The 71,866-nt window shown below is 43.8% G+C and overlaps 3 protein-coding genes across 6 annotated transcripts; 2 read left to right on the top strand and 1 right to left on the bottom strand.

Annotated features, from left to right (window-relative positions):
- The first annotated feature begins 16,609 nt into the window (after positions 1 to 16,609).
- LOC109785530 (uncharacterized) lies at positions 16,610 to 28,799 on the top strand. Of its 3 annotated transcripts, none has more exons than XM_045229284.2 (8): positions 16,610 to 17,196; positions 17,319 to 18,497; positions 18,622 to 19,794; positions 20,123 to 24,183; positions 24,818 to 25,114; positions 25,238 to 25,575; positions 25,810 to 26,095; positions 28,319 to 28,799. In XM_045229284.2, the coding sequence occupies exons 2-4, from the start codon at positions 18,177 to 18,179 to the stop codon at positions 23,966 to 23,968; spliced, it is 5,340 nt and encodes a 1,779-aa protein (XP_045085219.1). In that variant the 5' UTR covers positions 16,610 to 17,196; positions 17,319 to 18,176; the 3' UTR covers positions 23,969 to 24,183; positions 24,818 to 25,114; positions 25,238 to 25,575; positions 25,810 to 26,095; positions 28,319 to 28,799. The 3 variants fall into 3 exon arrangements, with proteins under 3 accessions (XP_045085219.1, XP_045085218.1, XP_020199709.2); XM_045229283.2 differs by having other exon boundaries at positions 16,610 to 17,419; positions 18,054 to 18,497; XM_020344120.4 differs by having other exon boundaries at positions 16,610 to 18,497; positions 28,745 to 28,799.
- On the bottom strand, positions 28,788 to 30,971 carry LOC109785531 (uncharacterized). The gene is made up of 6 exons (XM_020344121.4): positions 30,796 to 30,971; positions 30,470 to 30,564; positions 29,971 to 30,050; positions 29,817 to 29,866; positions 29,598 to 29,710; positions 28,788 to 29,338 (listed from the first exon to the last, which is right to left on the bottom strand). Exons 1-6 carry the CDS (start codon positions 30,968 to 30,970, stop codon positions 28,967 to 28,969), a joined length of 885 nt encoding a protein of 294 aa, XP_020199710.1. The 5' UTR covers position 30,971; the 3' UTR covers positions 28,788 to 28,966.
- A 269-nt stretch (positions 30,972 to 31,240) lies between these two features.
- LOC109785532 (RNA-binding protein Y14B) lies at positions 31,241 to 35,425 on the top strand. 2 transcript variants are annotated; one of them, XM_020344123.4, is made up of 4 exons: positions 31,241 to 31,557; positions 33,460 to 33,596; positions 34,170 to 34,312; positions 35,120 to 35,425. In XM_020344123.4, exons 1-4 carry the CDS (start codon positions 31,308 to 31,310, stop codon positions 35,175 to 35,177), a joined length of 588 nt encoding a protein of 195 aa, XP_020199712.1. In that variant the 5' UTR covers positions 31,241 to 31,307; the 3' UTR covers positions 35,178 to 35,425. The 2 variants fall into 2 exon arrangements, with proteins under 2 accessions (XP_020199712.1, XP_020199711.1); XM_020344122.4 differs by lacking the exon at positions 35,120 to 35,425 and having other exon boundaries at positions 34,170 to 35,088.
- Positions 35,426 to 71,866: the final 36,441 nt, after the last annotated feature.

Raw genomic sequence — 71,866 nt, 5'->3', positions numbered from 1 at the left:
TCCTCGTCGAACTCCCACTTGAGATCGACGCCATCGTCTGCACCGGCATCGTCGGCACCTGCAACTAGTGTTGGAAGTATCTGTGAGTCACGGGGACTCAGCAATCTCACACCCGCGAGATCAAGACTATTTAAGCTTATAGGACAAGGAGGTGCAAAGAGGTGGAGCTGCAGCGGCAAAAGCATATATGGTGGCTAACTTGCGCAAATGAGAGCGAGAAGAGAAGCAACGGAACGGACGTCATCTAGCAATGATCAAGAAATGATCCTGAACACCTACTTACGTCATACATAACACAGACCGTGTTCACTTCCCGGACTCCGCCGAGAAGAGACCATCACGGCTACACACGCACTTGGTGTATTTTAATTGGGTCAAGTGACAAGTTATCTACAACCGGAAATTAACAAATTCCCATCTACCTCATAACCGCGGGCACGGCTTTCGAAAGATAATACCCTGCAGGGGTGTCCCAACTTAGCCCATCATAAGCTCTCACGGTCAACGAAGGATAAACCTTCTCCCGGAAAAACCCGATCAGTCTCGGAATCCCGGTTTACAAGACATCTCGACAATGGTAAAACAAGACCAGCAAAGCCGCCCGAATGTGCCGACAAATCCCGATAGGAGCTGCACATATCTCGTTCTCAGGGCACACCGGATTGTCCAAGCTTCCGATAGGCCAGCCCAGAGTTGCCCCTGGTGGCCACCGGCGACTGACAGTTTGGACCAATACTCAGAGGAGCACTGGCCCGGGGGTTTAAAATAAAGATGACCCTCGGGCTCTAGAAAACCCGGGGGAAAAAGGTATAGGTCGCAAATGGTAAAACCAAGGTTGGGCCTTGCTGGAGGAGTTTTATTCAAGGCGAACTGTCAAGGGGGTCCCATAAATCACCCGACCGCGTAAGGAACGCAAACTCAAGGAACATAATCCCGGTAAAACAGTAACTAGGGCGGCAAGAGTGGAACAAAACACCAGGCATAAGGCCGAGCCTTCCACCCTTTACCAAATATATAGGTGCATTAATTAAATAAGAGATATTGTGATATCCCAACATATCCATGTTCCGACATGGAACAAACTTCAACTTCACCTGCAACTAGCAATGCTATAAGAGGGGCTGAGCAAAAGCGGTAACATAGCCAAACAACGGTTTGCTAGGAAAGGATGGTTAGGGGCTGACATGGCTGAAATAGGAGACATGATATAGCAAGAGATAGGTAGCGAGCATGGCAATAGAGCGAACAACTAGCATAGCAAAGATAGAAGTGATTTCGAGGGGTGGTCATCTTGCCTGCAAGATTCTCAGAGTTGTCGAAAGCTTGATCCTCGTAAGCGTACTCGACAGGTTCCTCGTTCACGAACTCGTCTCCCAGCTCTACCCAAGACAAGAACACAAACAAACGGAACCACAATCAACAACGAGAAATGCACAAGCAACATGATGCAAGACATGTATGATATGCAAGATATGATACGCGATGCGTATGCGTGCTCCGGAAGGAAAAAGATGAACATGGCAGTAACTTGGCAAACCAAGCATGCCACTGGAAAGATGAGATGATTTCGGTCGAAATCGATATAAAGATCACCGGAATCGGATGCACGGTTTGCAAATGGCAAGCAAAACAAGAATGACACTAATCTGCGATATACAGCAAGATAGCACTTAAAATACAACAAGTAACAATGCTACAGCACCCCAACATAGCAACAAAGCACATGGAAGTAATCTACAGGAGATGCTTGACAAAAGATGAACACTGAGCTATGGCTAGTGCACAACATATCAAGCTCAAACAAGCATGGCAAAAGTGCAAAAGATTACAGGTTCACAGACTTGGTGAAAAACTGGACATGGCAGAAATCAGCATCAGGTAGCAATGTTCAGAGCACGAAATAAACCGGCTACAGGAACTTAACATAGCAAAACAAGGCATGGTAGTGTTCTACTAAATGCACTTGACAAAAGTCCCTTACTGACCATAAGCCAAAAAGGACCAGAAGATATGGTGGCAAGCATGTAAACATAGCAAGTTTCGTTATCAGGTTTCAGACTTAGCAGAAAAACAGATCATGGCAGAAATATTAATATGTAGGCCTCTTTGTGAGCTTGATGCACTCACTAAAGAGCAATTCATGACAAAACAAGCATACCTACAGCAAGATGGCATGTTTATGAAGCTAACCATGGCAAGAACAATTGCATAGCATGTATGGATCAACTACAATAAACTTGGCAAAAATGCATATCATGTTAAGAATCTGCCAGAAATATTTTATAGCAAAAGTAGAGCAAGATTGAGTCATGCTATGGTACTCTGAAATTGCAAACAATTGCAGGAATGGATCAATTACAACTATAGCTACAAAACATCCTTATTGAACATCTCCAAAATATGCATGGATCTCTCTGTAGCATCAAGTTTACATGGCAACAAAATTACAGCAGACGAGGACTTAGAGAAATCACTAAGTCCCTGAAATCAGAATTATTACGGGGCCTACTTTGCATGCTTGTGCTAGTCACCGCAGAGATCACAAAAATACATGGACTATACCACTGGAAAGATGGCATGCCATACTTCAAAAACATGTAGAGCTCATGCTCAAAAGATGCACATAATAAATGATACAAAAATGACAAATCTCCAAGTTCTGATAAGAACCAGAGATTAACAGCAACTAGCCCTCTTCCAACGAAGATTTGGGCATCAAGATGACCTCTAATGAAAATGGTGCAATTGAACAAAATGAAGAGCATCACGAGACAAACAATCTGACATATTATACGCGCGAATCAGAGCTACATGCACAAAGTTATCGCATCGGGAACAGGAGCATATGCTGAGAAAAATTAGGACTTCGAAAAAAAACGAAGGCTAGGAAAGTCAACGGGGGTGAGCTGTACCAGATCGGATCGAGGGGACTTGCTCGAGCCCGAGCTCGTCGCCGGCGGGAGGAGGAAAGGAGGCGGCGGCGGCCGTGGGAAGGAGAGGAGGCGCCGGAGGAGGGGGGGCCGCCGGCGGGGGCGGCTCCGGCGGGGCTGCGGGCGGCGGCCGGAGCCCAAGGCGCGGTGGCGGCGGTGATGGCGGCGGCGGCGCCCGGCGGGGAGGCGAGGCGGCGGCGGAGGAGACGGGCCGGAGGGCCGGCGCGCGGGCCCGGCGGGCGGCGGGGTCCGGGCGGCGGCGGAGGCGGCCACGTGGCGCTCGCGGGTTGGCCGGGCGGCGCGGCGGACGTGTCCGGCGCGGGCGGACGCGTCCGGTGCGGCGCGGAGGGAGAGGGTTAGGGTTTCGTCTGAGATTTCGTTTTTCGGGATGCCCACTTATAAATAGGTAGAGGGAGCTAGGAGACTCCAAATGAGGTGCGGTTTTCGCCCACACGATCGTGATCGAACGACCTAGAGCATGGAATAGAGTTTGGTGGGTTTTGGGCTGGTTTTGGAGGGGGTTTTGCTGGACACTCAAATGGACTTTGCGGATGCCCGGTTAACCGATGGAGTACCAAACGACCTCCGAATGGAACGAAACTTGACCGGTAGTCTCTGGGTGGTATATTAAGACCACTTGACAAGCCTCGGTCCATTCCGAGAAAGTTTGACACACGCACACGAAAGAAAACTAGAGGGGTGCACCGGAGGAGATAGGAGCGCCGGATTGGAAAACGGACAACGGGGAAAATGCTCGGATGCATGAGACGAACACGTATGCGAATGCAATGCACATGATGACATGATATGAAAATGCATGACATGACAAAACACAAAACGAAAGACAAAACCCGACAACGGAGGGAAAAACATATCACATAGCCGGAAATGGCAAGAGTCGGAGTTACAAATATGGCAAGTTACATGCGGGGTGTTACATCAACACGCCGGTCTAAATCCTATGCGCGCAGGGGTCTGGGCCCATCGCCCATTGCACACCTGCACGTTGCGTACGCGGCCGGAAGCAGACCTAGCCTAGCAGGCGTTCCAGTCCAATCCGGCGCGCGCCGCTCCGTCGCTGACGTCAAGAAGAGCTTCGGCTGATACCACGACGCCGAGTGCCCATAACTGTGCCTGCGTAGTTGGTTAGTGCGTATAGACCAAATGGCCAGACTCAGATCAAATACCAAGATCTCGTTAAGCGTGTTAAGTATCCGCGAACGCCGACCAGGGCCAGGCCCACCTCTCTCCTAGGTGGTCTCAACCTGCCCTGTCGCTCCGCCATAAAGTAACAATCGGGGGCCGTCAGGAACCCAGGCCCACCTCTACCGGGATGGAGCCACCTGTCCTTTCAGCCCCCTCATCAGAATCACTTGCGAGTACTCAACGAGCCGACCCGACTTTAGTCACCACATGTGTCATGTATATAAAGTATATAGTATATACCCGTGATCACCTCCCGAAGTGGTCACGGCCCAGTAGTATAGCATGGCAGACGGACAAGAGTGTAGGGCCACTGATGGAACACTAGCATCCTATACTAAGCAGTAGGATAGCAGGTAAGGGTAACAACTGTAGCAACAATGATAGGCTATGCAGCAGAATAGGATTAACCGAAAGCAGTAACATGCTACACTCTTCTAATGCAAGCAGTATAGAGAAGAATAGGCGATATCTGGTGATCAAGGGGGGGGGGCTTGCCTGGAAGCTCTGTTGTACAGGAAGAAGGGTCGTCGGTGACGTAGTCGTACTCGGTGGCATCAGCACCGGTCTCGGGGTCTACCGGAGAAGAAGAGGGGGAAGAAACAGTAAATACGGAGCAAACAAAGCATCACAAAACATAACGAGGCAATACACGGTGCTAGGTATGCCCTAACGCGGTAGTAGGTGATACCGGCGAAGGGGGAAAACATCCGGGAAAGTATTCCCGGTGTTTGACGTTTTCGGACAAACGGACCGGAGGGGAAAAGTTCCATGTTCGCTATGCTAGGGACGTGTGGCCGACAAACGGACTACGTATTCGGATTCGTCTCGCCGTTCTGAGCAACTTTCATGTACAAAGTATTTTCATTCGACTTATAGATTATTTTATATGATTTTTCAAATAATTTATTAATTTCTGGAATTTAATTAATTATTTAATTTAATTCGAAATTGGATTTATGACATCAGCATGATGTCATGCTGACGTCAACAGTCAACAGGGGTTGACTGGTCAACCTGACTAGGGGGTCCCACTGGTCAGTGACACATATTAATTAAGCATATTAATTAACCTAATCAGGATTAATTAGGGGTGGGCCCCACTGTCATTGACTGATTAATTAATTAACTAACAGTTTAATTAGTTTAGTTATTTGATTAATTAGACATAATTAATTAATTTAATTAATTAATTAATTAATATATTTACTTATTATTATTATTTAAATTCTTTTTTTGTTATTAAACGTTCTGGAGTGTGGGCCCCCATGTCATAGGCATAGGGGCCATAGTGGGCGTGGGGCGTGCGGGCGCCAGCCCGAACTGGCGCGGGCGAAACGGGGTGTCAGGCGCTGGGGGGAGGGGGCTGACGCCCAGCCCGATTGGGCGCGGTTGGGGAGCGGCGGCCACGATGGGGCGGACGGGGCTCCGGCGAGTCACCGAAGAGGCGGCGGCTGGCGTTGGGATGAAGGGCAGCGGCCCCGTGAGCACCGACGGCCGTGGTTGCAGCCGGAGCAGGGCGGCGCGGGTAGTGGAGGGGGCCGCCGTGGCAGACGGCGCATGGCCACGGAGCAGCAGTAGCTGCAGGCAGTGGTGGCGAGGCGAGTGAGGTCAGGGGCGGGGCGTCCAGGCGGTGGTGGACGAGGGCGCGCGGGAGCGCGGCCACGCACGCGCTGGGCGCGGCGGGGGGAACGGCGCCGGCGACAGAAAGGGGAAGGGAGGAACCGGGGCTCACTGTGGGATGCAGGGATCGGGGCAGTGGGCTCGGGGAGGAGGACGACGAAGGGGCGGCGTCCGGGTCGCCGGCGACGAGTGCGGCGAGACGACGGGGTCGATGGCGCGGCGCAGGAACGGCGGCCTCGGCACGGGACGAGGAGGAGGCCGAGGCACGCGGGGCGATGGCGGCGTCGGCGGAGACCTCAGGCAGCGGTGGTCGGCGACGGGGTCTCCGGGCGGCGGCGGGATCGAGGCGGTGAGCGCTGGGGCGCTCCCGATCCAGATCGCGCGGGGGGGGGGGGGGAAGGGGGTCGCTCCCCCGATCCAGAAACGAGGCGGGGAGAGGGAGGAGTGGGGGAGAGTGGGGTGGTCAGGGTTTCTGGGAAGTGGGGGGGGGGTAGGTGTAGTGGGGGGAATAGGTGGGCTGGCCGGTTGGGCCAGGTGGGTCGGCCAGCTGGGCCGTCTGGTCCAGTTGGCCAGGGGGCTTTCTCTCTTTCTTTCTCCTTTTTTTTCTTTTTACACTTTTGTTTTGTTTTCTATTTTTATCTCTTTCTTATTTTCCTTTCTGTTTTATTTATTTTAGTTAGCAAAACAGTTTTACAAAAATACAACCCCTACTCCTAAATTAGCATAATAACATAGGTCACCTACTCCAAAAAGTTTGGTGATTATATAAACTAGATTAACATTTGTTTAGTATTTAAAAGCATTTAAATAATTGTTTTGGTGCTATTTTTACTTAATATAGTGCAGTTAAATACTTTACAAAAGTGTGGTTTCTTCACCAATATTTAATATGGACTATTTGGCTCACTCCGAACATTTTAGTTTTAATATTTGTAAACTTTTATTATTTGCTTTTATTTAAATTTTGAATTTGTTTCGGTTCTGAACTATCGAGAGTTTATCAACAGTAAACGGGGTGACGTGGCATCGTTAACGTGGGATTACTGTATCTTAACTATCCGGGCGTCACAATTCTCCTCCACTACAAGAAATCTCGTCCCGAGATTTAAGAGGGGAGTAAGGGGGAAGGTTCTGGTTACGATATTCTAACGGATCTTCTCGAAGAAGTTAATCCTTTGGTTGATGTCTTCAATTCTTTATTCCAATGCATCATGATGAAGTCGTCGTCCTTTCTTCGGGAACTCCATCGTACTTACGGAAGGATAAGGGGGCATTACGGAAAAACGGGCCGCTACAATGTTTGCTTATCTAGTAGATAACATCAGGGAAGGTGGCGGGAGGTAACCCTCGAATTGAAACTTAAGACATTATCGAGAGCAAGTAAGAAGGTGCAAAATAGAAGTTTCAAGCACATAGACAATCGTTCGTTGCCTGGTACGAAATGTGACAGGGGTTCAGAGCAAATGGGAAAGTATTGCGTCTGGTACCAGAATAGATCACTAGGCAGGTGGCCCGTGAATCACATACTAAGTCAAGCTCGAGGAATAACTTCGACAACAGGGTGTATAGGAGAGTCAGGTTTCGATCCTGTGGAACTGTGGGTTATGGGCCCACCATGTGGGTTAAAAGTAGGAAGGGCGGTGACATCTTGCACGATCATGATAGCAAGGCATGTCAGAGGGTAGCCTGTCAGTTATATGTCAGCAACATCGTCGGTACCAAGGGCGAGGGACGAAGAGAACCATTTTCCTGCTCGTTGAAACGAGGCGGACCAATGGGCAAAGTTCTCGTCCATCGGTGGTTACCAGAATGTCACCAACAATAGTAACAGGGTCTTACTGACAGAGTTGTACACCGAGGTGTTTGCACAAGCAGGGAATTAATACTGCTTAGATCATAATGATCACCAGAAACGTTAGACCAACCAATGGAAAGGAAAATATGATTATCAGATTAAACAGAACAATGGAAAGGAAAATGTGTTTAAACACATATTTCAGGGGTATATCCTTCCCAAGGACAATGGTTAGAAGAGAACCATTTAGGTTAGGGAAGAGGAAGTTCATGACATTACCCAAACAATGGTGTTTGAATAATTGATAACGAAAATTTAGCATTGTGCTTCAAATGTTTTTATTGAAGATCGGAGAACCACAGACATGCTTCGAGATAGCATTGACATGGTCATTAGGTAAGATCAGGCTATGGATACACAAAGGATCCATCAGGAACAACTTATAGAGTAAGTCTTACAATTTCCTCATGGAAGAATAGCTAACCTTGCTAAAAAGGAAAACTTATAACAATAGGTCCTCCGGCCAGGTGTGTTAGGCATGACATCACCTTACCGGGTCATAAATAGACCAATGTTATAACTCTTGGAAATATGTTCCAACCATCATATCTGACCGAGATTCAGATCTGATTGGTGTCAGGATAACTCAGACTCAGGATGCCTGAGAAGAAAGGTGCAACACAAATTGTCGAAACGACATCGAAGATTCTCGGGAGATGAACTTTGGAAGCGAGTTCCGAACAAGGGTTCATCATTAAATCAAGGAGAGGTGAGGAGGTGACTGATTGACTCAGCGACAATCCATTGAGATTTCCAAAAGATGGATTTCCACAACTATGTGACCAAGGAGATAACATTAGCTAGATCGAATGACTTAATGATGTATGCTCGAGGAAAACATACATAGTTAAACATTGGTTGAAATGTGCACCCGAAATATGGGCTAGGTAGCATGATCAATGTTCGAATGATGATTCATTAAGCCATAGACGTAGAATGAAACTATAGACCAATAACTTCAAAGCAATAGGGTTGCTAGAAGTTTAGAATTTACACATCACAGACCATTTGTCGGTATTTTGTTTAGAAACAACACGGGGACCAAGAAAGAATGGTGATGGTGAGAAGTATCACTGTACCAAGAATTCTTAAGAGGTGGAGTAATGCTCACGACATTCTTGACATAAAAGATGGTAATACTCCAAGGTAGAACATATCATAAGCTAGATAGCAAGGAAATCAAGATACAACACAAAATATGAACAAGCTTGTGTTGGGGGGAGGCAAGAATGTTGTCGATGATAACACAATTCATCGAGAGGCAAGGATGGTATTTCTCATCCTGAATTTCGACACACAACTTGGAAGAAGTCAAACTGTTGACAATGATCACGACAAATTTGTCCAGAGGTTTTCAAGAAGATGTAATTGATCGACGATGACATCAAGTCAAAGGAATGATGAAAGCGAAAGGTTATTGGAACCACGGGTAGGACACAAACTCGAAATCAAGTTTGCTGTTCAAGGAGAAGTGATATGACGAGGAAGATCGACATAAGGTTAGCTCATCGTCGAAAATTGTGCTCCGGAAAGAAGGACCAGGTAGTACAGTTAAAATTTAGCACAATAATGATATAGCCGAGCAGGCTAGGACTTACGTGATCGAGTTAAAATTCGTAAGTAATGAAGGTTACCAAGAGTTGTTTAATCATGGTGCGAACTCGATTCAGTTATCGGTGTCTTTGAGTGTTTAATAACTCAGAGCCCGTGAAATATTGGAATCAGTGAGAATGTAGCACTTGATGAAGAACTCATAAAAAGTTATGCAGTTCCATGATAATCTCGAGATACCAGGGGGGTAATACTCGACGACAGATCAAAGTAGAGGTTGGACTAGGGTATTGCTCTGCAGAAGACAAGTGCGCAAACTAGCACGAGAAATGGAATCAAGGAGAAACATGGTCGGAACCACGTCCACAGATACAAGATGAACTTATAACAAGGGGATAATTATTTTAGGAGAAGCTTCCATGATAAGGTATACATCGTGTCCATGGGCATGAACACAAAGTTCAAGGTCGACTCCCACTTCTCCAATGCATAACCTTTCATTCACTTCTCGCATTCGATAAAGGCATTAGTGTTGAAAGTTTTACCTGGTGAAATACCAGATGAGTATGGCCCGTGAAATCTTTCGGGCTCACATAGATTAGGTAAGGCATTGGTTCAACCCATCGAGGCATCTTAGGAACATATACCACAAATTTTTAGGAGTAATTAACACAAGCTCGAAAGTAGAGCAAGGTTGTCAAAGCATTATGTATCAGGGAAAGAACTCACAAGATTTGAATGTGAATGATACCATCGGATAACAACCCAGCAATGGGTTCGGCGGTCCACAACGGAGCTGACGTGAGTATCGGTACTCAATCAGAGGAAGAAAGAATGCAAAGGCATCAGATTATGGGAATAACTAACTAATTCAAATCTCAAATGCAAAGGAATTGCGATTTCCAAATCAAGAGATCAGAAGAAAACGCTCTGATTAAGGATGGATAAGTTGAGTAGACTTAGGGGTACAACCGACGGCAATTCGGTTGGTCGAGAACTAGTTCATGTTTAAAATGACGTCTGATCCGGAAGGATGAATTCTAGGATTTCGACTGAGGATTGCGAGCATTCACCCATATCAAATCAAAGGCTGAAAATGATGATGACAAGGGATACTAATGAATATTGCTAGACATATGGAACGCAACCATAATGCAAGCAGACAAGTATTTGCACAACAACAGCTGGCAGGGAATTACCGGAAGACCGGATAGTATATCAATGTACCTTGTGGATCATATGATCAACTAGTAATGAACAGTTCCTCGATAAGGGTGAAGAATTATTCGTAGGGGTATTCATGCGGCAAGGAACTGCGGGGTAGTAAGCATAAAGGATGCTTGGAACATTGGAAAGTATTTGAGGGCACCTTGTAATCACAAGGGCAACCGGGGATGAAGGTATGAACGACAAAAGTATGTAGTTATCCATAAGGATTTATCGGTGGTAGGGATCGCAATGGCGAAGGGCACAAGGGTCTCGGGAAAGCATCAGAGGGTGTCTTCAGAATCTTCTGGTGTAGCAGGCGATCATCTGGCCGGAAGGGGCTCTCTGGGAGGAAGTATTAACGAGATCCTAATGTTAGAATTAGCAAAATTCGTTTAACCCGAATAGAAGAGAGATCAGAGTCCCAGAGTATAGACAAGGAGTAAAAGATCCTAATACCACCCAATGGCGACGTGGGCCCGTAAGCCACACAGCTAGGTTAGTAAAAGTTTTTCAATGACTAGACTCGACTTCGGTCAAGGAGTTGGAAAGGGGGATTCCTACAGGCAGTTGGCTCTGATACCAACTTGTGACGCCCCCGATTCAATCGTACACTAATCATGCACGCAAATGTGTACGATCAAGATCAGGGACTCACGGGAAGATATCACAACACAACTCTAAAACATAACTAAGTCATACAAGCATCATAATACAAGCCAGGGGCCTCGAGGGCTCGAATACAAGTGCTCGATCATAGACGAGTCAGCGGAAGCAACAATATCTGAGTACAGACATAAGTTAAACAAGTTTGCCTTAAGAAGGCTAGCACAAAAACCTGGGACCTCCTAACTACTCCTCGAAGCCGAACTCCATGTAGAATCATCCTCGGGATCTCTAGCTCCTGGACTCCAGCATCTGGTTGCAACAACCAGGTATAGAAAGGGGAAAAGAGGGAGAAAAGCAACCGTGAGTACTCATCCAAAGTACTCGCAAGCAAGGAGCTACACTACATATGCATGGGTATATGTGTAAAGGGCCATATCAGTGGACTGAACTGCAGAATGCCAGAATAAGAGGGGGATAGCTAATCCTGTCGAAGACTACGCTTCTGGCCACCTCCATCTTGCAGCATGTAGAAGAGAGTAGATGGTAAGTTCACCAAGTAGCATCGCATAGCATAATCCTACCCGGCGATCCCCTCCTCATCGCCCTGTTAGAGAGCGATCACCGGGTTATATCTGGCACTTGGAAGGGTGTGTTTTATTAAGTATCCTGTTCTAGTTGTCATAAGGTCAAGGTACAACTCCGGGTCGTCCTTTTACCGAGGGACACGGCTATTCGAATAGATAAACTTCCCTGCAGGGGTGCACCACATAACCCAACACGCTCGATCCCATTTGGCCGGACACACTTTTCTGGGTCATGCCCGGCCGCGGAAGATCAACACGTCGCAGCCCCACCTAGGCTCAATAGAGAGGTCAGCACGCAGGGGTCTGGGCCCATCGCCCATTGCACACCTGCACGTTGCGTACGCGGCCGGAAGCAGACCTAGCCTAGCAGGCGTTCCAGTCCAATCCGGCGCGCGCCGCTCCGTCGCTGACGTCAAGAAGAGCTTCGGCTGATACCACGACGCCGAGTGCCCATAACTATGCCTGCGTAGTTGGTTAGTGCGTATAGACCAAATGGCCAGACTCAGATCAAATACCAAGATCTCGTTAAGCGTGTTAAGTATCCGCGAACGCCGACCAGGGCCAGGCCCACCTCTCTCCTAGGTGGTCTCAACCTGCCCTGTCGCTCCGCCATAAAGTAACAATCGGGGGCCGTCAGGAACCCAGGCCCACCTCTACCGGGATGGAGCCACCTGTCCTTTCAGCCCCCTCATCAGAATCACTTGCGGGTACTCAACGAGCCGACCCGACTTTAGTCACCACATGTGTCATGTATATAAAGTATATAGTATATACCCGTGATCACCTCCCGAAGTGATCACGGCCCAGTAGTATAGCATGGCAGACGGACAAGAGTGTAGGGCCACTGATGGGACACTAGCATCCTATACTAAGCAGTAGGATAGTAGGTAAGGGTAACAACTGTAGCAACAATGATAGGCTATGCAGCAGAATAGGATTAACCGAAAGCAGTAACATGCTACACTCTTCTAGTGCAAGCAGTATAGAGAAGAATAGGCGATATCTGGTGATCAAGGGGGGGGGGCTTGCCTGGAAGCTCTGTTGTACAGGAAGAAGGGTCATCGGTGACGTAGTCGTACTCGGCGGCATCAACACCGGTCTCGGGGTCTACCGGAGAAGAAGAGGGGGAAGAAACATTAAATACGGAGCAAACAAAGCATCACAAAACATAACGAGGCAATACACGGTGCTAGGTATGCCCTAACGCGGTAGTAGGTGATACCGGCGAAGGGGGGAAACATCCGGGAAAGTATTCCCGGTGTTTGACGTTTTCGGACAAACGGACCGGAGGGGAAAAGTTCCATGTTCGCTATGCTAGGGACGTGTGGCTGACAAACGGACTACGTATTCGGATTCGTCTCGCCGTTCTGAGCAACTTTCATGTACAAAGTATTTTCATCCGACTTATAGATTATTTTATATGATTTTTCAAAGAATTTATTAATTTCTAGAATTTAATTAATTATTTAATTTAATTCGAAATTGGATTTATGACATCAGCATGATGTCATGCTGACGTCAACAGTCAACAGGGGTTGACTGGTCAACCTGACCAGGGGTCCCACTGGTCAGTGACACATATTAATTAAGCATATTAATTAACCTAATCAGGATTAATTAGGGGTGGGCCCCACTGTCATTGACTGATTAATTAATTAACTAACAGTTTAATTAGTTTAGTTATTTGATTACTTAGACATAATTAATTAAGTTAATTAATTTACTTAATTACTTAATTAATTATTTAATATTTTTACTTATTATTATTATTTAAATTCTTTTTTTTGTTATTAAACGTTCTGGAGTGTGGGCCCCCATGTCATAGGCACAGGGGCCATTGCGGGCGTGGGGCGTGCGGGCGCCAGCCCGAACAGGCGCGGGCGAAACGGGGTTTCAGGCGCTGGGGGGGGGGGGCTGACGCCCAGCCCGATTGGGCGCGGTTGGGGAGCGGCGGCCACGATGGGGCGGACGGGGCTCCGGCGAGTCACCGAAGAGGCGGCGGCTGGCGTTGGGATGAAGGGCAGCGGCCCCGTGGGCACCGACGGCCGTGGTCGCAGCCGGAGCAGGGCGGCACGGGTAGTGGAGGGGGCCGCCGTGGCAGACGGCGCATGGCCACGGAGCAGCAGTAGCTGCAGGCAGTGGTGGCGAGGCGAGTGAGGTCAGGGGCGGGGCGTCCAGGCGGTGGTGGACGAGGGCGCGCGGGAGCGCGGCCACGCACGCGCTGGGCGCGGCGGGGGGGGGGGGGGGGGGGACGGCGCCGGCGACAGAAAGGGGAAGGAAGGAACCGGGGCTCACTGTGGGATGCAGGGATCGGGGCAGTGGGCTCGGGGAGGAGGACGACGAAGGGGCGGCGTCCGGGTCGCCGGCGACGAGTGCGGCGAGACGACGGGGTCGATGGCGCGGCGCAGGAACGACGGCCTCGGCACGGGACGAGGAGGAGGCCGAGGCACGCGGGGCGATGGCGGCGTCGGCGGAGACCTCAGGCAGCGGTGGTCGGCGACGGGGTCTCCGGGCGGCGGCGGGATCGAGGCGGTGAGCGCTGGGGCGCTCCCGATCCAGATCGCGCAGGGGGGGAGGGGAAAGGGGGTCGCTCCCCCGATCCAGAAACGGGGCGGGGAGAGGGAGGAGTGGGGGAGAGTGGGGTGGTTAGGGTTTCTGGGAAGTGGGGGGTAGGTGTAGTGGGGGGAATAGGTGGGCTGGCCGGTTGGGCCAGGTGGGTCGGCCAGCTGGGCCGTCTGGTCCAGTTGGCCAGGGGGCTTTCTCTCTTTCTTTCTCCTTTTTTTTCTTTTTACACTTTTGTTTTGTTTTCTATTTTTATCTCTTTCTTATTTTCTTTTCTGTTTTATTTATTTTAGTTAGCAAAACAGTTTTACAAAAATACAACCCCTACTCCTAAATTAGCATAATAACATAGGCCACCTACTTCAAAAAGTTTGGTGATTATATAAACTAGATTAACATTTGTTTAGTATTTAAAAGCATTTAAATAATTGTTTTGCTGCTGTTTTTACTTACTATAGTGCAGTTAAATACTTTACAAAAGTGTGGTTTCTTCACCAATATTTAATATGGACTATTTGGCTCACTCCGAACATTTTAGTTTTAATATTTGTAAACTTTTATTATTTGCTTTTATTTAAATTTTGAATTTGTTTCGGTTCTGAACTATCGAGAGTTTATCAACAGTAAACGGGGTGACGTGGCATCGTTAACGTGGGATTACTGTATCTTAACTATCCGGGCGTCACAAATTCCCAGCCCCCCTTGACTTTTAGGTCTGCATAATACGCTTCACCTAGCCAGTCGATATTTCTTGGATTCATTATCGCACTGCCAAAAAAATCTGGATCTAAAGTAGTCTAGTCGCTGGAGAACCCCTTTCGGTAGGTGAAAGAATGACAACATATATAGAACCATGTTGCTTAGGACAGATTGATCAAGATCAATCGTCCCCCGTAAGACAAGAGTTTGGCCTTCCAACTGGCTAGACGTTTCTCAAGTCTCTCTTCCACATGCTTCCACTCAGCGATAGTTAAACGCCGACGGTGTATGGGAATACCCAGATACCGAATCGTAAACTGCCAGAGCTGGCATCCAAAAATCTCAGCATACTCAGGTGCTGATTCTGCAGCATCGCCAAAGCAAAAGAGTTCGCTCTTATGAAAATTAATTTTGAGACCAGAAAGTTCCTCAAAAGCACATAAGAGCAACTTGAGATTTGTTGCCTTTTCTAGATCATGATCCAAGAAAAGGATAGTGTCATCCGCATATTGTAGAATAGATAGACCATCTTCTACCAAGTGTGGAATGACACCACTAATTTGACCATCCAACTTAGCCCGCTCAACAAGGGCAGCTAGCATGTCGGCCACAATGTTAAACAAAATAGGAGAGGCGAGGTCCCCTTGGCGAAGCCCCTTCCTTGTCTGAAAATAGTTGCCAATGTCATCATTAACTTTTATGGCCACACTGCCTCCAGAAACAAAGCTCTCTACCCAACGACACCATTTTGGTGAAAACCCCTTCATGCGCAAAGTTTGCACCAGAAAGGGCCACTTAACTTTATCGTAGGCTTTTTCAAAATCTATTTTAAGAATGACACCATTCAACTTTTTCCGGTGAAGCTCATGTACAGTTTCGTGCAGGACGACCACTCCATCTAATATGTTGCGGCCTTGCATAAATGCTGTTTGAGTGGGCTTTACGACATGGTCAGCCACCCCGTTCAACCGATTAGTTGCGACCTTCGTAAAGATTTTAAAACTTACATTCAGAAGGCAAATCGGTCGATATTGTTTAATACGATTAGCCTCCTTAATCTTAGGCAAGAGGATAATTTCCCCAAAGTTTAAACGAGAAATATTAAGGTCTTCAGTATGCAGTTGGTTAAAAGTTTGAAACTCAAATAAAAGTTTGATCCATAGGGTGCACCCGATCATACCAGCGAGCGGATCACATGCCCGATCAAATCAAAAAGAGGCAAGTATGTTTAAGTTTTTACATGCGTGATGACAAAAGAATATCCGTCCGACAGTCTGTGCAAAAAATTGATATTCTTTGCCCCGGCGGACCGGCAATCTGACCCTCCTCCACGCTCAAGGTGTTGTCGCTGCAGCGTATGCAGCCTCTCGAGGGTCTCCTCCTTTGTGGCTTTTCGCTTTGACGCGACGCTTTTGCCGCATCGCCGACTTGATCTTCCGGGCGAGCGCGATGGTCGAATCCTCCAACATCTCCACCACGTCCTCCATTTCTGGCGGGCTCTCCTCTGGTTCCATGCGCCGGCGGCGGCGGGAGGAAAGAAGAGAGTGGGAGAAAAGGGTGAGAGTTTGGTAGAGAGCGGCGAGATGGAAGAAGAGATTGGGATTTTTCCGCTGAAACAGGGCAGGAAGCTACAAAAGCACGGGTTCCGCCTGCCTTTTTGGTGGGTCGGGGTTGCTGGGGTCCTATGTGTCTGCTGTCCTGACTCCAGCAAAACCCCTCACGTTTGGTTCTAGTTTGCCGAAAAACGTGGTCCGGACCGCTCGGCAGACTGATACAGGATCGCGCTAGATGGCACAACTCGTCATTATATTAATCTGAAGATCCTAATTATATTAGGTGAATACAATAAAAAATTATATTAGTATAGGTGAATTAACATCTGCGCATAATATAAATTTTTCATAAATATTTTGTATTCCCCGCAAGAAAAAAAAAACTGCGGACAGACTTGTTGGGCGGCGGCGGATCTGGCCGACGCGGTGCTTGGAGGCGAGCTAGAGCGGTGGCTGGCGGCTAACTGGGCGGCCTCCGGTCTGGACTAGGTTGCGAGGTATGGATTAGCTAGAGCGAAGGGGCGGACGCCGGAGGAGGTCGCGGAGGTACGCCGGCCGACGCCCGCCACCTCAGCTTCCTCCTCCTCCCCCTCTTTCTCTACGCTCCGGACCCAGTGTGCCTTTAGCTCAATCAATCAAATCAGATCAAATCAAGCAGCAATGTGAGTGCTTTCAGCTTTGGTTGGGGCCTTCCTTCCTGCTTCCTCGAGCTTGCTTGCCCCTCCTGTTTCTTTCGGTTGGAACTGCATGCTACGTACAAAATTCACCAGCCAGCTGCTGCACAAGATTTAAAGGATCTGGGAACGAGCATAAATATTGAGGTTAAATAAAAATTCAGTCAGCATTTAAGCAGTGATGCCTTTCAATGTTTATGTTGGTTACTCATTAATACACACAAGACTGGGTTGGCTTTTGATTACTACTCTACTACTGTACCATTCAGTCTCATTTCAGGCTTTCGGCTCAGGAGGGAAAGAAATCCAACTATTTCGTCAGTCACATTCTGCTGTCATATATATCGTCAGTTTGCAGAGGGCTCTCCAGGTATTTCGACAAACTGCTTCATGCTCCGCGTCATTTCGAAAATGAAACAAGCATGAGTGTGAAGAGGGCAAATCACATTGATTTATCAGTACATTCGTCCCACATGGCACATATTCGGCCAGTGCAGATCTCATCTCATTTGATCTAGAATGTCTTTGGACTGAAGAAAAGAAAGATTCCCACTCCATTCATTATGCTTTCTGGAAAGTGAGGTTTGTTGCAACTTTGGTTTGTAATTTGAATGCCCTGGCAAAGCAAAAAAAGGCTTCCTTCTCCCTTTTCAACCCAATGCTCACGTTCCAGAATGTCTTTGGACTGAAGAAATGAAAGATGCCAATGTGAAAACTGAGGCTGCCAAGTCTTGCGCTTTGCACATCCCAATTATTGCACTCACAACCCATTATGCTTGTGAAAACTGAGGACTGCTGCTGAGTCTTGCAACTTTAGTCCCATCCAACTTTTTCCGTGAAGGCATCAACATGCACATGGCGGTGCTTAAAGCTGTCTTCGTATTTTAATTTGAATGGAACCAAAGTTGCAAGACCCACCGGCCTCACTTTTCATTTTTTCATTTGGACTGTAGAAAAAAAGACCACAAAAGCTTACTTCTCTCTTTAATCCAATGCTCACACAGACACAGCAGCAATCAAACCACCACCAAGAAGTCCGAGAGGTTGCCTACCTCGCTGTGCCTTCTTACAATCCACAAAGACATCAATATTGTCGGCGGGTTCAGTAGGCTGCTGGCTGGGGAGCCATGGCCATGAGTGGGCTCGGGGGTGTGATTGCGGGCGCGGTTGCGAAGCAGATCGTCAGCAAGCTATTGGTCGGCGGGGAATACGCTGCGGCGGAAGTCACTCTGCAGTGGAGGTACAGAGAGCAGGTGCTGGAGATGGGGGAGAAGATGAAAGATATCGAGGCCGTGCTGGGCGATGCCGATGAGAGGTCGCGCCGAGGAGGAGAAGCCGGAAGAGTGTTTCAGCGGTGGCTTACCAAGTTCAAGCGTGTCGCCTATGACGTCGAGGACGTGCTGGATGAGTTGGACGCCGATGACCTCATCAGCAAGACCCAATCCAAGGTAACTAACTCCTCTACTTTCCCCTCTCCTCTCTGCTAGCGGTGGCTTACCACGAGTATGAAACTAATCCGGAAAAAAAGATGTGCTTGGAGACTCAAGCTGACTTCAACTTCTATTTTTGCAGGCCAGCTTATGGTTTTCCAGAAACAATCAACTCCTGCAGCGAATGACCATGCCCCACAAGATGAAGAAGGTGATGAAGAAAATAGATGGAATCGAGAAGGAGGGCAAAACGAGGCTCAACCTTGTGCCTCAAGAAGCAAGGGGAGAAGGGAGCAGAAACAATGAAACACTTGCAGCCAACTGGAATGCTCATGGAATGGAAACAGGGATGGTGGGGAGGGGTGTCGAGAAGGAGAAGATAATCAGCCTGCTACTCACAAGTGAAGAAGCTAACCAGGATATCTCCATCATTCCAGTTGTTGGCCTTGGTGGCATAGGCAAGACGACGTTGGCTGAATCGGTTCTTGCAGACAAGAGGGTCAGTGTCTTTGACGTCTCAGTCTGGGTTAAGGTGTCCAAGCAGTTTGATTTGCACAAAATTGGGAGTGCAATCCTGAAAAGCATGATGAATGGCACTATCAACCTTGACAGCTGCGATTTGCAGTCCCAACTGAAAAAAGAACTTGCTACTAGAAGATACTTGATTGTTCTGGATGATCTCTGGGAAGAAGATGGAAATAATCTTGAAAGGTTGAAGGAGATGTTACAGCATGGCCGCAAGGGCAGCCGTATTATAGTAACTACCCGAAACCTACGCGTAGTGCAACAATTGCGCACTGGTTTTCTTGCAAACCAGAGGAAAATTTGCCCAGTTCATGAGTCTGAAACGGTAGAGTTGGGTGTTTTAGAACCTGGTGACTGTTGGGAATTAATGAAGCAAAGGGCATTTGGGCCTGATGATGACCACAGTGGCTTGGAAGAAGTTGGAAAGCAGATTGCCGCCAAGTGTGGGGGTTTACCGCTCGTGGCAAATGCTCTTGGGCAAGTAATGTCGGAGCTAAGGACCGTGGGGGCATGGGAAGATATAAGAGACACCAAGGTTGATTTGGGTTTGAGAGAAGGACATCAGAAAGAAACATTAGAGAGGCTAATGCTGAGCTATTGCTACATGAAGCTAGAATTCAAAATGTGTTTCACGTACTTGGCAGCCTTCTCCAAGGGCTTTGTCATGGACAGCAATCGTCTAATCCAGCAATGGAATGCACTTGGATACATTTGTCCAGGGTACGATGGTCAAAGGTGCATCAACTACCTTTTGGGCATGTCCTTTCTTCGGATTCCAGGATCCGCTTCGGTTAGTACCTATAGACACCATTTCTCTTGTATGGCTGGTTCATTTTTATCATAATGTTTTTACCCTTTATTCAGAGACAAGAACACACTTTCATAAATCATACTCTGTTATGGCTCTAGATTAAACAAAAAATTGAAAATCCATGGTTTCTAGTAAAAAAAATGTATATGAATATTGTTCTGTATAAGGGCTCCACATATTTTGAGGAAGTTGCAATTTTACTAGACCAGTTTAGTGTCTTCTCTTAAGTCCATTTTAACATTTCCTATTCTCAAGGTGTTTTACATTTCTCTATACAGTACTATATTGATAGTAGTTACCTCTGCAGGTTAATCCAAGTCCATTGCATTTCAAAGCTCCTCCAGAGCTCGTCATGCATGATTTGGTGCATGATCTCGCATCAATAATTGTTGCTGATGAATTCATTGATCTGGATGCTACCAAAAGCACCCAGAGGTCAGATCTGAAGAACAGAGCCCGTTACTGCCGACATGCACAGTTAACCAACTTCAAGAATGATCCTGAGGTTTTCAAATATATTCCACACAAGCTTAGATCCCTCCACTTTAGGGATTTGGAGGGACTGCAACTCCCGAAAAAGGCATTTTCTCGGTCCAAGTACATACGTGTCCTGGACCTAAGTGGACATTCAGCTAATCGCCAATCTGCTCCAAGTAGCGTGGTGCTGCCATCTTCTGTTAAGCAATTGAAGCTAATTAGGTACCTTGATGCCACAGGCTTGCCAATAACATCACTTCCTAAGTATTTTCATGAGCTTCAAAACATGGAAACAATTATTCTGTCCAATTCCTTGCTTGAAACCTTGCCTGATAGTATTTGTCGCCTCAGCAAACTTTGCTATTTGGACCTTTCTGGCAGTAGCAGCCTCAGTAAGCTACCTGCATCACTTGGGGAGCTCGCTCAACTCTTTTTCCTCAATCTATCCGGGTGTTGTATACTCCAAGAGTTGCCCGAATCAATCTGTGAGCTTACATGCTTGCACCACCTAGACATGTCAGATTGTCGTGCTCTTCAAAAGCTCCCTGATAATTTTGGTAGCCTTCTTAAACTCTCATTCTTAAACTTGTCAAGTTGTTCAAAGCTCACTAAACTACCTGACAATCTTAGCTTTCCGTGTTTAGAGCATCTGAACCTATCGAGTTGCCATGAGCTAGAAAACCTACCAATTGATTTCGGTTACCTTCAGAAACTCGAGTTTGTGAACCTCTCTGGTTGCTACAAGGTTTCAATGCTGCCAGGATCATTTTGCCAACTTAATCATTTGAAACACCTAGATCTATCAGATTGTTATCGCCTCGAAGAACTCCCTGAATGTTTTGATCACCTCTTCGAGCTTGAATATTTGAACCTGACAAGTTGTCCTAAACTCCGACAATTACCAGAGTCAATATGCAAGTTGTCTAAGCTGAGGTGTCTCTATTTGTCATACTGTCTGAGTCTCAATGAGCTTCCCTCCTCATTTGGTGACCTTAAGCTTCAGATACTGCACATGAATGGCCTTGTACTTATGAGTGACTGCCCTGATAGCATTGGTGACATGACTAGTCTCACCCAGTTGGTCCTTGATAATCCATCTTCTGCTATGCTTGAAAAGGCTCGAGCCATTGAAAAGCGTCTGAATCTTGTGGGCACAGTAGAGCACCATGTACATGAGATAGAGAGTAGAGGATGCAGCAGTATAGTGGATCTTGTGGGATTGACTTGTTCAGAGCTGATGCTTCTAGGCCTTCAGAATGTCAGGCAGCCAGAAGATGCAGACAGAGTCAAACTGCGTGATAAATCAAATATTCGAGTACTAAAACTTCTATGGGAAAATGAAGGAGGTAAATCTGTGCTGGACAGGCTTGTACCTCCTCGGACTCTTGAAAACTTTTGGCTAGCTGGGTATATGAGCAAGGATTTCCCTAACTGGATGTTTCAAATCTCGTCCTACCTCCCTTTTCTCAGTGAACTGGCTCTTAATAATTTGCAAGCATGTGATTGTCTTCCTCCATTCGGTACACTACCAAATTTAAGAAGGCTGTGTCTGCTAAAAATTCCCAACATTAGGAAAGTCGGCAAGGAGTTCTATGGAGAGGGTGGACCTTGTATGAAACTAACGGTACTGGTATTGACATTGATGGAGAATTTGGAGGAATGGTGGACAACAGAGTCAAGTAAAGAAGACGAAGAGTTTCTAATCCCTAATTTGCATCATTTGGAAATAATGGACTGCCCAAGGTTGAAGTTCCTACCATATCCCCCAAGAAGTATGAATTGGGTTTTGGGCAACAGTGAGAAGGTTTTGCCAGAACAAGGATTTGGAAATCTCTCCTCTTCCATTCGTCCTTCTTTGATGGTTCTAAAGCGCTGTAGTTTCTCTCAACATAAGTGGGATGGACTTCAACACTTTCCCACCCTTGAGAAATTTCAGGTAATATCGGTCAGTGGATTTAGGACTTTGCCAGAGGTCATGCGATGCTTCACCTCTCTCACTGAACTACATTTGAAGTCGTTGAAGGACTTGGAGGCACTCCCGGTATGGTTGGGCGACCTCGGTTCTCTAGAAGAAATTGGAATCAATGATTGCCCCAACCTTACATCTTTGCCTGAGAGCATGAAGAACCTCACCGCTCTTAGAAAACTGAAGTTGAATGAGTGCAAAGGCCTGGAAACATTACTGGAATCGTTGGGACAGTTGACTTCTCTAGCAGAAATTTTAATCCACAACTGCCCCAACCTGACATCTTTGCCTGAAAACATGAAGAACCTCACCTCTGTTAGAAAACTGGAGTTGGCAGAGTGCAAAGACATGGACCCATTACCGGGATCATTGGGACAGATGACTTCTCTAGAAGAAATTTTAATCTTTGATTGCCCCAACCTGACATCTTTGCCTGAAAGCATGAAGAGCCTCAGCGCTCTTAGAAAATTGACTTTGATAAAGTGCAAAGGCCTGGAAACATTACCGGGATCGTTGGGACAGTTGACTTCTCTAGAAGAACTTCTAATCGGTGATTGCCAGAAACTAACATCTTTGCCTGAAAGCATCAAGAACCTCATTGCTCTTAAAATACTGAAGTTGACAGAGTGCCAAGGCCTGGAGATATTACCGGAATGGTTGGGTGAGTTGACTTCCCTAGAAGAAATTTTAATCAGCCATTACCCCAACATGACATCTTTGCCTGAAAGCATGAAGAACCTCACCGCTCTTAAAAGTCTGACGTTGCTAGTGTGCAACGGCCTGGAGATATTACCAGAATGGTTGGGACAGTTGACTTCTCTAGAAGAAATTTTACTCGGCGATTGCAACAACCTGACTTCTTTGCCTGAAAGCATGAAGAACCTCACTACTCTTAAAAAGCTAAGCTTGGTAAAGTGCGAAGGCCTGGAAACATTGCCGGCATCATTGGGACAGTTGACTTCTCTAGAAGAAATTTCAATTGGCAGTTGCGCCAATCTGACATCTTTGCCTGAAAGCATGAACCTCACCGCTCTTAGAAAATTGATGTTGACAGAGTGCAAAGGTCTGGTAACATTACCGGGATTGTTGGGACAGTTGACTTCTCTAGAAGAAATTTTAATCGGCAACTGCCCCAACCTGATATCCTTGCCTGAAAGCATGAAGAACCTCACCGCTCTTAGAAAATTGATGTTGACAGAATGCAAAGGCCTGGAAACATTACCGGGGTCGTTGGGTCAGTTGACTTCTTTAGAAGAAATTGTAATCACCAAGTGCCCCAACCTGACATCTTTTCCTGAAAGCATGAAGAACCTCACCGCTCTTACAAAATTGAGGTTTGAAGAGTGCAAAGCCCTCGAAACATTACCGGGATGGTTGGGACAGTTGACTTCTCTAGAAGAAATTATACTCAGCGGTTACCCCAACCTGACATCTTTGCCTGAAAGCATGAAGAACCTTACTGCTCTTAGAAGACTCTGGTTGAGAAATTGCAAAGGCATGGAAACATTACCGGGATGGTTGGGACAGTTGACTTCTCTAGAGCAACTTATCACCTGTGATTGCCCCAACCTGATATCTTTGCCTGAAAGCATACGGAGTCTCTCTGCTTTGAAGCTACTCAAAATTGTTCGATGTCCAAGGCTGATTGTGAGGTGCCATAGGGAGGATGCCTATAAGATTCGTCACATCCCCACAGTCGAATTCTGGTGATCAAGGAGTTAAAAACTGTGAAGCAAGCAATGCACTGATCCATTGTACAAAATTGTTGGTCTCTTATGCAGAGCTCGTTTTCTGAGGTCATCGTTGATTCGTCGCCCAGCCACCTGTCCCATCTTTGCTCCCGGTGGATACATACGTGGTGCTCTACTACTGCATACCAACAAGTGTTGGAGGTTGCCCTGTTGGTCCCAGGCGCTGCAGAGGAGGTAAGCGGCCTGGAGGCCTCTTTTTCAAGTGTTGTAAGCGTACCATGCCCAAATGGATTATACCATGCATGAGCACTTTCTCCCCTTTTGTTTTCTTATACATGCAGTCTTACTTGTAGCTAATCTTGTCAACTTTTAGAAATCAAACTTGCATCGAACAACTAACTATGAATTACTGAGTACAACTTCCTATTCATTCTCTTCTTTGTTCCTACTACTTAACTTGGAAAAATATTTGCTACTGTGCCCAAATGGATTATACCATGCATTAGCTCATTTTCTTTCTTTCTGTACAGTTTTTCAAGGGCAGAAACATATAAAGTTGTAGGTAATCTTGCCAACTTTTAGAAACAGAACCTGCACCCAAGAAATAATTAAAGGGACTTGCCTTTCATCGTTGGCTGCACAACATACTCGGAATGTAGTTTCTTATTGGTTCTCTTCTCTCTCGTTTTTTTCTGATAACTTACTGGTTCTCTTCTCTGTTTTTACTACTTACTCCCTCTGTACCACAATACTTCTTGTTGGGGAAACTTGTACTAGTATTCCCCAACTACAAGTATTTCGGTACAGAGGGAGTACATAACTAGAAGTTGACATCCACGTGACTATTATTGGTCAATCATGCGTGCAGGGTTTACATCTGTTCCAGACTTGCCGAATCTCACACAAGATCAATTTCACAATGCAAAAGATGAGGCAAAGCTCAATTCCAGGGAGCAGTTACTTTCGGACCAAGCTCGCTGGGATTCTCAAGGAGCATGTTTTGATGGAGGAAGAGCTCTCAAGTAGCTGACTGACTAATGTTGTTCTACTCTGGAGTACTTGTCCATGATTACTATTGTGATTCAGAAAGGGATTAAAAGGTCATGGTTCTTGTGCCCGAGGAGAGAGCAACCCCTGCTATATATTCCCCGTCAGCTCAAACCTCGTAAGATTGTTAATTTCAACTCAACCACTTTTTGGCAATGCTCCATTCATCCATGTATATAATTTATCTATTGTGTTACTGTTTTTAATTTCTATAACTTTTAATGTGTCTATTGTCTTCCAGATAGTGCACATCTTGGGGCTGCTTGTGGACAATACTAGGTATCGGGCGTGCTGCTTCAGGTGACCGGGACGGGCATGATGAATAATATACCACGCTGAATTGGGCGCCCAGGGAATGGAAAACAACAACAGTGCGCCGTCTCATTTTGCCATGCTGGTGGACTGGGAGCAGCCATGCGCCCAGGGAATGGAAGACAACAATGCGCCGTCCCTGGCCTCCTCGGCTCCTTCTCTGAGGCCATTTAGCCACCCACCTCGCCATCTCTGCTCCTAGTGGTTACATACGAGGGTATGGTGTTCTGTGCTGGAGTTGGTCCCAGCTGCTGCAGGGGAGAGGAGGTAAGCGGCCTGGAGCCTTCTTTGTCTGAAAGAAGTAATTAAAGGGACATGCCTTTCATGCTTGGCTGCACAGCACACTTGGAAAGACTGATCAGTACAACATTTTATCGATTCTCTTCTCCGTTTCTACTGCTTACTTAGCTTGGAAAAAGAAATGTCATTTCAAGCATACAAATTTCATCGTGCCATAACATCCAGCTGACATGTACATGGCTTGGTCAATCGTACGTGCAGGCTTAAGTCACAGTTTTGCAGAAGATGGATTTCACAATGCAAAAGACGAGGTCGAGCTCAAGGAAGAGGGCCAATTCCAGGGAGCAGTTTCTTTCAGACCAAAGCTCGCTGGGACTCTCAAGGAACATATTTTGATGGCGGAAGGAAGAGCTCTGGAGTAACTGACTAATGTTGTCCTACTCTAGTGCTTGTCAATAATCACTGGTGTGGTGTGATTCTTCTGCCCAAGGAGAGCTCCGAGCCTGCTATATATTCCCCGTCAGCTCTGAGGCTACAACCCCGTAAGGTTATTCCTCACCTGCACCATTCTTCCATGTATGTAATTTTTCGGTTCTGTCACAGTGTTACTGCTCTTACTTTCTACTAGTAGAATGCCCGTGCGTTGCTACGGGCTATGAACATATTTTTGCCGGTTGCATATATAAACAAAATGCATGTCAAATTTTGCATGCATAGAAATGATAGCCTGTAAAAGTAATTGAAATCCACTTCACTTGTAATATAAGTTGATAAAAAAATAATAGCATGATGTGTACACACAGAGCAGTGATCCAACTAATTATCTTTTACAAACTAAGATCTACTTGATGTGTTTAAGATATTTACGTACAATGTGAGGAATGTTGTTTTTACCTTCATTTGCGTGGTACAATGTATGTCACACCCTGATTTTAGTGAGCTTTAAATTGTAGGCTACCTATAGATCATTTGGTTGGTGTTTTCCTAAAAATGACTTGCTAGACTATTTGGTATTGATGTCACCGCACAAAAGCTGCTCGTTTCTTCTTTTCTTGACGAAAAAAAAGCAGCCGCTCCTCTCCTCACTCAATGCATAGCCGCCTCCTACTCTTCCCACATAGCCAGCCAATCACCGGTTGTCACCGCATCTCATCTCCCCGCCATAGCGTCGTCGACGCCATCTCCCCCAGGAACCTCCCCTCCACATCATGGTGAAGCCCACCCGCTCCTCTCTCCACCGCCCCTCCCCTCACATCCACGGCTTCGCCAGCCCCCTTCTCTCCCTGCCACGAAGGGGCCCACCTCCTTCAACCCCTGAAAACTTCTCGTGTCGCCGTCTCGGCATCGAGCCAATGCCCCCCCCCCCCCCCCTTTCTAGCATCCTAGGTAGGTAGATCCGCTCGGGAGGTGCAGAAGGGACAGCAACTCTCTGTCCGTGCCAGCCATATTGTTGTTCTTCTTCTTTTGTTAGATAGGAACTGGCTAGTTTGATAAAGAAAAGAGAAAAAATACAACATGTGACATTTTACTGATCCAAATAAACGCTCATCCTTTAGGGCTCCAAATAAACGTTCATCCTTTAGGGCTCCAAATAAACGCTCATACTTCAGGGCAGCCTTTGTTCCAGTATCACCATATAAATGTGGCCCATTATAAAGGCTAACAAGCTAATTTTGTACATAAGGGTTCTTCCACAACAGAAATATGCTCTATCCAATATTAATATTAACAAATAACAACAAATGCCCACTATTACTACGCTGTCGCATTTAATATCTAGCATGAAAAGCTAACAAGCATGATAAATAAAACCATCCAACAAAATCAATGTAGAAAAATAACAAGACGTACTTGTTAGATAGCAAAATCAATGTAGTTCTTGGGCTCTTCGATTACGGCTCCAGATTATATCAAATTCCAGAGTAGCTTCATGGAAGATAATACCCAACGTCTTGTAATTTAAGTCAGCTGAAAGGAAATAGAGTGATTTAGTCATCAGAAATTCAGTGATATAAATATTCATCTACATGAGCAGCAAACATCAAACCTTAAACCATGTAGGACGCCGCTGCTTGCCAGCTTTCTCGCAGCAAACTCCCAAAGCTACATGGTTTGTCCCGCTACCTTCCGCCCGCTGCAACTCGTTGGTTCCCTGCCTCTCCAGCCGCTCACTCCTGTCGTTCAGTCCACAGCCTCCAGGCCATTCTCCATAGGGACCCGCCCGCACGGCATGCGCCTCCCGCGCTTCCCGCTCTCATACACAGCAGATCAGCCTCCAGCCCCCGCACGCGCGCGCTCCTTCCCGCTCAGCTTTTGTAGAGAGGCGGCACGGCGGTGACCGGGACGAGGGAAGGTAGATGGCGTCGGACACAGAGGCGGCGCCACGGCGACTGAAATGAGGGCGGCGACACGGAGATGGGTGTTTTCCGCGGCCACGCGACCATGAGGAGGAACAGTAGGGTAGCCGTTGGTGTGTGGGGTGGGTGGCGAGCACAGGCGGCGGTGAGTTTTCTCGTGGGAGAGATGGGATCGGGAGCGAGGGGGATGGGGATGGGGTAGCGAGGGACGCGTCGTGTGTTCGTGGGCTGCGGTTATTTCTTTTTTTTTTCGCTGCTTTTTTAGCGGGGTCGGGTTATTTGTGGCTGCTTTTTTCTAGCGGGGAGCGGATCGTACGTGGGGATATGAGGGCTGGTCGAACCATCACGACGACTGCAGATCCTCCTTTAATAGTAGAGATACCTGCTAATGTGGCTACTGTCTTCCGTTCCAGAGAGGAGCGTCCATCTTGGGCCTGGCTGTGCAAATTGCAAAATGCTATCGGGTGCGAACACTTGCTCGGCATCACCGCTCTTTCCTGTCGGTTGCTGTGTGAGGGTTGCGCATGGTGCTTCCATGGTTTTCTGAAAAAAAGAGACAAAATCGGTGCTATAAAAACGCCGTGCTTGAAGCAATTTGGAGGTCCATTTTTGTGTTTTTTTTTTCCAAGAATACTCTGGATGTCAGTTCTTTGCGGAACTTCACATGTGAGTAGAATAGTTGACCAGGTTTGTAAACCTAAAACTTTAGAATTGTTTGATTTTCTTTTGGCTATTTTCAGCCTTTTCTGTCCATACCATTGCATTTTCGCTTATAATAGTCATAAAGAACAACCTTCTGTGTTTCACATGTAAAGATGGCCCATTTTCTTGTTGGGCAGATGCTTCTCTGTTTGTATTAGTGATGTGAAGTTCACAATGCTATTCCACAACCAACATATATTACAGTTCACAGGGAGTATCATAAAATGGAGCAGCTCTGGAAACCTGTGATCATATTGAACAAGCAGGCAAACACAGCGAAGCCTGATGTCCCTGACCTACAGCTACACTACAACATGGAAACACAACACCAGCAGAGTCGACAGAACAAAAGATGCCAGCTATATCACACCGCCAACGCAATCTGTCTCTTCATTTAAAAGGTACAAGTAGTGGTCCTCGAGGGGGCGGTCCTGCGGCAGCGCGTCCTGCTGTCTTGCTACGTGCGAAGCGGACTCCTTGAACCTCTGCAGGCGCACCCTGCTGTACGCGTCGATGTTCCGTTGCGAGATCAGGAAGAGCTCCACCTCTGTGACGAACCGCGCTGTCCGCCCGAGGAGGAACGGCCTAGCAGCATCTGAGAGCAAGCTCCTGAACTCTTCCCTTGTCTGTTCCGGCGAAGTTTGCTTTGAGGTGTGCAGTTTTTCTTGCGTTTTCATGAAGGACTCAATCATGCCGTGGATGTGGTAAACTATGGCCTCGACGTTTTCGTCCTGTGGAAGATAATTTCTCAATGTACGTCACCCTGAATAACATGATCTACCAGCATCGCAATACTCTATACCCTGGAACGTGCAGGATCAGTCTGATTCTTTTTGCTTTCAATCATGATGAATGAGTAAGGGTAAAACATGCATTACAGATAAGCACCAGCAGGATGTCTTATATGGATTATGTTTTTAAACAAGCTAGGTTGGCCTAGTGCGTAATTAAAACATGGAATAACGATGTTACTAACGCGTAGCACTATACCTGTGTAAGGGCCTGAATTTCCCGTCTCAACCAAGTTTCAAGCCACACATTCCTCCGAAGATGCTTTCGTTGCTTCCAGTATTGAAGCACACTGGCTGTATCGTCTGAAATCTCTGCAGAAAATATCAGAGTCAGATAAAACAAGGCTTGTCAATATCTGGAATTAATTCTAAAGCTGTGAACAGAGAAGTAAATAATACTCCAAAAATAACACAATACCTCTTGTGTTATAGAACTGTGATATTAGCTCGTGTGCATCTGCAAGATATCTGCGCCATAATATAAGTGAGATCAATACACGCACTCGTTCATACTTGAACAAGTTTTACTCTGTAATGAGAATAGTGACACATGCCCAACTGCTGATACCGACCTCTTCCCGTGGTCCTGCTCTATGTAATGCCGCGTAAATGATTTGCCATCGAAAGCATGAAGGATCGATACACTCTTTGTCTGCAAGCGTCGCACGTATACAATATGATCAGGGCCAAGTTTGTCTCAGGCAAAGCAATATCTGGTCAAGTCCATAGACATAGTTCATTGTGCTAACCAACAGAAAACGGTACAGATATGAACAATTTGGGTGCGGGCTTAACCAATTTTTGCTTCTCAGCAGCACACTGAACCAACCAAACTTACAGATGCCTTCTCCCTGAACGATATGGTTTCTTTAACAGAAATCGAAGGGGGAGAGGCCCCTCTTTCATTTACAAAGAAATGACTTCTCCCTGTATGATTTAATGGGCATGTTCTCTCGCACCATGCGTCGCAAGATGATAAGAAGTTGAAGCGAGCAAAAGTTTATAAAATTGTGCTAGACAAACCACCAGCTATGCCAGAAGCAACAAAATGGCGGTGGGGTGGGGGCTCACCTTGCAAAGGGGGCATTTCACAGAGGACAAAGGCTCTTCATGCTTGCTCGCCACAATGCTCACCCACTGGGTTATGCACTCGTAACAGAAGGAATCTGAAGAATTCAGTACATTCTGTCAGAAACGGGTCTCGAACTACAGAAATCCTCTGCCCCAAACCCCCAATTTCGTGCAGAGTGCCTACGAACACAATAGAAACCTACAGAATGTCTCCTCCTCTAATATCTCTGCTAGAAGTAATTCGGGAATAACAATAATCTGGAGCTGAAGCTCAGTTCACGGCCAATTCGTGCGCGGGGGGTGGGGGGAAGGAGGAGGCGACTCACGCAGGCAGGTGTCGAGGTAGGCCTCGTCCTCGAAGCCCTCGAGGCAGATGGGGCAGGCGCACGCGACCGCCGCCGCCGGGCCTCTGCGGCCACCGCCGGAGGGCGAGCCGGGCGCGGCGGCGGAGGAAGTGGAGGCGGCCGCCGCCATGTCTGCAACTCTGAGACGGATCGGCATCGCCCAAGCAAAAGCAGGGGAAGAGGGGAACAAGCCACCGGGTGCGGGTCTGCTCTCATCCGAGCCGTCCGTCCACCATCGGACGGCCATCCCACGCAGCAGGGGACCCAACCAGATCGGGCCCCGGTTAATTAAATCTTGCAGGGTCATTACGCTAATCCCACGCCTAATCACCCATCTCGCAGCTACAGTAATCTCGCACTAATCATACTTAGCTCGCGGTTACTTGCCGCCATTATAAGAGCGAGCCCCTCACGTCGCCTCCGCCACTCTCTCTCCCTCTCTCCCTCCCTCTCTCTCGCTTTTCCATCCGGTTGTTGTGGCGGCGGCGGCGGCGATGGCGGCGGAGGACGTGGAGTTCGTGGACTACGAGCGGGACGAGGACGACGACGGGATGGAGGACGAGGAGGAGGACGGGGAGGTCTCGGCCCGCGCGCTCCCCGTGCCCCACATCGCCGCCCCCGCCGTGCCGCGCACCAGCAGGGGCCGCTTCGTCGGCCGCAGCCGCTCCGTCATCGCCTCCACCCGCGACCGCTTCGACTCCATCCCCTTCGCCGGCACCTCCGCGCACGGCGGCCCGCAGCGCTGTGAGAACCCCTTACCCGACCCCCCACCCCCCCTTTTTTTTTGGGGCGTGATCTCTAGGTTTGGAGTCTCCGGCCGGGGGTTCCCGATGTTTTAGGCGGGTTCGTGTGCTGTTTGGGGTTGGTTTCGTTCGGAATCGCGAGGAAGTTGGCAGGCTAGGGTTTGTGATTGGTGATTTCATTTTCGTGAGGGTTTATGTAATACTGCTGTTTCGATGTCATGCGTGGTAGGTGGTACTGCTTGTGTTGGCTGAATTTCGACATCGCTTCAACAACCTGGGCTGTTTGGTGTTACATTTCAGACTAACTATCAAAGTTAAAGTCCTTCCTTTTGCCTGTGTTGTTGTATGCTTCTATGAAGACGCAAATGTATCATCGTAATGTAGGTGCTGTGTTGTACTCCCTCCGTCCCATAATGTAAGAGTGTCAAAAATCGTCTTACATTATGGGACGGAGGGAGTATGATTCTTCATGCTGAGAACTAGCCTTTTCAGTTATTGCTCTTCTGCAGGTTTGGTAGGTGTGGTTATGTGTCATGCATGTCTTTGAGTGAAAGGTTTCTGTAGAAAGGAAGAAAATGTAATCACGGTGAATGAATTATGTACACTAGTTAGAGCGTTAGTGTGGATTGCTGGTGTTGTGGGGTGATGCTTACTGTCCCTTTGACAGAAAATAAATCAGAATGGCCTGACTCTGTTTGGTGGACTGTATGTTCACTTGTTTAGTAGGCTAGTAGCCTCTAGGAGCATACATGATACGTTCTATCAGAAACTGTAATGGTTTGCAGGAGATGCTAAATTTCTTTTATTATTAGGATGAGGGATTTGGAATGCTAAAAATGTAGGATACCAAAAGTGGATTTTATGACTGCTATAAAGCATTTCTATCTACAGTCATGTAAGCCTCCTTTTGATGTTGTGGTTGAAAAGTGAGAATTAGAATGTTTTAGAAGGAGAAGATAGGATCGGAGAGTTTTAAACGAACAGTTAGATACACAAACGTTTCATGAACTTCCAGCTAAGACTAATTTGTTGGGATGCATATTTGAATAATGTCTCCCTTGCATTTGCAGTTTTTGCCTTCTTTATTTGTCGTGTGCTATGCCTCATAATGCAGTCTAGCATTATTATGTTTATTTTCCTTGCCGGTGTTACTTGTTATATGCTAAAAAATATAGCTGGTAGTCTTTCAAACTTTAGTGTTTTCTTGAAGCCGAATGAATTAACTAGTCAAAACATTAAGAAGTGACAGAACTGAAACAGAACATCAGAACAAATTTTGTATGACTACACAATGATATAGTGATGGTTGATCCAATGGGCATATGACACTGCTTATTTTGTTTTCCACTATGCTTCTTGTATGCCAGCCCATGGCATTCTGGTTACACTGGTCATGTACTACTAGGTAAGCAATTGTCACCTTTCGCAAAAAAAAAAGGTAAGCAATTGTCACCCCAGTAGTGCAAAATGAATTTGCCTCACGTTTTTATACACTGAGGAACATCCAACGTGAAGGCATGGCCGTTCCTGCTAGTTCCTGGTTACTTGCATGCTAGTTTTCCATATCATTGTGTATAAGGCGGTAAGGCGACCTAAGGCGAGCACCATGACGCCTAACCGCCTAAAGCGGGCATAATTGTAAGGCGCTGCCAGGGCACCTTGCCGCCTAAGCGTCCAAGGCAGGATGCCTTATAAACAATATTCCATAGTCTATAAAATGTAATCCAGTATTGGTAACAAACCATCTACTGTTTCATGCTAATCTATGTGGTTATCCCATACTTGGCTCCTGCTCTCATACTTTTCTAATAGATTATTTGCTGTTATAGTCAACTCCTTCTGCATATATTCCCATTTTGATCATTTTCTGGCATTAGTAATGGAAAACTCTGTTACCTTGTAGCAATTGAAGGATGGATAATAATTGTCTCAGGAGTCAAAGAAGATGCAGAAGAAAGTGATCTGTATGATGCTTTTGCTGAGTTTGGTGAGGTCAAGGACTTGCATTTAAACCTGGAGCGCCGCACTGGATATGGCAAGGTAAATTTGATAGTCTTACTAAAATAAAGGAGGTCCCTTCTTTGCTGGTGGTGCAATTCCGGATGAGCCACACGAAAGCACATATACTGATAATTTGGTACTTGAAGCTATGCTTACCGCTTACCGGTCTATACTGAATTATGTCTTGAAGTGGTCCTGTTTAGGAATTTGGATCAATGGGAGTGGTTGGACTCCTGCAAAACCGTGATCAGAAAACTCTGAAGGACATGAAATTGCTTGATATATGCTGTGTGCAAAGTTGCAAGTTCTTGAATACAAAGTCAGCTTCTAAGCTTTACTATTTTTGCTTTCATTTTTAGCCATGCCTTTTTCTTCTCACCAATTTGTGCAAGTATCATGGGGTGTGACAGGCAGTTCTGTCGAAATAAGCACCAAGAGTTTGCCAGAATTGCATTCATCTTACTGTAGTGGCACAAATGGTTGAGATTATTGTTTACACTCGCGAAGAAAGTTTCTTGCCTACATATACAACTGGCGATTATGCCAAATATGCCTTTTTGTTTGTGAAGAAGCTCTCTATTTCTCACACCTATGTTTATCTGCTCAACACAGGGATATGCATTGGTTGAATATGGATGTTTTGAGGAAGCACAAACTGCAATCAGAAGTATGAATGGGACACAGCTGTTAACAAAGACCATCCATGTTGATTGGGCATTCAACAGAGGTCCTATACAGAACGTCACGAGTGCACGGTGCGAACTAAACGTGTTTTGTCCTGCATTTCCTCTGGTTGATAAATCTTTATGCCAATTTGATATGATACTTAATTTGGACCACATGCTTGTTACTGACAGTGTCTTCTTTGTGTGATCTGTATTTACATTCTATAGTTGTATATTTGTCCTTGCCATTGCCCTGTCCTGAAATTCTTGCAAGCTAGATCTATTGTTTTTCATTTGCTCGCTACTACACAACAATATTACTTTCTTCTGTAAACCTAATAACCTCAAAGATTATAACGTGATTAAATAGTCTTTCCTGGAGAAGGTTCAGCATTGGTGAACCCGTATCTCATTTGGTTTCGTGAAATGAAATGCTTAGTAATGCAGTATAACTAGTTTTCTCAGATCATATTGTTGGGATTAGATACGTCTATCTTCCCTTGGTTTCATGATTATGTGTAGATTGCAAATGATAACACATGTTTCAGTAATCATCCTAGGCTAAATTTGTGAAAAAGGAAATGATGAAGACTGTGAATTGAAACTCTCACCTATTTCTTGGCCCGTTGGTCCCAAGTGTAAAGGACAGTGTGATCACCTATTTAAGCTACGTTATTGCCTGATCTAAACTGTAGAGAAGACGATGCTTTTACCTCCCCTATATGTCATGTCCGTCTGTGCTGTAGATGTGCAACTTTTGTCATCAGCCTCTATATTTATCAAGTGGATGTCTGTGTTGTGCAAGTGGAATTCACAGTTGTGGTTATACTGTTGATGTTGAAGCTCTCCGCTATTTGTCTCTGCAATCTACTGCTGACTGGTTTTCCTTGCTCACAGGCCAGCACAGCGACGGTCTAGGACTCCACCTCGCAGGCTTGCTGCCATGACATACTGAGAGGGAGCTGCTAGGCCTGCAATGTTGGGCCAGCCTTGGTCAGTGTTTTTTTGTAGTCGCCAGGGATTTGCTATGTCATAGATTTTAGTCTTAACCGTCGTCATCTGGCACTAAGCGGTAACCGAACAATGAACCGGGTATGTATCGTCGAGAAACCGAGTCCTGATTCTGCTAGCCTGTACTGAGCTTGTTCAGCGGCTTGGCTCACAAACTTTGATATTGAATGCATGATGCAAATTGGATGGATCGATCTGTTTTGTCTTTATGAACTAACACATCCTTTGTTAGATGGCCACAAAATGGTTTAACCAGCACATCACATGAAGAGCTCAGGGGTTGGTTGAGTGAATCAAAGCCGTCGGTTTTCCAATCCCTGGAGTCTGCAGAATTTAGGTAAATTCAGTCATGCGCTACGTGTTCAGACTCGCTAGGGCAATAAGAGGCAGTTGCCTTGCCAAGCAACACTTGGTAATCCTGAAGAATTACTCACGCAGAAGCCTGGTAGCAGCATGAATATTGCTCCATTTCTGACTTGGCAAATTCATCTTCAGAACTTCTTTCGGCCCAGTGGGCGTTTCGGGGAGGTCCTGTGAATTGGGATCGCAGGCGGCACGTCTCACCGCATCCACCTCCACCACCAATGCTACCGTGCCGCCTTCAGAATTTACTTGCCTGCAGATGAGCTGGCCTAGAGCTCTCTGACAAGAGTGACAGAAGTACGTTCTGTTTGAGCTGAGAGAGACCATTGCATAATCGATGGGGTATCATCGTGCACTCTCTAAATTGAATGAACGAACAAGAAACCAAACATGTTTCAGATATACAGCATCTTCCAGACATGTTGGGCATACCTTGTGTGCAGTGCAGGCCTGAAAGGTGCGGCCATGGGATGGACACGATGAGTTGCCATCGCCGGTCCACCTATCTCTCTCTCCAAGGTCTCAGCGTGCCCCCACCCCACATCTCGAGTCATTTTCCCCCGTTCCGGCGTCCCACGTTTGGCCAGCTCCACTGTAGGGGATGTCTGTCTGTCAAGGGAGATCCACCGGTACTCCAGGTGGTCCTCGTACATATCTATCTATCTATGGCCTATCCATTTGGGAGCCAAGTGTACATGGCTATCAGTGCTGGTCGTGGACGACGACCCATCCCATGTTAGTAGCTCGTGTGCGTAGATGGAAACTGATCGTGCCCGTTGGCGGTGGTAACATGCCAATTTGCTGTTACCAAGCACGCACGCACGCACGCACGCACGCATATATGCCCACTGGACTGCAGCACTGTTGCAAGTGCGGCGGATCCATCCCATCTGGCCCTGGCTCTGGCTTGGCTCGCCATCTCCATCTCCACCCCGTCTTCACCTTGGGGGCCGGTAGTAGCCGATAGGCCCCTGACGTGACAAGAGTGGCGCCGGCACGAGGAGCTCCGAGCCTTGGGCCGCCACACGCCCGCTCCCAAGGTGAAGCCACAGGGGTGATCGTCGTCCTCATCCCTGTCGCTCTCCTCTCCGACTGGTCTCGCCGTCCTCCCTCCGCCAATGATTGCTCCGGCCACCACCACCACCACCACCTCCACCTCCACCTCCACCAGGTGACGTCCATCTCCCGGACCGGCATCTCCCTAGCCTCTAGCCTAGCCTTCACGACTGCTAGCCTCCACGGCTCCACCATGGACGCGACGCGACGCGAATCCGACCGGACGCGGCCGCCGTACAAAATGTGGAGTGGAGACGCCGCGCCCGCGCCAGGCCAGCATCGAGAGGGAGAGGGGATTCCCGTGTGGATCGATGGAATCCACCAAAGCGAGAGCACCAACGGAGCCGATGGATGGATCGACGTGGAGCGGTGTCGACGCCCCACGGGCTGCCCGTCGCGTCAACCCCCGGCCACCGTCTCGTCCCGTCCCATCACCCCCCCCCCCCCCCCCTCCCCCCCCCCCCCCCCCCCTGGCCTGGCCTGGCCTGGCGGCTGTGGCCTTCTCCCTCTCCTTGTCCTCATCGCCGCGCACTTGGCCGTAAAAAGCGCGCGTGGTTTTTTCCGTGCAGATTACGATGTACCGCCCGTCCCCTGTCCTGTGCGATTCTAACTTGATTCTACATTTCTACGTTGCGATTTCTGGAGTGTATCTCTTATTCAGTCAGTCAGTCAGTCATCGGCCGTAGTCGACGGCGAAAATCTTCATCGCCGAGCCAAAAAGGACAACGCGCGCGGGGAGGACCAAGACGGGGACGTGGCATTCTCGCCACGGCCACCTTTGCTTTGAGGCACGCGACGCCGTCCAAACCACAAATCTCTCTTGTTTTTGCGTCTCATTTGTCCGCTCTGCGAGTTATTATGGGCTCGGTGCCTGGTCGCCGTTCTCGGCTCATCTTCTTTCTTTTGGGTCGATCTTGCCCTTGTCCTTGTCTTCATGGTCGTGGAAGTAGCGGTCGAATATGCAATAGGGTTGAGGCGGATCTGCTCAAACGTCAGAGCTGGATGTGTCAGGATGCGAGACATCCTCCTCAAGAATAGAAAGGCCGGTGAGGGCACGGACATCCCGAGTTCACTCCACGGGGAGGTCACGGGCATCCTCGCCGTTGGCCTCCGCTGCACGGCACGCCTTCTTCCTTTCACGGCGGGCACACCATCCCTTGATCCAGGGCGCGCCGCCACAGTGGGAGCATATGTGCCTTTGCACATTGCTGCCATTGACCTTAGACTCGGGGACAAGGCTCAAGCGCCAGCCAGCCTCGGAGGCTCTCTGGGCTACGAGTCGGGCCCTCCTCTTAACGCGTAGCTGATGCGGTGACGATGTGGATAGGCGGCGTCAGCTTACGCCGGACGCGGCGCCACTGCTGGATGCCATCCGGAGTGGCGAAGAAGGCATCCGATTGGTGGATCCGCAACGGGCCGGCTTCGACGGTAGAGCTCGGCCATCCTACCGGGACCGTCGGGCCGCAAGCCGGACAACTATCTCCTTGTCCGAGCAGGCGGCCAACTCTCATTCGACGAATCCGGACCGATCGGACTCAGATGCACTGCTAGCCATGTCGGAGATGACTAGAGATGTGCGGAGAGGAGCCGGAGTGGGAGGGGGGGGGGCAAACTTGACGTGAAATGGACCGAGAACAATGGCTAGGGTTTGGTTCGGGGTGGGGATAGGAAAGGAATTTTATGGGGTCGAAGGCCCCAATTCAGCTTCACATATGGGTTGGGTTTGAAATGTGTTGGATAGCCCGGACATATGACCTGGGTTTGAGGGATTCAATTGGATTGGTTTTTTTTGGTCTGAGCAATGTCTGATCGAGTGTTTAGGGGCATTGGATGTAGGTTTTCGACTTCGACGTATGATGGTATGAGTCGTTGGACAATACCGAACACATCGTATACTATTACTACTAACCGTCCCTTGCAAGAGAAAAAAGTTCTAATCTACATTTCAAAACTAGCTGCCACTAGTACCGCTGGCAGGAATCCAATCCTTAATAGGTGCCCACACTGATTGCTAAGTGGAGCAACCCAACGCATGGCGATTCAATCGCTCAGTCGCCCATTCAATCGAATTATAACCAAATCCTAATTGCTAGGGTTTGGATTAGAAACGTACCTGCCAGCCAACGAGCTCCAATGGTTCCGACATATGGGAGGAAGGGCTGGCTGTTAGCACCACGACGCTACGCCATCAGAGCTCAGGCAAACGGTCGGAGTAGCCAGTGGGGCTGCGGATTGGGCGGCGGGGCTGCGGGGGGGCACAGCGGCGGCGGCGTGGGGCTGGATGGGGGATGCGACGGCTCACTCTGGGTCGGGCTGATTTAGGCAAAAGAAAGGGATAGGCCAACGAGCCAGGTCCTGATACGTCTCCAACGTATCTATAATTTTTGATTGTTCCATGCTATTATATTATCTGTTTTGGATGTTTAATGGGCTTTAATATGCTCTTTTATATTATTTTTGGGACTAACCTATTAACCGGAGGCCCAGTGCAAATTGCTGTTTTTTTGCCTATTTTAGTGTTTCGCAGAAAAAGAATATCAAATGGAACGGAACCTTCGTGAGGATCTTTCTTGGAACAAACGCAATCCAGAAGACTTGGAGTTGAAGTCTGGAACACTGCGAGGCGGTCACAAGGCAGGAGGGCGCGCCCAGGGGGGTAGGCGCGCCCCCCACCCTCGTGGGCCCCATGGAGCTCCACCGACCTATTTCTTCCGCCTATATATACTCTTATACCCTAAAAACATCAGGGGGAGCCACGAAACCAATTTTCCACCGCCGCAACCTTCTGTACCCGTGAGATCCCATCTTGGGGCCTTTTCCGGCGCTCCGCCAGAGGGGGAATCGATCACGGAGGGCTTCTACATCAACACCACAGCCTCTCGGATGATGTGTGAGTAGTTTAGCACAGACCTTCGGGTCCATAGTTATTAGCTAGATGGCTTCTTTTCTCTCTCTTTGATTCTCAATACAAAGTTCTCCTCGATGTTCTTGGAGATCTATTCGATGTAATACTTTTTGCGGTGTGTTTGCCGAGATCCGATGAATTGTGGATTTATGATCAAATTTATCTATGAATAATATTTGGTTCTTCTCTGAATTCTTTTATGCATGATTTGATATCTTTGCAAGTCTCTTCGAATTATCGGTTTAGTTTGGCCTACTAGATTGATCTTTCTTGCAATAGGAGAAGTGCTTAGCTTTGGGTTCAATCTTGTGGTGTCCTTTCCTAGTGACAGCAGGGGCGGCAAGGCACGTATTGTATTGTTGCCATCGAGGATAAAAAGATGGGGTTTATATCATATTTCTTGAGTTTATCCCTCTACACCATGTCAGCTTGCTTAATGCGTTACTCCGTTCTTATGAACTTAATACTCTAGATGCATGCTGGATAGCGGTCGATGTGTGGAGTAATAGTAGTAGATGCAGAATCGTTTCGGTCTACTTGACACGGACGTGATGCCTATGTTCATGATCATTGCCAAGATATTCTCATAACTATGCGCTTTTCTATCAATTGCTCAGCAGTAATTTGTTCACCCACCGTAATACATGCTATCTTGAGAGAAGCCACTAGTGAAACCTATGGCCCCGGGTCTCTTTTCTATTATATTACATCTCTTTTATTTACATCGCATCTCGTTTACTATTTTGCAATCTTTACTTTCCAATCTATACAACAAAAATACCAAAAATATTTACTTTATTATCTTTATCAGATCTCACTTTTGCGATTGACCGTGAAGGGATTGACAACCCCTTTACCGCGTTGGTTGCAAGGTTCTTGATTGTTTGTGCAGGTACTAGGCGATTTGCGTGTAGTCTCCTACTAGATTGATACCTTGGTTCTCAAAACTGAGGGAAATACTTACTCTACTTTGCTGCATCGCCCTTTCCTCTTCAAGGGAAAACCAACGCATGCTCAAGAGGTAGCAAGAAGGATTTCTGGCGCCGTTGCTGGGGAGATCTACGCCAAGTCAAGACATACCAAGTACCCATCACAAACTCTTCTCCCTCGCATTACATTATTTGCCATTCGCCTCTCGTTTTCCTCTCCCCCACTTCTAAAACGATTTTTGAAAACCTTTGCCTTTGCCTTTTCTTCGCCTCTTTCCCATTCATCTCTTTCCCGTTCGTCTCTTTCCGCTTGCTTCTAGTGTGCCTATTCGCTTTGATGGCTCTGCCAGAAAGCGTTGATCCTCACCTTAGAAGGTTGGAGGAAATTGAAAACAACGTTAGAAGCTTTATGTCTCTGCAATTTGAGCATAATAATTTCTTCAGAAACGAGTTTAAAGAACCAAAAAGTTTTATGGAGTACATGAATAAAGAGCTTGATGATATGTCTAAGGAATTTTATGGTTTGAAATCTCAGTTTGCTCATCTTGAGAATTTAATATGCCAAATTTCGGATAAGCAAGCCACCTTAGTTAATAAGATGGCCGCTAAACCGGAAGATCTAGATGATAATAAAGATGAAGATCTAAAAGTGATTGATGTGAATCCTATTAAATCTTTGTTTTCCAATATGAATCTTGATAAAGATGGGACTGGAGATGAGTCAACTTTAGTTAGAAGGCGTCCCAATGATTCGGAGTTTTTAGATCTTGATGCTAAAATTAATAAAAGTGGGATTGAAGAGGTCAAAACTTTACATAGCAATGAACCCACTATTTTGGATTTCAAGGAATTTAATTATGATAATTGCTCTTTGATAGGTTGTATTTCCTTGTTGCAATCCGTGTTAAATTCTCCTCATGCTTATAGTCAAAATAAAGCTTTCACTAAACATATCGTTGATGCCTTAGTGCAATCTTATGAAGAAAACCTTGAACTAGAAGTTTTTATTCCTAGAAAACTTTATGATGAGTGGGAACCTACTATTAAAATTATGATTAAAGATTATGAATGCTATGCTTTGTGTGATTTGGGTGCTAGTGTTTCCACGATTCCAAAAACTTTGTGTGATGTGTTAGGTTTCCGTGAATTTGATGATTGTTCTTTAAATTTACACCTTGCGGATTCCACCATTAAGAAACCTATGGGAAGGATTAATGATGTTCTTATTGTTGCAAATAGGAATTATGTGCCCGTAGATTTCATCGTTCTTGATATAGATTGCAATCCTACATGTCCTATTATTCTTGGTAGACCTTTCCTTAGAGCGATTGGTGCAATTATTGACATGAAAGAAGGAAATATTAGATTCCAATTTCCGTTAAGGAAAGGCATGTAACACTTTCCTAGAAACAAAATCAAATTACCTTATGAATCTATTATGAGATCCACTTATGGATTGCATGCCAAAGATGATAATACCTAGATCTATTCTTGTTTTTATGCCTAGCTAGGGCGTTAAACGATAGCGCTTGTTGGGAGGCAACCCAATTTTATTTTTGTTCTTTGCTTTTTGTTCCTGTTTAGTAATAAATAATTCATCTAGCCTCTGTTTAGATGTGGTTTTGTGTTTTAATTAGTGTTTGTGCCAAGTAATACCTTTAGGATAACCTATGGTGATAGTTAATTTGATCTTGCTGAAAAACAGAAACTTTTGCGCGCACGAGATTAGTTTTCATAAATCACAGGAACGTGCTTTTCAGTTGATTCTTTTTGCAGAAGATTAATAAACAAATTGCTTAGGACTTCCTAATTTCTCAGGATTTTTGGAGTGACAGAAGTATTCGAAAGTTACAGATTTCTATAGACTGTTCTGTTTTTGACATATTCTGTTTTTCGTGTGTTGTTTGCTTATTTTGATGAATCTATGAGTAGTATCGGGGGGTATGAACCATAGAGAAATTGGAATACAGTAGGTTTAACACCAATACAAATAAAGAATGAGTTCATTACAGTACCTTAAAGTGGTGGTTTGTTTTCTTATACTAACGGAGCTCACGAGATTTTCTGTTAAGTTTTGTGTTGTGAAGTTTTCAAGTTTTTGGGTAAAGATTTGATGGATTTTGAAATAAGGAGTGAAAAGAGCCCAAGCTTGGGGATGCCCAAGGCACCCCAAGGTAAAATTCAAGGACAACCAAAAGCCTAAGCTTGGGGATGCCCCGGAAGGTATCCCCTCTTTCGTCTTCGTCTATCGGTAACTTTACTTGAGACTATATTTTAATTCACCACATGATATGTGTTTTCCTTGGAGCGTCTTGTATGATTTGAGTCTTTGCTTTTAGTTTACCACAATCATCCTTGCTGTACACACCTTTTGGGAGAGACACACATGAATCGGAATTTATTAGAATACTCTATGTGCTTCACTTATATCTTTTGAGCTAGATAATTTTGCTCTAGTACTTCACTTATATCTTTGTAGAGCACGGTGGTGGTTTTATTTTATAGAAATTATTGATCTCTCATGCTTCACTTATATCATTTTGAGAGTCTTTTAGAACAACATGGTAATTTGCTTTGGTTATAAAATTAGTCCTAATGTGATGGGCATCCAAGATGGGTATAATAAAAACTTCCATATAAAGTGCATTGAATACTATGAGAAGTTTGATGCTTGATGATCGTTTTGAGATATGAGGATGGTGATATTAGAGTCATGCTAGTAGAATAATTGTGAAATTGAGAAATACTTGTGTTGAGGTTTGCATGTCCCGTAGCATGCATGTATGGTAACCGTTGTGTGACAAGTTTGAAGCATGATTTATTCTTTGATTGTCCTCCTTTGTGTGGAGGTCGGCATCGCGCGATGGTTAACTCCTACCAACCCTTCCCCTAGGGGCATGCGTGTAGTACTTTGTTTTGATGACTTGTAGATTTTTGCAATAAGTATGTGAGTTCTTTATGACTAATGTTGAGTCCATGGATTATACGCACTCTCACCCTTCCATCATTGCTAGCCTCTTCGGTACCGTGCATTGCCCTTTCTCACCTCGAGAAGTTGGTGCAAACTTCGCCGGTGCATCCAAACCCCGTGATACGATATGCTCTATCACACATAAGCCTCCTTATATCTTCCTCAAAACAGCCACCATACCTACCTATTATGGCATTTCCATAGCCATTCTGAGATATATTGCCATGCAACTTTCCACCGTCCGTTTATTATGATACGTTTCATCATTGTCATATTGCTTTGCATGATCATGTAGTTGACATCGTATTTGTGGCAAAGCCATCATTCATAATTTTTCATACATGTCACTCTTGAGTCATTGCACATCCCGGTACACCGCCAGAGGCATTCACATAGAGTCATATTTTGTTCTAGGTATTGAGTTGTAATTCTCGAGTTGTAAATAAATAGAAGTGTGATGATCTTCATTATCAGAGCATTGTCCCGTGTGAGGAAAAAAAGAAAGAGTCTAAAAAAAGGCAGGCTCCAAAAAAAAAGAGAAAAAGAGAGAAGGGGCAATGTTACTATCATTTTTTTCCACACTTGTGATTCAAAGTAGCACCATGATCTTCATTATAGAGAGTCTCTTATTTTGTCACTTTCATATACTAGTGGGAATTTTCGTTATAGAACTTGGCTTGTATATTGCAACAATGGGCTTCCTCAAATGCCCTAGGTCTTCGTGAGCAAGCAAGTTGGATGCACACCCACTTAGTTTCTTTTGTTGAGCTTTCATACATTTATAGCTCTAGTGCATCCGTTGCATGGCAGTCCCTACTCACTCACATTGATATCTATTGATGAGCATCTCCATAGCCCATTAATATGCCTAGTTGATGTGAGACCACCTTCCTTTTTTTGTCTTCTCCACAACCACCATTCTATTCCACCTATAGTGCTATGTCCATGGCTCACGCTCATGTATTGCGTGAAAGTTGAAAAAGTTTGAAAAAACTAAAGTATGAAACAATTGCTTGGCTGAAACCGGGGTTGTGCATGATTTGAGTATTTTGTGTGACGAAGATGGAGCATAGCCAAACTATATGATTTAGTAGGGACGAACTTTCTTTGGCCATGTTATTTTGAGAAGACATGATTACTTTGTTAGTATGCTTGAAGTATTATTATTTTTATGTGAATATTTAAACTTTTGTCTTGAATCTTTCGGATATGAATATTCATGCCACAATAAAGAAGATTACATTGATAATTATGCTAGGTAGCATTCCACATCAAAAATTCTGTTTTTATCATTTACCTACTCGAGGACGAGCATGAATTATGCTTGGGGATGCTTGATACGTCTCCAACGTATCTATAATTTTTTATTGTTCCATGCTATTATATTATCTGTTTTGGATGTTTAATGGGCTTTAATATGCTCTTTTATATTATTTTTGGGACTAACCTATTAACCGGAGGCCCAGTGCAAATAGCTGTTTTTTGCCTATTTCAGTGTTTCGCAGAAAAGGAATATCAAACGGAACGAAACCTTCGCGAGGATCTTTCTTGGAACAAACGCAATCCAGAAGACTTGGAGTTGAAGTCTGGAACACGGCGAGGCGGTCACGAGGCAGGAGGGCGCGCCCAGGGGGGTAGGCGCGCCCCCACCCTCGTGGGCCCCACGGTGCTCCACCGACCCATTTCTTCTGCCTATATATACTCTTATACCCTAAAAACATCAGGGGGAGCCACGAAACCAATTTTCCACCGCCGCAACCTTCTGTACCCGTGAGATCCCATCTTGGGGCCTTTTCCGGCGCTCCGCCGGAGGGGGAATCGATCATGGAGGGCTTCTACATCAACACCACAGCCTCTTCGATGATGTGTGAGTAGTTTACCATAGACCTTCGGGTCCATAGTTATTAGCTAGATGGCTTCTTCTCTCTCTTTGATTCTCAATACAAAGTTCTCCTCGATGTTCTTGGAGATCTATTCAATGTAATACTTTTTGCGGTGTGTTTGCCGAGATCCGATGAATTGTGGATTTATGATCATGTTTATCTATGAATAATATTTGGTTCCTCTCTGAATTCTTATATGCATGATTTGATATCTTTGCAAGTCTCTTCGAATTATTGGTTTAGTTTGGCCTACTAGATTGATCTTTCTTGCAATAGGAGAAGTGCTTATCTTTGGGTTCAATCTTGCGGTGTCCTTTCCCAGTGACAGCAGGGGCAGCAAGGCACGTATTGTATTGTTGCCATCGAGGATAAAAAGATGGGGTTTATATCATATTGCTTGAGTTTATCCCTCTACATCATGTCATCTTGCTTAATGCGTTACTCTGTTCTTATGAACTTAATACTCTAGATGCATGCTGGATAGCGGTCGATGTGTGGAGTAATAGTAGTAGATGCAGAATCGTTTCGGTCTACTTGACACGGACGTGATGCCTATGTTCATGATCATTGCCTAGATATTCTCATAACTATGCGCTTTTCTATCAATTGCTCGGCAGTAATTTGTTCACCCGCCGTAATACATGCTATCTTGAGAGAAGCCACTAGTGAAACCTATGGCCCCCGGGTCTCTTTTCTATTATATTACATCTCTTTTATTTACATCACATCTCGTTTACTATTTTGCAATCTTTACTTTCCAATCTATACAACAAAAATACCAAAAATATTTACTTTATTATCTTTATCAGATCTCACTTTTGTGAGTGACCGTGAAGGGATTGACAACCCCTTTATCGCGTTGGTTGCAAGGTTCTTGATTGTTTGTGCAGGTACTAGGCGACTTGCGTGTAGTCTCCTACTGGATTGATACCTTGGTTCTCAAAACCGAGGGAAATACTTACGCTAGTTTGCTGCATCACCCTTTCCTCTTCAAGGGAAAACCAACGTATGCTCAAGAGGTAGCAGATCCCACTCGTCATAAGCTGTCACGGCCACGGCCCACCTGTCATACGCGGCGGACCTGTCCAAAGATCTCCGTCCCCACGTGCTAGTAACTGAGGAGGTAACGGTCAACTGCTTTGACTAGACGACAAGGCTCCGTTTGGATCTTTGTGAGCACGAGGCGTGTGGTGGAGGGCAAAAGTGAGCAAAACTTAGAGGGTTGGGCAAAACTGAGCACAACTAAGGAAGGAGGGGCACAGAAATAGAAAACCCTTTGATTTATATGCACTAAATGCATGGTAAATGCAAAAAATAGCTTAAATATAGCAAACAAGCTCGGAAATGCGCCAGAAAATCAAACCTACTGTATATTGGTGATTGCATACCATGGAAAAAAATTCGAGGCGAAATGATGAAATCAATGACGATTGGAGTCCGAATTTCCACGTCTCCTTTTGGGAACTATGATCCTTCATGTGAGATGCTCCGGTATCAAAGGAGCGATCAACGTAACTTGTGCCTAACTTTGCCAAAAAAATCACTGGGTCTTGAGATCACGCCACGGTGACACACCGATTTTCGTGATTTTCGGACTCCATCCACATTTTCTGTAATTAAAATACCAACAAACTCTACGCCGGGGGTCGCATCTGACGGCCGAAATGTTTGAAAATTCTTCCTGTTTCTCGGACAATGAATCAGAAAGCGACACACACATGATTTGTACTCCTTCTTTGCTAACACTCACATGTAGTTGCAGTAGGGTTTTGATATATATATATATATATATATATGCACTAAAAGGCATGGTAAATGCAAAAATTGGCTTAAATATAGGAAACGAGACATGAAATGCGCCAGAAAATCAAACCTAGGGTATAATGGTGATTGCTTACCATGGAAAAAATCAAGGTGAAACGATGAACTGACGTCTTCATTCAAATGAAATTATGTTGTTCCTTGGTGTAAATGTTAGCGAATAACACACGGTTCATTGATGAAAGATGTGTGCCTACCAAACCGTGGTCGATGACTGATATCTACTACAAAACTTTATTCTTGTAGACACGTGTTCGGCCTCCAAGCGTAGAGTTTTGTAGGACACTAGCAATTTTCCCTCAAGTGGATGACCTAATGTTTATCAATCCGTGGGAGGCGTAGGATGAAGATAGTCTCTCTCAAACAAACCTGCAACCAAATAATAAAAAGTCTCTTGTGTCCCCAACACACCAAATACAATGGTAATTTGTATATGAACACTAGTTCGGCGAAGAGATGGTGATACAAATGTAATATGGATAGTAGATATTGATTTTGGTAATAGGAACAGTAAAAAACAACAAGGTAGCTGATACGTCTCCAACGTATCTACTTTTCCTAACACTATTCCTCTTGTTTTGGACTCTAATTTGCATGATTTGAATGAAACTAACCCCGGACTGACGCTGTTTTTAGCAGAACTACCATGGTGTTGTTTTTGTGCAGAAATAAAAGTTCTCGGAATGGAGCGAAACTTTGCGAGGATTTTTTTATATCAATAAAGAGAATTTCTGGAGCCAAGATCCATCGGAGGGGGGCACCTGGGTGGGCACAACCCACCAGGGCGCTCCACCCCCTCCAGGCGCGCCCAGGTGGGTTGTCCCCACCTGGTGGCCCCGCAGACCCTGAAACCTACGCTATAAAATCACATTTTTCCAGAAAAAAATCAGCGAGAAAGAATTATCGCGTTCCATGAGACGGAGCCGCCGTCACCTCCTGTTCTTCATCGGGAGGCCAGATCTGGAGTCCGTTTGGGGCCCCGGAGAGGGGGATCTTCGTTCTTCGTCATCACCAACCCCTCTCCATCGCCAATTCCATGATGCTCCCCACTGGGAGTGAGTAATTCCTTCGTAGGCTCGCTGGTCGGTGAGGAGTTGGATGAGATTCATCTTGTAATCGAGTTAGTTTTGTTAGGGCCTGATCCCTAGTATCCACTATGTTCTGAGATTGATGTTGCTATGACTTTGTCATGCTTAATGCTTGTCACTTTGGGCCCGGGTGCCATGATTTCAGATCTGAACCATTTATGTTATCACCATTATATCCATGTTTTAGATCCGATCTTGCAAGTTATAGTCACCTACTACGTGTTATGATCCGGCAACCCCGGAGTGACAATAGTCGGGACCACTCCCGGTGATGACCGTAGTTTGAGGAGTTCATGTATTCACCGTGTGCTAATGCTTTGTTCCAGTTCTGTATTAAAAGGAGGCCTTAGTATCCCTTAGTTTCCAATAGGACCCCGCTGCCACGGGAGGGTAGGACAAAAGATGTCATGCAAGTTCTTTCCATAAGCACGTATGACTATTTACGGAATACATGCCTACATTATATTTATGAATTGGAGCTAGTGCCGTATCGCCCTAGGTTATGACTGTCACATGATGAATATCATCCAACAAATTACCGATCCAATGCCTATGAATTTATCTTATATTGTTCTTGCTAAGTTACTACTGCTGTCGTTACTATTGCACTTGCTACTAAATCACTACTATCATTGTTACTGGTACTATTACTGCTGTCACTACTATCAAAACTATCATATTACTTTGCTACTAATCACGTTGCTGTAGATAATTAATCTCCAGGTGTGGTTGAATCGACAACTCAGCTGCTAATACTTACAAATATTCTTTGACTTCCCTTGTGTCGAATCTTTAAATATGGGCTGAATACTCTACCCTCGAAAACTGTTTCGATCCCCTATACTTGTGGGTTATCAAGACCTTTTTCTGGCGCCGTTGCCGGGGAGCATAGCTATATTGTTGAGTCACTTGGGATTATTATCAATTTATCACTATGAAGAATCTGAAGGATGCTAAGACTAAGATTTATCCCTCTAAGACGAGGGGAGGTAAGGGACTGCCATCCAGTTCTGCTTTAGATTCACCTTCTGTTATAAGTAAACTTGCAACACCACCACATGCTATTAATCCTGATATGTCGCAAGTTATTGATGATGCTACTTCTGCTATGAATGATACTTATGATGATGCTAGTACCTTGCTTGATGATAATGATGTGCCACTAGGTGAATTTCTTGATGAACAAATTGCTAGAGTAAGACAACATGATGTTGTTGAATCTGATGATGAGCTTGAAACTGGAAATCTTGAGACACCTACTAGAACTGGCCCTCCTAGATATGAATTTCCTAAGGTACCGGAAGGCTATGTTATGAATGAAGAGACAACTAGAGACATTCTTGCTTGTAAGGATAGAGATGATCTAGAGAAATTATTATGCAAGTATAAAGAAAAATCTCTGAATGCTAGAATGCAATATGATCCTAAGTTTGCTACTTCACCTATCTTTATTGATGATAAGGATAATGAATTCTTTGTCGACCCAGAGTTAATTACTTTGGTTGAATCTGATCCTTTCCATGGTTATCAAACTAAAACTGTTGTAGCACATCTTACTAAGTTAAATGACATAGCCACCCTTTTTACTCATGATGAGAAAACTCGCTATTACTATATTCTCAAATTATTTCCGTTCTCATTAAAGGGTGATGCTAAAGTTTGGTACAATACTCTTGCTCCTGGTTGTGTGCGTAGTCCCCAGGATATGATTATTACTTCTCTGAAAAATATTTCCCTGCTCATAAGAAACAAGCTGCATTACAGGAAATATTTAACTTTGTGCAAATTAAAGAAGAGTGTCTCCCACAAGCTTGGGGGAGGCTTTGCCAATTACTTAATGCTCTGCCTGATCATCCTCTTAAGAAAAATGAAATACTTGATATCTTCTATAATGGACTAACCGTTGCTTCTAGGGATTTCCTAGATAGTTGTGCTGGTTGTGTTTTCAGGGAACGAACTTTTGGGCAAGCTGAAGAATTATTGAATAACATATTGAAAAATTATGATGATTGGACTCTTCCTGAACCACCGCCTAAACCCACTCCAAAGAAGAGGGGTATCTTATATCTCAGTCCTGAAGATATGCAAGAGGCAAAGAAATCTATGAAGGAAAAAGGTATTAAAGCTAAGGATGTTTAAAAATTACCTCCTATTGAAGAAATACATGGGCTTAATACACCACCGCTGCCTAAGGTGGTAGAGGTAAATTCTCTAATGAAGTTCAATGATAATGACAATCCTCACAATGTACACCCTAGCCAATGCCTTTATGAGTTTGAAAACTACATTAGAAAACAAGATCACTTCAATGCAAATATTATGAAACAATTGAAATACAATTCTCATATGATTGCTCGCTTGAGTGACTTGTTATTTAGAATCTCAAATGATGTTAGAGGAGTTGGAAAACATGCTTCTATGGTTCAAACTCAGTTAGAACAAGTTGCTAAATCTCAAAAAGAGTTGCTAGATGAAATGAACAATAACATACATGACTTTGCTGTTAGAGTTGCAACTAGAGGAGGTAAAATTACTCAGGAACCACTTTATCCTGAGGGACACCCAAAAATAATTGAATAGGATTCACAAAGGAATAATACCACTGCACCTAGTCCTTCGAAAAAGAAGAAGAAGAATAAAAATGATAGGACTTTGCATGCCCCTAGTGAACCTGAAGTAGAAAAACCTCCTGATAATGATAATGACGTTTCTATTTCTGATGCTGAAAATCAATCTGGTAATGAACATTCGCCTTCTGATAATGAAAAAGATAATGATGCTTTTCATGAAGATACCCAACCAAACAATGAAAAAGAACCAGATAATGACGTTGAAATAGAACCAGCTGTTGATCTTGATAACCCAGAACCTAAGAACAAAACATATGATAAAAGAGACTTTATTGCTAGAAAACACGGTAAAGAAAGAGAACCATGGGTTCAAAAACCTATGCCCTTTCCACCTAAGTCAACTAAAAAGAAAGATGATGAAGAATTTGAACGCTTTTGCTAAAATGCCGAGGCCAGTCTTTTTGCGTACTCGCTTGACTGATATCTTGAAAATGCCTCCTTATGCAAAGTATATGAAGGACATCATCACCAATAAGAGAAAAATACCGGAAGCTGAAATCTCCACTATGCTTGCTAATTATACCTTTAAAGATGGAGTACCTAAAAAACTTGGAGATCCGGGAATACCAACTATACCTTGCTTTATCAAAAAGAATTATGTGAAAACTGCTTTATGTGATTTAGGAGCTGGTGTTAGTGTTATGCCTTTCTCTTTATATAAAAGACTTGATTTGAATAAAATCACACCTACTTAAATATCTTTGCAAATGGCTGACAAATCAACTGCCATACCTATCGGTATTTGTGAGGATGTGCCCGTTGTTGTTGCTAATGTTACTATTTTGACTGACTTTGTTATACTTGAGATGCACGAGGACGACAACATGTCGATTATCCTTGGTAGACCCTTCTTGAATACTGCAGGGGCTGTTATTGATTGCAATAAAAGCAAGTTCACCTTTCATATCAATGGTAATGAGCATATGGTGCACTTTTCGAAGAAACAATTCCAAGTGAATGGTATTAATGTTATTGAAAAATCTTCGACAATCACTATTGGAAGTTTTCAACTACCTCTACCTACTGTTAAAAAGAAATATGAAATGCTTATTGTTGGGGACATTCATATCCCTGTTGAGGTAACTTAGTGATTTATGAAAGTTCTTCGGTTTCATGCTAATCGAAAGTGGTTATTAATAAGACCTGATCAACCTTATTAATGGATCATTTTTGAGAGGTATGAAGTTGATGAATTTAGTAAGCACTACCTTCTGTCCCTACCTTTTGTTTTCTGTTTTTATTAGTTAACTAAAATAAAATGCCATATTTTATCTGTTTTCTGAATTTCCCGTGCAATAAAAATGACCCAAAAATAAAAGTTCTCAGAATGCTTTGAAAATCTAATACAATTTTTTCTGAATATTTGAGAATTTCTGGTGCAAATAATATCAGAGGGAGGTGCATCAGGTGGGCACAACCCACCTGGGCACGCCAGGACCCCCAGGCGTGTCCTGGTTGGTTGTGGTCCCCACGTGGGGCCCCCTTACTTATCTCTTCACACCACATCATCACCTACCTCCAGAAAAATTCTCCATTGCTCTGTCTCTCGTGTTCTTGCTCTCAAACCCACGGATTTCGATCTCTTTGCTCGAAGCTCCGTTTCCGAAACTGTTTCAGGGGATTGTTGCTTGGTATGTGACTCCTCCATTTGTCCAATTAGTTTTTGCTTTAGTGGTTTATATTTTGAATAATTAGCTACTCTTGGTGCTGCTGTAGATGAGCTTGCATGTTGAATTCTTAGAGTTCTAAGTAGTTTGAATGCTTGCTATGGCCTCTATGTATCCCTATGAGTAGTTGCTATAAATCTTATAAAGTTTTGTTGATAAATTTTTGTCACCCAATATTTTTCAGAAAATTGTAAGCAAACAAGATTGTAGTACACTTTGTGTTCCAGACTTGAGCCTTTTACGCACCGCTCTCACCGGTGATAGGAGTTATAATCTTGGAGCAATTGTTGCATGAAGATTGCAGCACAACGCTAATAGTGGCTATTTCTATGGTGGAATTTATGCCACGCATTTCGCAAGAGAGCTGGGTGTTTCACCTTTGCCCTTTGACCCTATCCTACCCACGTAGTATTTAGACTTTGATGCTATGAAAAATCATGAGATCCTTAAAGGATATATTCATAATTTCACCTATAAATTGTCGTTTAACCAAGCATCTGTGGTGTACACATATTTGCCTGCACCTGCTCTCTTTGATTATCACAGCAAGGGAAGGCATTTTGTTCTTGAGAGCGAGGCCCGAGCCCACAACGCGGCGGTTGAGGCATCACGGCAGGCCGAAGCATCCGCACCGAGAGCCTCCGTGAGCTACCACGCCGACTACTATCCAGGCTACTGACTCCTTACCAAGTTAGGCCAAAAGCCTAAGCTTGGGGGAGTACGTATTCCCACCGACATTACATTTATGTTCACACATTTCATTCCAGTTGTCGGTGTCCACACTTTTTCATTGTATTATCCATGTTAAATTTATTTTCTCGCTTTCTTCTTGTGTGTTTGAAAGACTTTGAGAAAATACAAAAATATTTCCTGTTTCTTTTTCATTTTTCTTTCTAGAGTAGTTAGCTGTAGGACTAAAAAGAAAACCCAAAAAGATTTCCTTGTTCTTCTTTTGCTTGTTGGGAGCTTCCCCGTGTAAATAGTTTTCTCGTTTTTGCTTTTCCCTTTTTATTTGGTTGTTCAAGAAAACAAAAAACTCAAAAAATATTTCAGTATGTTTCTCTGAATTTCTTTTCTTTTTATTTCGAGTTGTACCGAGGAGAAGACCACGATGAAAATGTTGAGTGGCTCTCATTTGCATAATTGTTGATCTAACGAAGAGCCCATTTTTACCATGTCTTCTCCTGTTGAATAAAATGTTTGCAGATTCCAGCTTAGTCCACGGCACTCTTGCACTATTATTATTTTCACATTGTTCGGTCGTGCAAGTGAAAGGCAATAATGACGACATTCGATGAACTGGCCCTGGCAGAGTGAAACGGGTATGAACTCGACTTGTTCTGTTTTTGTAAATATGTTTAACCTAGTATCCATGATTCAGCCCATTATGATTAAACATGTTTGCAATGACAATTAGAGATTATAGTTTCTCATGCCATGCATAAGTAGCTAGGAGTGGATAATGGTTTATCTTGGATGTCAACATTGCGTTAAAATGATTGTGATGTAGTATGATGATATGGTATCCTCCTCTGAATGTTCGAGTGGCTTGACTTGGCACATGTTCATGCATGTAGTTGAATCAAAACCAACATAACCTCTATGATATTATGTTCATGGTGTTCATATCCTACTCATGCTAGTGTCCAATGTTACTTACGCATAATGCATGTTCATGACCGTTGTTGCTCTCTAGCTGGCCGCTTCTCAACCTAATTGCTAGCCTTCGCCTGTACTAAGTGGGAATTCTGCTTGTACATCAAAAACCTTGAACCCAAGTTATTCCAGATGAATCCACCATACCTACCTATATGCGGTATTACCCTGCCATCCTAAGTAAATTTGCATGTGCCACCTCTAAAAAACTTCAAATAAATATCCTTTTTGTGTGCTCGGTTCGTTCATGGAACGACAGGAGGTGGTCGGTATCTTCCATGCTAAGTGGGTTATTCTCAGGTCGAGTGTTTATTCACTCGCCATCGCACGAGAAAAGGGCGGTAATAGGGATTCCCAGTCCTGAACTAAAAAAATGCAAATAATTAAACAAAACTCCCCCGGGACTGTTGTTGGTATGGACGACACCCGTTGTTTCGGACAAGCCGTGGAGTGTGATTGTTGGTGGAGGGGGAGTAAACCTTTACTTTTATCGCTTGGGAACCGCCACTACCGTGCTTAGCATGGAAGATATTGATAACTGATGGTCGTGAAGTAAACAAGAAGGGTGCATGTCTCAACATATCATTTACCTCTGTTTTAAAAATATGAGCTCCGGCGAAGGGACTATCTATTTACTTTTATGTTGTGTCATCACCTTCTAAAACAAGCGCCAGAACCTGAGAGCACTGCTGTCATGCTTACGCATTGTGTATAGCTAATGTTGGGTGCATCATGACTGGATCTTTTCTACCATGAATTACAATGTTTAATCGCTACTTGAACTTTGGAGGTGCTCTGCATTTATGTTTTGCGGTCTCAAAAAGGGCTAGCGAGATACCACTATTGTCATATTATATCATGGTTGTTTTGACAACGTGTTGCCGTTTGAGATATCTTATTATTGCTCACTAGCTGATTATGTCATTGATGTGAGTTAAGATAATTTTTAAGAGTTATTGTCGGCATGGTTAGTTATAATGTTGGCTGAAAACCTGGGTGTTGTTTAAGCTTATTTATGCAAACAAGAGCAAAAGAGTTCGTAAAAGTTTTTCTTTTTCACTTTTAGTTTATCAACTGAATTGCTTGAGGACAAGCAAAGGTTTAAGCTTGGGGGAGTTGATACGTATCCAACATATCTACTTTTCCTAACGCTTTCCCTCTTGTTTTGGACTCTAATTTGCATGATTTGAATGAAACTAACCCCGGACTGATGACCCACAAGTATAGGGGATCTATCGTAGTCCTTTCCATAAGTAAGAGTGTCGAACCCAACGAGGAGCAGAAGGAAATGATAAGCGGTTTTGAGCAATGTATTATCTGCAAGCTCTGAAATTATCGGTAACAGATAGTTTTGTGATAAGGTAATTTGTAACGGGTAACAAGTAACAAGTGTAAATAAAGTGCAGCAAGATGGCCCAATCCTTTTTGTAGCAAAGGACAAGCCTGGTCAAACTCTTATATAGAGAAAAGCGCTCCCGAGGACACATGGGAATTATCGTCAAGCTAGTTTTCATCACGTTCATTTGATTTGCGTTCGGTACTTTGATAATTTGATATGTGGGTGGACCGGTGCTTGGGTGCTGTCCTTACTTGGACAAGCATCCCACTTATAATTAACTCCTATTGCAAGCATCCGCAACTACAAAAGAAGTATTAAGGTAAACCTAACCATAGCATGAAACATATGGATCCAAATCAGCCCCTTACGAAGCAACACATAAACTAGGGTTTAAGCTTATGTCACTCTAGCAACCCATGATCTACTTATTACTTCCCAATGCGTTCCTCTAGGCCCAAACAATGGTGAAGTGTCATGTAGTCGACGTTCACATAACACCACTACAGGAGAGACAACATACATCTCATCAAAATATCGAATGAATACCAAATTCACATGACTACTTATAGCAAGACTTCTCCCATGTCCTCAGGAACAAACGTAACTACTCACAAAGCATATTCATGTTCATAATCAGAGGGTATTAATATGCATAATGGATCTAAACATATGATCTTCCACCAAATAAACCAACTAGCATCAACTACAAGGAGTAATCAACACTACTAGCAACCCACATGTACCAATCCGAGGCTTTGGGACCAAGATTGGATACAAGAGATGAACTAGGGTTTGAGAGGAGATGGTGCTGGTGAAGATGTTGATGGAGATTGACCCCATCCCGATGAGAGGATCCTTGGTGACGACGATGGCAATGATTTCCCCCTCCCGGAGGGAAGTTTCCCCGGCAGAACAGCTCTACCGGAGCCCTAGATTGGTTCCGCCAAGGTTCCGGCTCGTGGCGGCGGATTTTCTTCCCGAAAAGCTTTCTTATGATTTTTTTCTAGGGTAAAAGACTTCATATAGCAGAAGATGGGCACCGGAGGCCTGCCAGGGGGCCCACGAGGCAGGGGGCGCGCCGAGGGGGTAGGGCGCGCCCCCACCCTCGTGGCCAGGGTGTGGGCCCCCTCTGGTATCTTCTGCGCTCAGTATTTTTTATTATTTCCAAAAATGACTTCCGTGGAGTTTCAGGACTTTTGGAGTTGCGCAGAATAGGTCTCTAATATTTGCTCCTTTTCCAACCCAGAATTCCAGCTGCCGGCATTCTCCCTCTTTATGTAAACCTTGTAAAATAAGAGAGAATAGGCATAAGTATTGTGACATAATGTGTAATAACAACCCATAATGCAATAAATATCAATATAAAAGCATGATGCAAAATGGACGTATCAACTCCCCCAAGCTTAGACCTCGCTTGTCCTCAAGCGGAAGCCGACAACGAAAAATATGTCCACATGTTTAGAGATAGAGGTGTCGATAAAATAAAATACGGACATGAAGGCATCATGATCATTCGTATAACAGCAACATATATGGATATTGTCATATGATTTCTTATGCTCAAGTAATAATCTATTCACAATGTAAAGTATGAATCAGAAACTTCATTGAGAACTAACAAACTATAATCTCAGTCATTGAAGCAATTGCAATTTATCATAACATCGGAAAGAGTCAATATAAGAGCTTTTCAGCAAGTCCACATACTCAACTATCATTTAGTCTTTCACAATTGCTAACACTCACGCAATACTTATGGTTATGGAGTTTTAATCGGACACAGAGAAAGATAGGGGCTTATAGTTTCGCCTCCCAACCTTTTACCTCAAGGGTAACGTCAACAATAATAGTTCATGCCAACTTACATCCAATTGGATATATATATCATGATCTTTCCAACACAATGTGCTTGCCAAAGGATAAAATGTAAAAAGGAAAGGTGAAGATCACCATGACTCTTGCATAAGGGTAAGAGATAAAAGTAAAAGATAGGCCCTTCGCAGAGGGAAGCAGAGGTTGCCATGCGCTTTCATGATTGGATGCACGAAATCTTAGTGCAAAAGAACGTCACTTTATATTGCCACTTGTGATATGGACCTTTATTATGCAGTCCGTCGCTTTTATTTCTTCCACATCACAAGATCGTATAAAGCTTATTTTCTCCACACTAATAAATCATACATATTTAGAGAGCAATTTTTATTGCTTGCACCGATGACAACTTACTTGAAGGATCTTACTCAATCCATAGGTAGATATGGTGGACTCTCATGGCAAAACTGGGTTTAAGGGTATTTGGAAGCACAAGTAGTATCTCTACTTGGTGCAAAGAATTTGGCTGGCATGAGGGAGAAAGGCAAGCTCAACATGTTGGATGATCCATAGCAATATACTTTATTTCAGATGTAAGAAAACATAACCCATTACGTTGTCTTCCTTGTCCAACATCAACTCTTTAGCATGTCATATTTTAATGAGTGCTCACAATCATAAAAGATGTCCAAGATAGTATATTTATATGTGAAACCTCTCTTTCCCTATTACTTCCTATTAATTGCAGCGATGACCAAAACTATGTTTGTCAACTCTCAACAACTTTTAATCATCATACTCTTTATATGTGAAGTCATTACTCTCCATAAGATCAATATGATCTCTTTGTTTCTTTTTATTCTTTCTTTCTCTTTTATTCCCTCAAGATCATAGCAAAATAATCAAGCCTTGACTCAACACTAATCTTTATTATATAGCTCACGGACTCGATTACATAGAGGGATCATAAAGCAAAACTCAAAACTAGATCATACTAAAACTTTATTCTGCTAGATCAAGATATTACTAAAAGGATCAAACTAAGAAAAAGGTAAAGATAGGAGTGTGATGGTGATACGATACTGGGGCACCTCCCCCAAGCTTGGCAGTTGCCAAGGGGAGTGCACATACCCATGTGATTATGTCTCTTTTGCTGGTGAAGGAGATGGAGGTGATGATGGATAGTCGCACATCGAGCGTAGGAGGTCCTCCAATTTGTGGATAATGCCCTTGAGTGCGATGATACGCTCCTTCAACAAAATATTTTCACGTGTGAGATACTTGTTTTGTATACGAGCTAACTCAATCATCTTGAAAGCTTTGATCTCAGTTGGGGTAAGAAGATTGTGATCAAGTTGAAGGATGTCTTCTGCTACCGGAACTTGGTCCTCCATGGCCTTCTTGATCCCTTCATCCTTGTTGATCTCCATGGGTTCTTCCCTCTTCAGCTCTATCTTCATTAGCCAAGAATCGTTGTCACCATTGTTGGAGGAGGGGGACGACATGATGCCTGACCTTGAAAACACAGACAGGGAACAGCTCGAAACAAGAACAGAGGATAATTGCGTGATATGGTGGTCAAAACCTTCAGGAGTTTATATAATGAATTTTTACCGACCAAAAGAAGTTTCGTGCAATAAACCGGAGTCCGGAGAGTGCACGAGGTGCCCACGAGGCAGGGGGCACGCCTAGGGGGGTAGGGCGCGCCTCCCACCCTCGTGGAAGCCTCGTGTCCTTCCCGGATTGCTTCTTATTTTCCTATTTTCTTAAATATTCCAAAACAGAGAAAAACTGCCATTAGAACTGTTTTGGAGTTGGTTTACTTACCGTACCACATACCTATTCCTTTTCGGAGTCTGAAATGTTCTGGAAAGTGTCTCTTATGTATTCCTCCGGGGTTACGGTTTCAATAACATTAGTTTCAACATTTATAGGATTACCTGAGATATAATGTTTGATTCTTTGACCGTTCACCACCTTCGGATTTGTGCCTTCGAAGTTGTTAATTTTTATGGCACCGGAACGATAGACCTCCTCGATAATGTAAGGGCCTTCCCATTTACAGAGAAGTTTTCCTGCAAAAAATCTTAAACGAGAGTTGTATAGCAAAACATAATCACCTACATTGAACTCACGCTTTTGTATCCTTTTGTCATGCCATCTTTTAACTTTTTCTTTAAACAACTTGGCATTCTCATAGGCTTGGGTTCTCCATTCATCAAGTGAGCTAATGTCAAATAACATCTTCTCACCGCCAAGTTTGAAATCATAACTGAGCTCTTTAATAGCCCAATATGCCTTATGTTCTAGTTCGAGAGGTGAGTGACATGATTTTCCATAAACCATTTTATACGGAGACATACCCATAGGATTTTTATATGCAGTTCTATAGGCCCATAATGCATCATCAAGTTTCTTGGACCAATTCTTTCTAGATCTATTAACAGTCTTTTGCAAAATTAATTTAAGCTCTCTATTGCTCAATTCTACTTGACCACTAGACTGTGGGTGATAAGGAGATGCAATTCTATGATTAACACCATACTTAGCAAGCATTTTACGAAAGGCACCATGAATAAAATGTGAACCACCATCAGTCATTAAATATCTAGGGACTCCAAACCTCGGAAAAATAACTTCTTTAAGCATCTTAATAGAGGTGTTATGATCAGCACTACTAGTTGGAATAGTTTCTACCCACTTAGTAACGTAATCAACAGCAACTAAAATATGTGTATACCCATTAGAGGAAGGAAAAGGTCCCATATAATTGAAGCCCCAAACATCAAATGGTTCAATAACAAGTGAATAATTCATAGGCATTTCTTGACGTCTACTAATGTTACCGACTCTTTGACATTCATCACAAGATAAGACAAACTTACGAGCATCCTTGAAGAGAGCAGGCCAATAAAAACCAGATTGCAATACCTTATGTGCAATTCTATCTCCAGCGTGGTGCCCTCCATAAGCCTCGGAGTGACACTTGCGTAAGATCTGTTCCTGTTCATGCTCAGGTACACAACGTCGAATAACACCATCTACTCCTTCTTTATAAAGATGTGGGTCATCCCAGAAGTAATGTCTTAAATCATAGAAAAACTTTTTCTTTTGCTGGTATGTGAAACTAGGTGGTATAAATTTAGCAACAATGTAATTAGCATAATCAGCATACCATGGAGCAGTACGAGAAGCATTTATGACAGCTAATTGTTCATCAGGGAAGCTATCATCAATAGGTAGTGGGTAATCAAGAACATTCTCTAACCTAGACAAGTTGTCTGCAACGGGGTTCTCAGCTCCCTTTCTATCAATAATATGCAAATCAAATTCTTGTAGCAAGAGAACCCATCTAATAAGTCTAGGTTTAGCATCTTTCTTTTCCATAAGATATTTAATAGTAGCATGATCAGTGTGAATAGTTACTTTAGAATCAACAATGTAAGGTCTGAACTTATCACAAGCAAATACAACTGCTAAGAATTCCTTTTTAGTAGTAGCATAATTTCTCAGGGCACTGTCTAGAGTTTTACTAGCATATTGAATAACATTTAATTTCTTATCAACTCTTTGCCCTAGAACAGCACCTACAGCATAATCACTAGCATCACACATAATTTCAAAGGGTAAATTCCAATCAGGTGGCTGAACAATAGGTGCAGAAATCAACGTTTTCTTAAGTATTTCAAATGCTTCTACACAATCATCATCAAAGAAAAATGGTACATCTTTTTGTAATAGATTAGCCAGAGGCCGAGAAAATTTTGAGAAGTCCTTAATGAACCTCCTGTAAAAACCGGCATGACTAAGGAAACTTCTTATACCTTTGATGTCCTTAGGACACGACATCTTTTCAATAGCATCAACTTTAGCTTTATCAACTTCAATACCTCTTTCAGAAATTTTATGCCCCAAGACAATGCCTTCATTAACCATAAAGTGGCACTTCTCCCAATTCAAGACAAGATTAGTTTCTTCACATCTCTGCAAAACTCGATCAAGGTTGCTCAAGCAATCGTCAAAAGAGGATCCATAGACGGAGAAATCATCCATGAAAACCTCACAAATCTTTTCACAAAAATCAGAGAATATAGCCATCATGCATCTTTGAAAGGTAGCAGGTGCATTACATAAACCAAAAGGCATACGTCTATAAGCAAAAGTACCGAAAGGGCAAGTAAAAGTGGTCTTTGCTTGATCATCAGCTGACACAGGTATTTGAGAGAAACCAGAGTAACCATCTAGAAAGCAAAAATGTGTGTGTTTGGATAATCTTTCTAGCATTTGATCACTGAATGGCAAGGGGTAATGAACTTTTTAGTAGCTTTATTTAATTTACGGGAATCAATTACCATCCTATAACCTGTAATAATTCTTTGCGGGATCAACTCATCTTTATCATTAGGAACGACAGTAATGCCTCCCTTCTTAGGGACACAATGGACATGACTTACCCACTGACTATCAGCAACATGATAAATTATACCTGCCTCAAGGAGCTTTAATATTTCCTTTCTTACCACTTCTTTCATCTTAGGAATTAGCCGTCGTTGGTGATCAATAAATGGTTTGGCGTCTTTCTCCAAATTTATTTTGTGTTGACATAGAGTGGGACTAATGCCCTTAAGATCATCAAGAGTATATCCAATAGCAGCACGGTGCTTCTTCAGAGTTTTCAATAATTTCTCGTCTTCATTCTCTGATAGGTTAGCACTAATAATAACAGGATATATCTTCTTTTCATCAAGATAAGCATACTTAAGAGTATCAGGTAATGGTTTAAGCTCAAACACGGGATCACCCTTGGGTGGAGGAGGATCCCTTAGGATTTCAACAGGCAAGTTGTGTTTCAGAATAGGTCCCTGTTTAAAGAATACTTCATCTATTTCCCTTCTTTCATTCATAAACATATCATTTCAATGGTGTAGCAAACATTGTTCTAAAGGATCTTTAGGAGGCACAGCAATAGAAGCAAGACCAATAATGTCATCCTTACTAGGCAATTCCTCATCACGGGGTTGTCTACGAAATTTAGAGAAATTAAACTCATGAGACATATCATCCAAACCAATAGTAACAACATCCTTTTCGCAGTCTATCCTAGCATTGACAGTGTTCAAGAAGGGTCTACCAAATATAATGGGACAAAAGCTATCTTGTGGGGAACCAAGAATGAGAAAATCGGCAGGATATTTAGCCTTCCCACACAAGACTTCAACATCTCTAACAATCCCAATCGGTGAAATAGTATCTCTATTGGCAAGCTTAATGGTAACATCGATATCTTCTATCTCAGCAGGTGCGATATCATGCATAATTTCTTTGTATAAAGAATGAGGTATTGCACTAGCACTAGCACTCATATCACATAAGCCATGATAACAATGATCTCCTATTTTAACAGAAATAACAGGCATGCCTACCACAGATCTATGTTTATCTTTAGCACCAGGTTTAGCAATTCTAGCAGTCTCATCACAAAAGTAAATAACATGCCCATCAATATTATCAGCCAAGGGATCTTTAACAATAGCAATATTAGGTTCAACTTTAACTTGCTCAGGGGGTGTATAAGTTCTAATATTACTTTCACGAACCACAGTTGAAGCTTTAGCATGATCCTTTATGCTAACAGGAAAAGGTGGTTTCTCAACATAAGCAGTAGGAACAATAGGATCATTATAAGTGATAGTCTTTTCTTCAACTTTAATAGGTGCAACTACTTTTACTTCAATGGGAGGATTATATTTAAACCACTTCTCCTTAGGGAGATCAACATGAGTAGCAAATGATTCACAGAAAAAAGCTACTATCTCAGAGTCAAGTCCCTATTTAGTGCTAAACTTATGGAAAACATCAGTATCCATCAAAGATTTAACACAATCAAAATTAGGTGTTATACCTGACTCCTTAACTTCGTCGAGATCCCAATCTTCAGAGTTGCGTTTAATTCTTTCCAATAAATCCCATTTGAATTCAATAGTCTTCATCATAAAAGAACCAGTACAAGAAGTATCGAGCATGGAGCGATTGTTGTCAGAAAGCCGAGCATAAATTTTTTGAATAATCATTTCTCTTGAGAGCTCATGATTGGGGCATGAATATAACATTGACTTAAGCCTCCCCCAAGCTTGAGCGATGCTTTCTCCTTCGCGAGGCCAAAAATTATATATATAATTACGATCACGATGAACAAGATGCATAGGATAAAACTTCTGATGAAATTCCAATTTCAATCGTTTGTAGTCCCATGATCCCATATCATCACATAGCCTATAGCATGTCAATGCATCTCCCTTCAAAGATAAAGGGAATACCTTCTTCTTGATAACATCATCGGGCATTCCTGCAAGCTTAAATAATCCACAAACTTCATCCACATAGATTAAGTGTAAACCGGGATGCAATGTTCCGTCTCCTACAAAAGGATTAGCTAGCAGTTTCTCTATCATGCCCGAAGGAATTTCAAAGTAAACATTTTCAATAGGTTCAGTAGGTTGAGGAGCAACTATTTTCTCTACTGGTCGGGGTGAAGATACCCCAAACAAGCCCCTCAAAGGATTACTTTCCATAGTAACAAGTGACAGTAAATTTCAGCACACTATATAAATTTTTCCTTACCAACTTCCACCTACCAAAGGCGCTTCACTCCCCAGCAACGGCACCAGAAAAGAGTCTTGATGACCCACAAGTATAGGGGATCTATCGTAGTACTTTCGATAAGTAAGAGTGTCGAACCCAACGAGGAGCAGAAGGAAATGATAAGCGGTTTTCAGCAAGGTATTCTCTGCAAGCACTGAAATTATCGGTAACAGATAGTTTTGTGATAAGGTAATTTGTAACGGGTAACAAGTAACAAGTGTAAATAAAGTGCAGCAAGATGGCCCAATCCTTTTTGTAGCAAAGGACAAACCTGGACAAACTCTTATATAGAGAAAAGCGCTCCCGAGGACACATGGGAATTATCGTCAAGCTAGTTTTCATCACGTTCATATGATTCGCGTTCGGTACTTTGATAATTTGATATGTGGGTGGACCGGTGCTTGGGTGTTGTCCTTACTTGGACAAGCATCCCACTTATGATTAACTCCTATTGCAAGCATCCGCAACTACAAAAGAAGTATTAAGGTAAACCTAACCATAGCATGAAACATATGGATCCAAATCAGCCCCTTATGAAGCAATGCATAAACTAGGGTTTAAGCTTCTGTCACTCTAGCAACCCATCATCTACTTATTACTTCCCAATGCCTTCCTCTAGGCCCAAACAATGGTGAAGTGTCATGTAGTCGACATTCACATAACACCACTAGAGGAGAGACAACATACATCTCATCAAAATATTGAACGAATAACAAATTCACATGACTACTATTAGCAAGACTTCTCCCATGTCCTTAGGAACAAACGTAACTACTCACAAAGCATATTCATGTTCATAACTAGAGGGTTATTAATATGCATAATGGATCTGAACATATGATCTTCCACCAAATAAACCAACTAGCATCAACTACAAGGAGTAATCAACACTACTAGCAACCCACAGGTACCAATCTGAGGCTTTGGGACCAAGATTGGATACAAGAGATGAACTAGGGTTTGAGAGGAGATGGTGCTGGTGAAGATGTTGATGGAGATTGACCCCATCCCGATGAGAGGATCGTTGGTGATGACGATGGCGATGATTTCCCCCTCCCGGAGGGAAGTTTCCCCAGCAGAACAGCTCTGCCGGAGCCCTAGATTGGTTCCGCCAAGGTCCCGCCTCGTGGCGGCGGAGTTTCTTCCCGAAAAGCTTGCTTATGATTTTTTTTCTAGGGTAAAAGACTTCATATAGCAGAAGATGGGCACCGGAGGCCTGCCAGGGGGCCCAAGAGGCAGGGGGCGCGCCCAGGGGGGTAGGGCGCGCCCCCACCCTCGTGGCCAGGGTGTAGGCCCCCTCTGGTATCTTCTTCGCTCGGTATTTTTTATTATTTCCAAAAATGACTTCCGTGGAGTTTCAGGACTTTTGGAGTTGCGCAGAATAGGTCTCTAATATTTGCTCCTTTTTCGGCACAGAATTCCAGCTGCCGGCATTCTCCCTCTTTATGTAAACCTTGTAAAATAAGAGAGAATAGGCATAAGTATTGTGACATAATGTGTAATAACAGCCCATAATGCAATAAATATCAATATAAAAGCATGATGCAAAATGGACGTATCACGGACTGACGCTGTTTTCAACAGAACTACCATGGTGTTGCTTTTGTGTAGAAATAAAAGTTCTCGGAATGGAACGAAACTTTGCGAGGATTTTTATATCAATAAAGAGAATTTCTGGAGCCAAGATCCACCGGAGGGGGCACCTAGGTGGGCACAACCCACCAGGGCGCCACCCCTCCAAGCGCGCCCAGGTGGGTTGTCCCCACCTGGTGGCCCCGCAGACCCTGAAACCTACGTTATAAAATCACATTTTTCTAGAAAAAAATCTGGGGGAAAGAATTATCGCGTTCCACGTGACGGAGCCGCCGTCACCTCCTGTTCTTCATCGGGAGGCCAGATCTGGAGTCCGTTTGGGGATCCGGAGAGGGGGATCTTCGTTCTTCGTCATCACCAACCCCTCTCCATCGCCAATTCCATGATGCTCCCCACCGAGAGTGAATAATTGCGTCGTAGGCTCACTGGTCGGTAAGGAGTTGGATGAGATTCATCATGTAATCGAGTTAGTTTTGTTAGGGCCTGATCCCTAGTATCCACTATGTTCTGAGATTGATGTTGCTATGACTTTGCCATGCTTAATGCTTGTCACTTTGGGCCCGGGTGCCATGATTTCAGATCTGAACCGTTTATGTTATCACCATTATATCCATGTTCTAGATCCGATCTTGCAAGTTATAGTCACCTACTACGTGTTATGATCCGGCAACCCCGGAGTGACAATAGTCGGGACCACTCCCGGTGATGACCGTAGTTTGAGGAGTTCATGTATTCACCGGGTGCTAATGCTTTGTTCCGGTTTTGTATTAAAAGGATGCCTTAATATCCCTTAGTTTCCAATAGGACCCCGCTGCAATGGGAGGGTAGGACAAAAGATGTCATGCAAGTTCTTTCCATAAGCATGTATGACTATTTACGGAATACATGCCTACATTATATTTATGAACTGGAGCTAGTACCGTATCACCCTAGGTTATGACTGTCACATGTTGAATATCATCCAACAAGTTACTGATCCAATGCCTACGAATTTATCTTATATTGTTCTTGCTAAGTTACTACTGCTATCGTTACTGTTGCACTTGCTACTAAATCACTGCTATCACTGTTACCATTTCTATTGCTGCTGTCACTACTATCAAAACTATCATATTACTTTGCTACTGATCACATTGCTATAGATAATTAATCTCCAGGTGTGGTTGAATTGACAACTCAACTGCTAATACTTACAAATATTCTTTGGCTCCGCTTGTGTCGAATCCATAAAATTGGGCTGAATACTCTACCCTCGAAAACTATAGCGATCCCTTATACTTGTGGGTTATCAGTAGCAATTGATAAAACAGAGCACAAACGGTGTTGCAATGCTTGAAAATGAAGCCTAGGGTCCGTACTTTCGCTAGTGCAATCTCTCAACAATGCTAATATAATTGGATCATATAACCATCCCTCAACGTGTGATGAAGAATCACTCCAAATTCCTATCTAGCGGAGAACATAAGAAGAAATCATTTGCAGGGTACGAAACCACCTTAAAGCTATTCTTTCTGATCGATCTATCCAAGAGTTCGTACTAAAATAACACCAAATAATTTAAGATTCATAATACTCAATCCAGCACAAAGAACCTCAAAGAGTGCCCCAAGATTTCTACCGGAGATACAAAGACAAGAACATGCATCAAGCCCTATGTATAGATTACCCCAATGTCACCTCGGGAATCCGCAAGTTGAGTGCCAAAACATATATCAAGTGAATCAATATGATACCCCATTGTCACCACGGGTATTCATAGCAAGACATACATCAAGTTTTCTCAAATCCATAAAAGTAGTCAATCCGACAAAACGAAATCTCAAAGGGAAAACTCAATTCATCACAAGATAGAGAGGGGAAAAGACCATATGATCGACTATATTAACAAAGCCCGCGATACATCAAGATCGTAACATCTCAAGAACATGAGAGAGAGAGATTAAACACATAGTTACTAGTACAAACCCTCAGCACCGAGGGTGGGCTACTCCCTCCTCATCATGGTGGCCGCCGGGATGATGAAGATGGCCACCGGTGATGATTTCCCCCTCCGGCAGGGTGCCGGAAGGGTGTCTAGATTGGTTTTCATGGATACAGAGGCATGTGGCGGCAGAACTTCCGATCTAGGGTTACCTTGAAGGGTTTTGGAATATTTGACGATTTATAGGGCGAATAGGGGGTGCGGGAGGCCACCGAGGTGGGCACAACCCAGCTGGGCTTTCCTGGGGGCCCAGGCGCGCCCTGGTGGGTTGTGCCCCCCTCAGGGCACCCCCAGGTGCTGCTCTGGCCCATTGGATGTCTTCTGGTCCATAAAAAATCTACAAAAAGTTTCGCGGTGTTTGGGCTCCGTTTGGTATTGATTTCCTGTGATGTAAAAAACAAGCAAAAAAGACAACAACAAGCATTGGGCACTGGGTCAATAGGTTAGTCCCAAAACATGATATAAAGTTGCTATAAAATGATTGTAAAACATCCAAGAATGATAATATAACAGCATGAATACTTCATAAATTATAGATACGTTGGAGACGTATCAGCATCCCCAAGCTTAATACCTACTCGTCATCGAGTAGGTAAATGATAAAAGAAATAATTTATGAAGTGTGAATGCTAGCAAAGTGCATAAGTTTGATCAATGATAATTTCAATCACTTTCCCTAGCATCATAAAAACAACTCTTTCTCATAAAACTCATCATGACAAAGTAGCAACCAATTCACATGTTAAGGTTCAAACAATGAATTCTCTTGAAACTCAACAACCTATATTCTTAGTCACCAAACAATTGCAATTCAATTTATTCAATAGAGTCTAAGTGAGATCTCCACATACTCAACCATCATATAGTCTTCTATGATTTCTAACACTCACCGCATACACATGAGCAAAACGTTTCAACCGGACACATGGAAAGATAGGGGCTTATAATTTCGCCTCCCAACATATTCTCCTCAAGGGTGATGTCAACAATAATAAATCATGCTACCCATATCCAACTGGATATATGTGCCTAGATCTTTCCTTACCACATGATGCTTGCCGAAAGAGAAAAATAAAAAGGAATAGAGAGAAAAAACTTTGACTCTTGCATGAAAGTAATACATAAAAGTAAAAGGTAGGCCCTTCACAGAGGGAAGCAGAGGTTGCCATGCGCTTTTTGTTTGTCTGCTCAATAGTCAATACCTTAGTGCAAAAGAACGTCACGTTATATTTCCCCTTATGATAGCAACCTTTATTATGCAGTCTGTCGCTTTTATTCTTTGCCTTCACAAGTTCGTACAACGCTCAATTTTCTCTTACACTAAATGATCTAACACTTTTAGAAGCAATTTTTATTGCCTTATTGCACCGATGACAACTTACTTGAAGGATCTTAATCCTTAGGTAGGTATGGTGGACTCTTGAAAATAAGATTTGGGTTTAAGGGTTTTTGGATGCACAAGTAGTATCTCTACATGGTGCGAAATTTTTGGCTAGCAAAGATGGGGGGCAAGCACCACATGTTTTGTTGAAGGATCTATGACAATATAACTTCTATGTGAATATGAACAAACATAAACCATTACATTGTCCTCCTTGTCCAAAGTCAACAATTTTGGCATATGATATTTTGATGGGGGCTCACAATCACAAAATATTTCCAAGATAGTGTATTTGCATGTGAAAGTTCTCTTGTAGTAATCATTCAGAAATTGCTTGTATGACCAATATTGTGATTGTCAAGCTTCAAAAGATTTCACTTTCTAAACCCAATGTGAAGCTACCAATAGGCATGATATGAACATATAATTTCAACTTCATGATATTAAATTCATTCAACAATTTACTCATAGGATATAAGTGAAGCACAAGAGTAAAAGACAAGCTACTCCAAAAAGATATAAGTGAAGATCAAACGAGTAGTTAAGTAAATGGGTAGCTATTTGAGGACTTTCTCTTCTTTAAAAACTTTCAGATCTAAGTATTTTATTAAAACACCAAGCAAAACAAAATAATACGACCGTCCAACAATAGCACACATCATGTGAAGAAGCAAAAACTTAGGATCAACAGATACTAACCGATAATTGTTGTTGAAGAAAGGTGGGATGCCTACCGGGGCATCCCCAAACTTAGATGCTTGAGACTTCTTAAAATATTATCTTGGGATGCCTTGGGCATCCCCAAGCTTGAACTTTTGTGTCTCCTTAATTCCTTTTATATCACGGTTGCCATAAATCTTAAAAACTTCATCCACACAAAACTCAACAAGAACTCGTGAGATAAGCTAGTATAAACCAATGCAAAAACCTCATCATTCTCTACTGTAGCAAATCACTAAAATTATTATTCAACATTGCATACTAAATGACTCTGCATATTTAATACTCCTATCCTCAAATAGAAACATTAAACAAGCAAACATATGCAAACAATGCAAACATAACAGCAATATGCCAAAACAGTACAGTCTGTAAAGAATGCAAGAGTATCAATACTTCTTTAACTCCAAAAATTATGAAAATTTACCAAACTGTAGAAAATTTATCAGAGCTTATATTGCAAAAAGTTTCAACATTTTATCACATTCTGACTTTTCTAGGGAAATTTTGCAACAGCGATAAACTTTCTGTTTGGAAACAGCAACATGTATACTTGCAAAATAGGCATGGTGAAGGTTATCCTTGCCATTTTTTTATTGAAAAGAAAGATGAAAAACATTATTCTAAATAACAGCAAGCAAATCCTAACAAAATAAAATGACGCTGCAAGTAAAACTCATATCATGTGACGAATGAAAACATAGCTCCAAGTGAGGTTACCGATAATGTTGAAGACGAACGAGGGGATGCCTTCCGGGGCATCCCCAAGCTTAGTTGCTTGGATCTTCCTTGAATATTACCTTGGGGTGCCTTGGGCATCCTCAAGCTTAGGGTCTTCTCACCCCTTATTCTCCTCATATTGACATCTCACCCAAAACTTGAAAACTTCAATCACACAAAACTTAATGGAACTTCGTGAGATAGGTTAGTATGATAAAGAGCAAACCATTTCACTTTGGTACTGTCAAAGACAAGATTCATAATTGTTATCACACAATGCCTACTGTAGCATATCATTTCCACAATTTATATTGAGCAATATAAGCCATAGAAACTAGAAAACAAGCAACCATGCATTGAAAACCGAATTTGTCAAAAACGGAACAGTCTGTAGTACTCTGTACTCCAACCATATTTCTGCTACTCCAAAAATTCTGAAAAATTAGGACAATGTAGAGAATTTGTATATATATCACCTGTAAAAAATTCAGATCAAAAGCACCTTCCAGTGAATTTCCAAAATTCCTGGACTGAGCGCAAAAGGTTCTGTTTTTGGACAGAATCAAGTCAACTATCATCCACACTATCCCAAAGGCTTTACTTGGCACTTTATTGACACAAAAGCTATAAAACATGATTACTACAGTAGCATAATCATGTGAACACACAAAAACAGTAGGTAAAAGTGTTGGGTTGTCTCCCAACAAGCGCTTTTCTTCAATACCTTTTAGCTAGGCATGATGAGTTCAATGATGCTCGCATAAAAGATAAGGATTGAAACGTAACAAGAGCATAATGAATCATAAGTTTCTCTCTCGTAATAATTTTCAGTAGCATCTTGAATAGATTCATCAATATGACCGTCACATAAAACATTCTTTTCATGATCCGCAAGCATAGAAATTTTATTACTCTCCACATAAGAAAATTTCTTCTCATTCACAATGGTGGGAATATCATATGAAACTCGAATACTATAAATTGTTTCCACATTAAAAGAGTAATGTTCAGAAAAAGGGTAATCATAACTATGACAAGTTTTATAAATATAATCATCACTACTTTTTATAACATAAGTATCATCACAATAATCATCATAAGTAGCAACTTTGTCTTCATCATAGATAGGAGACATGCAATCATCATAGCAAATTTGATCGTTCAAAGTAGGGGGACTAAAAAGATCATCTTCATTAAACATAGCATCCCCAACCTTGGGACAAACATTGCAGCAAATAAATTCTCAAACATGTCATTCTCATCAAACATAGCATCCCCAAGCTTGTGGCTTGGCATATCATAAGCATAATCACTCTCATCATTAATAGTATGAATAGCACCAATGGTAGAACAATTGCTATCATCATAGTTTCCCAAGTTGGTGCCAAAAAGATTTCCGAGATTATAAGAAGTATCATTATCTTCCCAATCATAATCATCACAACAAGCAATCACTAGTGCAGAACCGGGCTTTAG

This window comes from Aegilops tauschii, chromosome 5 (assembly GCF_002575655.3).
Source record: "Aegilops tauschii subsp. strangulata cultivar AL8/78 chromosome 5, Aet v6.0, whole genome shotgun sequence".
Classification (NCBI taxonomy): Eukaryota; Viridiplantae; Streptophyta; class Magnoliopsida; order Poales; family Poaceae; genus Aegilops; species Aegilops tauschii.
The sequence above is the reverse complement of the archived record's forward strand: the minus strand, read 5'-3'. Positions and strand labels throughout refer to the sequence as shown.

Excerpts from the sequence above, each read along its gene's own strand:
- LOC109785530 (XM_045229284.2), top strand. The coding sequence starts at position 18,177 with ATGGCCATGAGTGGGCTCGGGGGTGTGATTGCGGGCGCGGTTGCGAAG. Across the intron at positions 18,498-18,621 it reads TCAGCAAGACCCAATCCAAG|GCCAGCTTATGGTTTTCCAG; the intron begins GTAACTAACTCC and ends CTATTTTTGCAG. Across the intron at positions 19,795-20,122 it reads GGATTCCAGGATCCGCTTCG|GTTAATCCAAGTCCATTGCA; the intron begins GTTAGTACCTAT and ends TTACCTCTGCAG.
- LOC109785531 (XM_020344121.4), bottom strand. The coding sequence starts at position 30,970 with ATGCCGATCCGTCTCAGAGTTGCAGACATGGCGGCGGCCGCCTCCACT. Across the intron at positions 30,051-30,469 it reads TGAAATGCCCCCTTTGCAAG|ACAAAGAGTGTATCGATCCT; the intron begins GTGAGCCCCCAC and ends CGACGCTTGCAG. Across the intron at positions 29,867-29,970 it reads GAGCAGGACCACGGGAAGAG|ATATCTTGCAGATGCACACG; the intron begins GTCGGTATCAGC and ends ATTATGGCGCAG.
- LOC109785532 (XM_020344122.4), top strand. The coding sequence starts at position 31,308 with ATGGCGGCGGAGGACGTGGAGTTCGTGGACTACGAGCGGGACGAGGAC. Across the intron at positions 31,558-33,459 it reads GCACGGCGGCCCGCAGCGCT|CAATTGAAGGATGGATAATA; the intron begins GTGAGAACCCCT and ends GTTACCTTGTAG. Across the intron at positions 33,597-34,169 it reads GCCGCACTGGATATGGCAAG|GGATATGCATTGGTTGAATA; the intron begins GTAAATTTGATA and ends TGCTCAACACAG.